Source organism: Cydia fagiglandana, chromosome 2 (assembly GCF_963556715.1).
Source record: "Cydia fagiglandana chromosome 2, ilCydFagi1.1, whole genome shotgun sequence".
NCBI lineage: Eukaryota > Metazoa > Arthropoda > Insecta > Lepidoptera > Tortricidae > Cydia > Cydia fagiglandana.
In genome coordinates this window covers 2,761,733-2,819,771 of record NC_085933.1, presented here as the reverse complement: position 1 = coordinate 2,819,771, position 58,039 = coordinate 2,761,733, and the positions used below count along the sequence as shown (strand labels likewise).

At 40.6% G+C, this 58,039-nt stretch overlaps 5 protein-coding genes and 2 long non-coding RNA genes across 8 annotated transcripts; 5 read left to right on the top strand and 2 right to left on the bottom strand.

Annotated features, from left to right (window-relative positions):
• The first annotated feature begins 227 nt into the window (after positions 1-227).
• On the top strand, positions 228-1,709 carry LOC134673563 (DNA primase large subunit-like). Its single transcript, XM_063531563.1, has one exon. It carries the CDS (start codon positions 451-453, stop codon positions 1,705-1,707), a length of 1,257 nt encoding a protein of 418 aa, XP_063387633.1. The 5' UTR covers positions 228-450; the 3' UTR covers positions 1,708-1,709.
• Positions 1,710-2,576: 867 nt separating this feature from the next.
• Positions 2,577-6,444, top strand: LOC134673550 (eukaryotic translation initiation factor 4E type 2). Of its 2 annotated transcripts, XM_063531555.1 has the most exons (5): positions 2,577-3,061; positions 4,848-5,012; positions 5,362-5,484; positions 5,593-5,673; positions 6,340-6,444. In XM_063531555.1, exons 1-5 carry the CDS (start codon positions 2,849-2,851, stop codon positions 6,412-6,414), a joined length of 657 nt encoding a protein of 218 aa, XP_063387625.1. In that variant the 5' UTR covers positions 2,577-2,848; the 3' UTR covers positions 6,415-6,444. The 2 variants fall into 2 exon arrangements, with proteins under 2 accessions (XP_063387625.1, XP_063387620.1); XM_063531550.1 differs by lacking the exon at positions 6,340-6,444 and having other exon boundaries at positions 2,583-3,061; positions 5,593-6,305.
• Positions 6,445-6,479: 35 nt separating this feature from the next.
• Positions 6,480-11,273, top strand: LOC134674315 (uncharacterized). Its single transcript, XR_010099596.1, has 2 exons — positions 6,480-6,584; positions 8,407-11,273. It is a non-coding gene; the product is annotated as an uncharacterized LOC134674315 (long non-coding RNA).
• A 3,695-nt stretch (positions 11,274-14,968) lies between these two features.
• Positions 14,969-16,259, top strand: LOC134674308 (uncharacterized). The gene is made up of 2 exons (XR_010099594.1): positions 14,969-15,403; positions 16,092-16,259. It is a non-coding gene; the product is annotated as an uncharacterized LOC134674308 (long non-coding RNA).
• A 2,702-nt stretch (positions 16,260-18,961) lies between these two features.
• Positions 18,962-32,762, bottom strand: LOC134673846 (activin receptor type-2B-like). The gene is made up of 5 exons (XM_063531887.1): positions 32,399-32,762; positions 23,532-24,418; positions 22,648-23,015; positions 21,197-21,347; positions 18,962-20,870 (listed from the first exon to the last, which is right to left on the bottom strand). Exons 1-5 carry the CDS (start codon positions 32,454-32,456, stop codon positions 20,721-20,723), a joined length of 1,614 nt encoding a protein of 537 aa, XP_063387957.1. The 5' UTR covers positions 32,457-32,762; the 3' UTR covers positions 18,962-20,720.
• Positions 32,763-32,910: 148 nt separating this feature from the next.
• On the top strand, positions 32,911-40,921 carry LOC134673543 (splicing factor 3A subunit 1). The gene is made up of 6 exons (XM_063531543.1): positions 32,911-33,154; positions 33,548-33,712; positions 34,017-34,338; positions 37,390-38,672; positions 39,044-39,753; positions 40,602-40,921. Exons 1-5 carry the CDS (start codon positions 33,037-33,039, stop codon positions 39,241-39,243), a joined length of 2,088 nt encoding a protein of 695 aa, XP_063387613.1. The 5' UTR covers positions 32,911-33,036; the 3' UTR covers positions 39,244-39,753; positions 40,602-40,921.
• Positions 40,922-45,068: 4,147 nt separating this feature from the next.
• Positions 45,069-54,603, bottom strand: LOC134673534 (xylulose kinase). The gene is made up of 11 exons (XM_063531536.1): positions 54,430-54,603; positions 53,836-53,918; positions 53,303-53,450; positions 52,947-53,123; positions 51,327-51,560; positions 51,036-51,192; positions 49,536-49,793; positions 48,531-48,704; positions 47,737-47,834; positions 46,338-46,422; positions 45,069-45,224 (listed from the first exon to the last, which is right to left on the bottom strand). Exons 1-11 carry the CDS (start codon positions 54,484-54,486, stop codon positions 45,109-45,111), a joined length of 1,587 nt encoding a protein of 528 aa, XP_063387606.1. The 5' UTR covers positions 54,487-54,603; the 3' UTR covers positions 45,069-45,108.
• Between the last annotated feature and the right edge of the window lie 3,436 nt (positions 54,604-58,039).

Here is a 58,039-nt window from a genome sequence, read left to right as displayed (position 1 = left end):
GAATAGGCGATTTTTAATGGCATCGCGCTCACGGCGCTCCTCAAATGTACGTTCCCAAACGTATCATAATATGCTTTAAGGCACTTTCCACATTTAGTGCTTCCAAGCTTGGAACTATAAAAAAAAAATCAAAAACGGGGGAAAATTATTTAAGAATTATATTTAACCAAAACATTTATTACAGGTAAGATATGCAACAGAAATATTTCGACAAATAGGCCGAAGTATAATTTAATGAGCCAATCTGAACGTGTATAACAATTATTAATTTATCAGAACGTGCTCCGTCACTGTCACTTCTGTCACTGTCAGTTTCCTCTTTCTATCTATTGTTTCAATTTGAAGTCGATTTGTTTATCTTTTATATCTTCTTAATTAATTGTGTTAAAATGAATTCTAAACCCAGTGATCACTAAGTTAACTCAGTAGTTTACTGACGTAAGCTTCGTAATGTCTTTCTATTATTTAACACCCGTGAAAGGTGATATGCCAGCGCACTTACTTGAAACTATCGTCTCGACGAGATTGGATTTTTTAAAGGCTATTTACAAAGGAGATACCCTTGTTTATAACGAATACATGGTCGAAGGAAGTATATACGATAACGTTGGGCACTTCATGTTATGTATCGTAACTATTTTGACCGGAAATACAGCCTTTTCTCAGTTTTTTCTAAAAGCAGAAACGGAACTGTTCAAGAGACGCATTAATACACTTTCCGCATACGATTTGAGACGATTTGCTAAGAGACTTCTGAACAGTATTAAACGTAGTGATGATACTCCTTCCTGTGAAGCATTAAAAGTGTTGTGCCAGCATCTTGTCTTGAAAAACTTAGCTCACCATATTTCAATATCTCATAATACAAACTGCTCAATACATAGCATTGAATTAAATTTTAAACAATGTCTTATGTTCGTAGCTAGCAGGCAGGTTGAAATGAAACAAGGCATGGCAAAATTGCCATGTGGTAAATGGTTACAATATTTATTATCACTATTTAATACTAATTTAAGGCACAGAATATCTCAGACAGATGTGACACCCCTAAGAAGTGACCCTCGCATCACTGACATGTTAAACAAAATAAGGAAAGACTTAATACCATTCATGAGCAGTAATACAGAAGTACTTCTCAGTAGAAATGTGGATAGTTCAACAAAATTCTTCCCACCGTGTATGCTAAATTTGCATAGAAACCTGCGGGCCAGGCACAGACTGTCACACACACAAAGATTCTTCTACAGTCTCTTTTTAAAAGATATTGGTATGCCTGTGGAGGAAGCTATAGATTTTTGGAGAAATGAATACAAACTGAATCCAAACGGCACCCATGTTTGTTGCCATAGTTGGGAAAAAGATGAAAAAAAGTACCTCTATGGTATAAGACATATGTATGGACTTGAAGGTGGTAGGAAGACCTATACATCTGTAAACTGTCAAAGAATACAGGGGTCTGATAATGCATGTTCAGAAGGAGGATGTCCATTCAAATTTGACTATCAACAGATGGTGAAGCTTCTTCCTGGATGCCCAGATAATGTTTTGTCTCAAATAAATGAATTTAAAAGAAAAAAGCAGTATAATGCTGCTTGTAGGACATATTTACAAAGTAATTTAAAAACTGACTGTGATAGTGTAAGCTTTAGTTTTACGCCTGTTAAATATTATATGATTGCATCAAAGTATGAAATGCAGTTGAAATAAAATTTGTTTAATTTTTTCACATCTGCCCTTTTAAATTTCGATAGGTATAGAAGTTACCGCTGCCGGTTAACTGGTTATGTTGTTACTCTTTAATTTACTACTCTGATTTTTTTATCGGAACATGCTCCGACTGATCATGACTGGTTTGGTGTTATTAAATAGATAAATTCCTTGCTGTGAATGTCCACTGAAGAAAATACTATTTATTATCAGTGGCAGTCGTTACAATTTTATTGTAATTCTAATCTTACCCAAGAGTATCCTTTAATATAATTTTATAATAACAGAAGAAATAATCGTACTACCGTACAGAAAGGACACTTCCTACAAACCCGAAGTTTGACAGCGATTTGGGGTCGAATCATACTATCCCTTTCGAATATATGGCACTCTCCCTGTCGGCTGTTTAGGGTTGTCAAAATTCAAGTGATTATCTTATCTGTGGTCGTGCACGCACAAGGAATTCAAGTGGTGCCAACCCTAATAATTGCTCGAAGCAATGCTGAGCCGAGTTCGACCGAAGTCAGGAGTGTCTCCCCACTGATAATAAGCTGAAAAATGCATGTATAACTTATCCTTATTTTATCAGTTTACCTAGTCTTGGAAGGTGACTTCACCTAGCTAGAGCAATATCAACGTCAATGGCGTTAGTGCTGCCACCTATATTTCTCACAATCTCGCATAAGAATTCATAATAACTTTTGGAACGCGTCCACGTCCATAATTTTTACCAGCGGTGCGTGTATCCGAACGGGAATTAACCTACAAAAAATAAAAGTTACGTAATTAAATCTGCCATCTCACTTTAGACTGTACAGCCATCATCGATCTCTATTTCACTCACTCTTCAATATAGTGTAATCCAATTCAGTAAGGCTGAACCCCATGCTGCTGACATTTGACAGTTTGAATTCTGATGACGGATAGAAAAAGGTTATAAACAGAAAAAGAGGAAATAATAGGCTGATTTAGATAAATTAATAAATTGAGAGATTCTATTAATAACGTATAAGATAATTACTTTAGCCACTATAGTAAATAATAACAAATTTATTAACGTAAGCACCCGGACAAAGAGAAACCGCAACGTGTACTAGGTTAGGCCGTTAGTGAAACATGTTAGTACAATATTTAAAATAACATGACTGAAAGAAAAATGTGCAAATTTTACAATTTGAATGTACCGGAGCGACGATCTGGCGAAGGCGGGGCGCAGAACCACAATGAGGATGACGAGCGAGCGTTGGAGGAGGCAATCCCGCCAGTGGTACCCCCCAATGAGCACAAACTTGAATACAACTACTGGATGTGGTTCTCGCGACGAGGCGCCGCCGCGCGCTCCGGCTACAGCCAGGTAACCATTTACCTTTAACATTATAAAAATACCTTCATTTAAGTGGTTAATCTCAGTGCAGCCACATAAGTTGTTGGTGGTGACCCACAAAGCTGGTGCAAAACGCTGTGTCTGAGTTTGTATCTCGATGTGTGATGGAGTCATGGATATTTTCTGTGTATCTAAATATTTATTCAGCTATTATCATGGGCAATTGGTCATTGTCAACTACTACCCAGCCAAACAGTTTACTTACATTTGGTTCGATTAGGTTATTCAATCTGTATCAGATTTTTTACCAATATTTCATTTTGAATATTTGTATCTATAACTTAAATAATCTCAAGTAAAGGAAATAACTGTGTTGGTTGCCAATAAGAATAACTTTTATAGCATATTTGCGTCAATAGAACTATTAAGTATGATTTTATGAGTATTATAACAACCATTAAAATAACACATTACATATATTTTATTTACAATTTGAGTCATAATAAATGAATCTAGGGTCAAAAAATCAGTCTTCTCCAAAATACAATCCAAGCCCTCACTTATGAAGAGTGGAAAGGCCATACCATCCAGCCTATGATAAGGAAGTAGAAGAGTGGAAAGCCTGACCATGCCCCTTGCATCAAAAAGAACCCTTGGTCAAAGTGTTCTTATCACTTTTACTTAATATTTGTACTTTGCATTAAAATATTTCTGAAAAATGTGCATATTGTGCAGTTTAAACAATTTAGTGACAAAAGTTTGTTCAGCATAATAGGAATATTGTGAAAGCAAACAGATTTAGGCACTAATGAATCATAAGGTGACACAGCAAGTAAACTGTTTCGTTAAGTTGTTGTTTGGGAGTTGATTTATTTTTCAAGTTTTTAATCATTATTTTCACTAATATATTGCATTTGACGTTTACACACACATTTGCCTGCTCAAAATTATGACTTAGTAGGTAATCATTAAATATAGGTACTAAAGATTGTATCAAGTTTGAAGAATAAATCTTTGGGCTTTTTAACCTCTAGCATCGGTCCTTATAAATATATAATTATATATCCTTTTATTTCCACAAATTTTACATTTTACATTACAAATTACTAAAGATTAGTTTTAATTATTTGTGGTCCCTGTTAGGGTAAAAGCCTCCTACAAGCTTTGCGATGTTACTCTATTTTTGAGCGGTATCCATCCAGTCCCTTCCTGCTGCCTCCACAAAGTCGTCAGCCCAAGGTTCTTCTTTATCAGGAAGAGAAGAGATTCTTTATCTTAATACTAGGACAAATTGTCAGGTGACAACCAAAACTCATTAATTACTACTAGGGGTTGATTTTTATTTATTTTTAGGGTGTCTTACCTCAAAAGGAAAAAACGAAATCCTTATAAGATCACTCATGCGTCTGTCTGTCTGTCTGTCCAACCATCCCCCTCCCCTTTATCTACGAAACTACTGGGTCTAAAATTTTGAAAAAAATACACAAAATAGTTCTTTACCTATAGATGACAGGACAACCTATTTGAAATATGCAGTCAAGCGTGAGTCGGACTTAACTACTTAGTTTTTGTTCCGACCCGTAGGTGGTTCCGACCGAGTTTTTTGAAGACATTTCATTCACGTTCCACATAAAAAAATACATTGTTAAATATTGGGTAATATAAGGAACCCTTGGAACGCGAGTCCGACTCGCACTTGACTGTTTTTTTTTAATTAGTGAGTTTTGGTTGTCACCTGAATAAATTACTGCCCTATGCCAATGCCTATTACACATCATCCTGCCCTGGTTTCGTTACTGTAACATTATGATTGCAGGCGCTCCGTCTGGTGGGTCGCGTGGGCAGCGTGGAGCAGTGGTGGGGCCTGTACGCGCACCTCGCGCGGCCGGCGGACCTGCCCCCGCTCTCCGACCTGCACCTCTTCAAACTGGGCATCAAGCCCATGTGGGAGGACCCGGCTAACGTCAACGGTGGCAAATGGGTGAGTACTACTAGCAGTGGGGAGACTTTCCTGAGTTTGGGCAAGCTCGGTTCCGTTCGGCTCAGCATTGCTCCAAGCACACAACTTGACGTCCCTTTGCATGCACGACCACAGATAAGATAATTACTTGAATTTTGAACCTTAAATAGTCTAAAGGGGTACCATAAGTACTAAAAACTTCGGTTTTATAGGAAGTGTCTGTACGGTAGTACTATTTGTTCTACTTATTCTGTGCTACTAGTAAATACTCATAGTCTGGTGGATCGCGTGGGCTGTGTGGAGCAGTGGTGGGGATTCTACGCGTTAGCGCACCTCCCTTAACTATTTATTAAATGAATGCATGTTTCAGACGGTTCGGCTTCGCAAGACGCAGACGGGGCGCGCCTGGGAGGACCTCTGCATGGCGATGCTCGGCGAGCAGTTCATGGTTGGCCGAGAAATCTGTGGCGTCGTGCTATCCGTGCGCTTCCAGGTATGATTATGTCGCTTCCATTTGTATACGAGCTTTAGAAAACGTAGTGAGCCCTTTTAAGTATTATCTCTCGTCGTCAAGTACCTCACTAACGATAGAATATTACAGGAGGACCACTTAGCCGTGTGGCACCGGACGGCGTCGGACCGCGAGGCGGCGACGCGCGTGCACGACACGCTGCGGCGCGTGCTGCAGCTGCCCCCCTCCGTGCCCCTCCAGTACAAGGAGCACCCCGCACCGCGCCCCGACGACGAGCGCTCGTAGCCCGCGCCCGCCCCTCGTGCCGTGCGTGTCCTGCAGGTACGTGTGTCCCTCTCCCACACCTACAGCTGCCCCCTCCGTGCCCCTCCAGTACAAGGAGCACCCCGCCCCGCGCCCCGACGACGAGCGCTCGTAGCCCGCGCCCGCCCCTCGTGCCGTGCGTGTCCTGCAGGTACGTGTGTCCCTCTCCCACACCTACAGCTGCCCCCTCCGTGCCCCTCCAGTACAAGGAGCACCCCGCCCCGCGCCCCGACGACGAGCGCTCGTAGCCCGCGCCCGCCCCTCGTGCCGTGCGTGTCCTGCAGGTACGTGTGTCCCTCTCCCACACCTACAGCTGCCCCCTCCGTGCCCCTCCAGTACAAGGAGCACCCCGCCCCGCGCCCCGACGACGAGCGCTCGTAGCCCGCGCCCGCCCCTCGTGCCGTGCGTGTCCTGCAGGTACGTGTGTCCCTCTCCCACACCTACAGCTGCCCCCTCCGTGCCCCTCCAGTACAAGGAGCACCCCGCCCCGCGCCCCGACGACGAGCGCTCGTAGCCCGCGCCCGCCCCTCGTGCCGTGCGTGTCCTGCAGGTACGTGTGTCCCTCTCCCACACCTACAGCTGCCCCCCTCTGTGCCCCTCCAGTACAAGGAGCACCCCGCCCCGCGCCCCGACGACGAGCGCTCGTAGCCCGCGCCCGCCCCTCGTGCCGTGCGTGTCCTGCAGGTACGCGTGTCCCTCTCCCACACCTACAGCTGCCCCCCTCTGTGCCCCTCCAGTACAAGGAGCACCCCGCCCCGCGCCCCGACGACGAGCGCTCGTAGCCCGCGCCCGCCCCTCGTGCCGTGCGTGTCCTGCAGGTACGTGTGTCCCTCTCCCACACCTACAGCTGCCCCCCTCCGTGCCCCTGGATGGAAAAAGACCGAACAGGGGCTCATCCCAACAAGAATGATGACCGAAGTGGCATCTCCTCCCTTCTGATTTTTTTATCAATCGGGGACAAAAACGGCTGTATCTGCGTAAAATTAGGCCTCAAATGCGATCTCCCTAGGGGCTGTCCATAAATTACGTCATCGATTTTTGACGTTTTTGACCCCCCCCCCCCTCAACATCATCCAAAAATCATGCTTCGAATGACCCCGTTTCCTCTGTCCAGACTAGACATGTGCGCCGCGCCGCCGCGCCGCCGCCGCCGACGATTTTTCCACGCCGCCGCCGCCGATAAATTTGACCGGCGTATAATCGGCGTGGGAAATTTTGATACCTATCGTGTCTTATTCCATGTTGCGTAGTTAGTACATAGTGTCAGATGTATAATTTAAAGATTCTTATGCTTTTTCGCTTATTATTTGCCAGTGAAGCAAATTAGCATCATTTTTGTCGTGGCGGTGTTAGCTGTGGTAACGATTTAGCGTTAATTTAAACAAGATCTAGTTTCTGGATCGCAGGTTATTATTTGATATACATACTATCGCACAGCTTTTTAGTACAACGCATTTTGTTTAACATCAATAGTATCTTTATTGTCAATTTAATCAGTGAATTAAAGTCAAGAAAATAGCAGGTTAATTTCCTAGGACATAATCATGCTATTTTCTTCTTAGAATCTTCAGCAAGCTGTCACCACGATTATAATTAATTGTGTATTTTATGAGTTCTTGTATGATGCTGGTGACACGCATGAGGGTCATCATCATCAATGTCATCATATGATAGATATAGATATGATTTGATTTAACTATCGCATAATATACAATTTCATTAAAAAAAATACACACGATCAATTCTTAGTCATTGTGATTATCAGCTTCTTTTACTTAACAATATATATTACAATCAAAATTATAATAGTCAGGTAAAAGCTTTGTAATAAGCTATACCTAAACAATTATATCTACTTATAAGAACGTAAATCACCAAGTATCATCACTAAGCTAGCAGTAAAGAAAACAAAGTAGACCTTAATATTCCATAAAACGGGTATTCAAAGACATTCTGTTGAGCGAATCATCCTGCCAGAGAAGTTTACTTTCGAAAACGATGACATCTTTATTCTAACATACATTTCTGTTAAACTTCAGTTCAGACAAATGTACAGTATTCATCATTATTTCGTAACAAATCCTACGTAAGGCGACAGCGGCTGGGAAAAGTCAATATAGATTTAAGGTAACTTAAAGATTTTTTTTATTGTGTTTTATTTTTATTTCGCTTACAAAGTAAGTAAAAATACTGCCTAAAATGTAGGGTTTTATAGTATCCTTTTTATTTTAATATTTAAACATACCGTTGGTAACCGTTATTAGGTTGGTATTGGTAATAAATGGTTGCCAAGTGACATGCCGGGATATAATTTTCGGCAATAATTTAGAAAACACACATAATATGCTTTGGATAGCCTAGTAAATACTCAAAAGGCTTTAATGTAGAGTTTCTACAGCCACGTTCTCATGCAGTATCAAAATTTATGTCACGCCGATTTCACGCCGATCACGCCGCCGCCGCCGGTCAAAAAATCATCGGACGCCGCCGCCGATGATTTTGCCATCGGCGCACATCTCTAGTCCAGACCCCTCCCCCCTAATTTGAAATGACGTAATTTATGAATAGCCCCCTAAGATGACTGTTCCTATAAAAAGTATTATGATCTCGGAAAAAATTGTGTATCCAATGTTTAATAAGACTTCTTGTTCTTTGCAGTATCCCCGTACAGGCCCGACACGACACGTCGAGGTAAACCAACGCATTTACCTGCGTTATATCTCAGCAGAAATCGGTGGCGCCCAGATACTTCATTAGAAACCTGTGACTGGATCGCTGTTTGCCTTGAGGGTTCTGCGAAATACGAAGTTTTTTATCCCTCTTTATCCCAAGCTTTTAGAAAAGGAGGTATAGATTTCGAGTTTCGTAGGATTAAGCAGTTCTGTTTGTAAGTATGGGTGCAGAGATATCGGAATTCAATGGACATACGTTACTAGAAGTAAAGCGATCTTGCTATCTCTTTTACGCGTGATATTAAGTAGCAATTTTATACAGAGATGGAGTATTGTTTTTGGCATTTAAAGATCGGATTAAAATTTCGATATGTATGTAACAACGTCTATATTAAATCAATCAAAATGTATGTACCTTAAATTTAAAACAAAAGTAGTATTATACGTACTTATGTATTCAGCTCGCACGGATGCTTATATCGCTCCACCAATACTTTTAAAACTTAACTGACGTGAACTATGGTTGCCACCAATATAACTTTTAAATTACCAAATATAACCTCAAATACATCATTTAATGAACAATCTTGTGTCTACACCCTAAAACAGACTGAAAAATATCACTATTAGTAATAAGAATTGTTACCTAGTTATTAAATAATAATTTTACTAATCATTTTCCTATCTGTGACGCACAATAAATATTGTAAAAGCTTGGGTTATTAATAAACTAGTACAAAATCATTATCAAATAAATAGATGCGAGAAAGTTCATTAAAACGACTATTTAAATCAATTTTGAGGTTATGTTTTTTGTTATAAGCTTTATTGGTGGTAACAGTGTTCGCGCTAGCAATATCAGTATATTGAGTATGTTGTCGATCCAGTTGTATATAAGCAATACAATGTAAACAATAGCTCGTGAACTCTCACTCATTTTCAGCGACTTTTGGACGCAGCGCCATTTTTTTACTTATTTAAAAAAAATGCAAAACACGATCTTCCAAAACTTACAGAAAGGCACGGCGCGGTACGATGCTGCCATATTTCTATATTTGAACAGGTTTTAATATTATGTTTGATAAAGTTACAATAATCATACTTACCTACGATCCGTCCACACCAAGCAAACGAACAACTAATGGCCTTTACAAACTTTCACTGATAATCGCATGCGTTTTGATGCCATTTGTTGGGCCGTCTGTAGATGCCTTAATGTACGAATAGATTGCTGTCATATGGCTGCGTTCCTCTCGGTTTTCGTTGGTTGCTTAGTGTGGACGCACCACTGGAACAGTGGCATATTTTCATTTTCAAAGTACCCAATGTATGTAGTTACGTTTTCATAATATTCCATCTAAATGTTTTTACAGTACATATGGTCCTATTTTCCCGCACTAGTGCGTAAAATAGCACTTTTCGTGCGATGTCAAAAGTTTAAAGGGCTATATGTACTGTAAAACGTTGTACGATACACGTGCGAATAAGTAATTCGCAACTCGTGTCGATTTAAAACACTCCCTTCGGTCGTGTTTTAATTTATCGCCACTCGTTTCGAATTTCCTATTTTTCGCACTTGTATCGTAAATAACTATTTTAGCTCTCATTAGGGATATAGTGTATATGCACTGGCCATTTTATAACACTGTTTTTGTCTTGTCATTGTGTATTTTTCATTTTTCGTCGATATATTCAATTAGTTTCCAAAAGAACTCTCAGTGTAATAGTTTCAATCAATATTTATTAATACAAATTGTATGATATTGTATGGACGTAGTTCATAAGTATGTTGTATGATTTGAAGCCAAGTTGGCAGTTTTAAAAATATAGAATAAATGAATTGAAAGTTTTAGATAAGTTGACTGATATGAAACTGAGTGAGATTACGAATTATTTTGTAGCTGTGTTCCACTCTATACTTCCATAGCCATTGACGGGTGAAATAATTAACAGTTTTTTGACTGTTAAATTGTTTAGAAAACCCCAATGATATTACAACTTCAGATAGGTTATATGCGTTCCAAAATCAAAGTGCTTAAATTGTACTATTACTCTTTAGTGGCACTTAGGCACATGGAAAAAGAAAATGTAACAAAGATGAATGGTATACGAAAATTAATCAAAAAAAAACAGATTCATTTGTAGGTAATTAAATAAATATGGAAGTACAGATGTAGTTCATATTTTCTCGATAACGTTCGTATTTGTCATGCTACTTCAGTCAACCTGAGCACTCTGCGTACTTGCCGAGACTGGCTGAAATAACAAGACACGTTCGTATGTACGTTTCCGTGAAAATAATAATGCACTACATTTGTATTTTTGTGCTCCTTATGTATAAGTATAACCTACCTAAAGTAATATGTGACGTTCCAAGGCAAAAAGTACCTTATGGCGGCCGGCGCTTAAGTCGCAAAGCGCCGCAATCATATTGGAGCGGTGTTAAAAATAGCGTAAGCGCCAACTGCCATAAGGTACCTTTACCCGTGGGACGTCACATATAATATATAATATTGTAGAGAACTCACACTTTATGCTTTATTCTTGAGGATGAAACCCCGTGAGATATTCTAGTGAAAACAATTTAACATCAAAAAGCCTTTTATTATTTTCACACATACAGAAGCGACTTCTATTGTGATTTCCCTGTAACCATGTCTAAATCGCCCATGCGATTCAGCAGACCCATTCTCACAACGCGCAGTGTATATAATAGTAAAATTGAGTGAAATATCAGATTTTGTAATTGTGAGAATGTGTTGTGTCGCCCATAGTTCTTGTACAGTTTAAACTGGTTTACTGAAAATAAAGAATCAGCCTTTGTATACTTTCAAACGTGGTTTTCTTTCTTTTAAGCTCCTCATGTGTAGGTATTTGCCAAATGGGTGAAAGCAAGTACACATTTAATTGTATGGTTAACGTTTGCGTATTTCCTGTAGACATCGTAAAGCTAAGAGATTCAAAAGCTATTTTTTTAAATGTAGGTATTCCGTTTTTTGTAACTTAAAAAATATACCTACTGGTCTCATGGACGGATTTAGAGGAACGCAAAAAAAGGTTTCATTACTGGATTACAGCACCTATTAAAATCCTTTCAAAATTAGAAATTACTCAATGAAACTGCGTTGCTCAAAATTTTTCCATGAGTGTATTTTAGAAAGCAATTTGGACAGATAAGCTAAAAAAAACTACATTATTAATGGATTTACACCTCAAATTAAGTTAGCAGACAAATAAAACCACAATATTGTCTAGAAAATATACTTTAATACATCAAATTTCAACAGACACGTTATTTGAAATAAAAATAAATGATATTCGCTACCACAATAATCTCGCACTGTACCTAATTACCTAGCTACGTCTAGGAATAGGCTACCTTACTTTACGTACACGAGCTGTGAACACATGTCGGGACTGTTGTGGACGGAAATGTGTGAGACCATATACATATACAGGGTTTTTTGCCACCGGTAATATTACCTACTCTATCTTTTTAAAGATTCGAAATGGAAGCACGCTTAATGTCGACAAAAAAAGGCTAATTTGTAAATAAGGCGAAAAAAATAGGGCAATAATATAGTAGGTTTGCACTATTTATTTCGAGTCTACTAGAGATAAACTCAAACAAATATCAACTATAGTCGGTCAAACCAATTTGTCAGTCAGTAAGAACTGGAAAAACTATACTGATCCTTTTCTTTTGGGTGCTAGTACTAGTGTAAGACAAAGATAGTATGATTCTCTGTCTATGATTGAAATGAGACAGTCCTTTGACATACTATATTTTTAATTTCACTTTCCAGGGCACCTAAATAAAGTGAACTCACATTTAAAGTAGTCTTACTAACGCAACGCACACAAAAACAGTCTGTATTTATAGATGGTCAAGCAAATCTTGTCAGTAGAAAAAGGCGCGAAATTCAAATTTTCTATGAGACGATATCCCTTTGCGCCTACATTTTTCAAATTTGCCGCCTTTTTCTACTGACAAGATCTGCTTGACCAAGTATAATTTGGGCCGAGTCCGTATGCGTGGCGACAGCAAGACTAATTTATGGGGGTGCAAATATTTAAAATGGCTGCTAAATGACTTTTAACCAACAAACAAACAAATATTAATCTGTAATGTGTAGCGTCTGACACATTTCCGTCATATGTGACCGTTAGCTACTTTAGTTAGGCCGTAGGTACTCTGTATTTACGCGCCTAGTTCGTTTGCATCTTCAAAAATATATTCAACAGTCAAATATTTCTTTATAAAGTAATGGGACTAAATGGTCGCTTTTACACTTTACCGTGGACACAGAACGATATTACAAAAGCGACCAGTTATTAGAAAAAAAAAATTGTAACCAATGAACATAAAATATGTGTAGGCAAACCAGTTATTTATTGTAAAAAGTTGTAAAATCCGTGCGCTGAGATTTAGAGCTGAAGTAGATGGCGCTGTGTTTTGCTATGTTTCTGGCTAATTAATTATCATGCCTCAACTTTTGTCAACCAAAATTATTGCAGGTTTTAATGTGGTATAACGCCATCTGCATTAGCTTTCTAATTCAAAGCAAGAATTATCATTTAAAATCTTCTACAATGAATAACTCTTTAAAATAAAGTACATAATGCCTAAAGCCTCAGCTTTTACAAGTCTGAACTTAAATGAAACTATTGCATCCATCAAACCAAAATGAACCCTATAATTACACCAATAAGATCTATTGTACCACATGCCCACAGCCTAATCTGACACCCACCTAACCTATACACATACAGTAATCTATGTACATTTGGCAACTTGACTTACGCTACGGTGATATGCACGCGGCATAGGGATATCAAATAGTACCCATTGATATTTCGTTTCATCCATCACAATGTTTCCAATGATATTCGTTTCGTAGGGCGTGGTAGTTTTATCTCTTATTTAAAAGGAATATTTGTTAAGTTCGTCTAAAGTAAGTTTGCACAGAATTGGTTAGCGACAAAATGTGTCTGTGACACTATAGACAGGTAGGGGCATACTGAGCCCACGTTCGCAACGTATAATGCATTATGAAATCTGGACCCTGAAATTTGTAAGCTTAATCATAATCATAAATATCATAATCTTTATTGTTTGTGCATAGAAACATACGTGTGCGTTGCCGTTGCATATGACGTAGGCCAAGTATGTCTCTAAGCATAAAAATTTCAGGGTCCAGGCTTCATAATGCATTGCATACGTTGCGAACGTGGGCTCAGTTTGTCCCTACCTTAAATGTCCGTCTTCCACACCTTGCCCTTTACGCCCGTTATTTAAGATTAGAATTTTTCTAACCTCAAAATTAGTGGTAATTAACTTTTAATTCCGCAATGCTAGGGTTCGTAATGTTCCTATGATAAGTATCTAATATTACGATACAATAATATGTAAACGACACTATAATTCAGATTTAATTTTAGAGTAAAAAAGTTACCGCTGCTTTTGTGGTTAAAAAAGTTTCTAATCTGAATAAAAAAACGGTCTAGTCAAGTAGTGAGGGACTAACTAGTAGTGAAAATCAATCACTTTATTTTTAACTTTCTTAGGAGGCAGGCGCGTTTTTTTCTTCTATTATATATTATTTCTTATGTGATCAAAAATAATTATTGGTTTTGGTAAAAACTACCACACCCTCTTCTAGTACTAACATTTATCACACATAATATGACGTACTTATATTATATTTTTATTGATATCAAAATAATAGCCCGATCGCCCAATCTAAGATTGTGTGTCATCTTATTATCTGGCGTATAAAAGAAAGTTTGGATGTAATCAGACGCGAAGTTTAATGCCAAATACGAAATAATATGATTTTATGTTTCAATAAAAAAAAAAAGGCAAACATTTCAGAACACAAGTATTATCAGTGATAAATGTTAGTAAGAAGATCTCACATCAATCCATACATTCTACGTGGTGTGCTGTAGATCTATTCTGATCGCTAGACTTCAAACTCTTTTTAATTTTTTAACTCTATTTAAAAATGCTCTTCGATACGAAAATACGTTTCTCGAAATTTGTGATAGCGATGACTCTTTTTCACTCTTTTTATTAGAAAGGGAGTTCCATTAGTTTTAAAGGGTACAGTCGCCATCAGATATATTGGTCAAAATGACAATCGTTCGCAGAGAAATGAAACGAAACGCTGTCTCATTCGCACTAGTAGAAGAGAGATAGAGAGCCCAATAGCGTTTCGTTTCTGCAAGCGATCGTCAACTTGGATAAGCCCCCAGGTGTTCACAAAGATCTGAACAAAGCCTCTGTTATAAAGATGTTAAAGTGCATGTTCAGATGTTTTTGAGCATCTTAGCCGTTTCTATATATCAGTTGACGAATGTACAAGGTTTCGAGAAACGAGTCGTAGGCCGATTTAGTTTACTTAGGTTTGAAAGTCACAAAAAACATCGGTCTATAGCCTACCGCTTAACTCAGACGGTTGGTGACAAGATGTACCTAAGGGTCAGCTGCGACATAAATAAACGGAAACTAGATTTAGTCCCAATTTAAGCTACCTTCTGTTAAAAAACCGGGCAAGTGCGAGTCGGACTCGCGCACGAAGGGTTCCGTACCATAATGCAAAAAAAAAAACATAAAAAACGGTCACCCATCCAAGTACTGACCCCTCCCGACATTGCTTAACTTTGGTCAAAAATCACGTTTGTTGTATGGGAGACCCATTTAAATCTTTATTTTATTCTGTTTTTAGTATTTGTTGTCATAGCGGCAACAGAAATACATCATCTGTGAAAATTTCAACTGTCTAGCTATCACGGTTCGTGAGATACAGCCTGGTGACAGACGAACGGACGGACGGTCGGACAGCGAAGTCTTAGTAATAGGGTCCCGTTTTACCCTTTGGGTACGGAACCCTAAAAATTAGCGCATCTACCTCGCTAACCGCCCGAGTTAAGTTTTAAAGTAGTTTAATATACCAATTAAAGTGCGTCAAGCAAATCTTGTCAGTAGCAATGTAAAGCAAACTAAAGTAGGGCAACACTCAAAGAGTAGTATTGCGCTAAGAAAAGCAGCAATGTACAATGTACATCGAACCAAAACTTTTTTTTCCGCTGAGCGCGCCTTGACAATTCAAATTGTCATTCACGGATTCTCTATTGAAAATGTTTGAAATTGTTATTAATACGTATGGACGGACAATTTAAAAGCGGTGTGTGATGTTGATAAAAATGATTATAGTTAATCATTTTTATTTTGAAGATCTCAAAATAAAATTGTAAGTGGACTATGCCGTTAAACAAGAATGTATGAATAAAAACATTGCTTCAGCAGGTAGATGTCATACTGGATTTTCATATTTTATTAGATTTCTCAGTTGGCACTGTAGGCATTGTAGGCACCTTAGCTTTAATTAAGCACAGTCTTATTTAATATATTGGTATTTAATGGTGACACAGCAGAAATATCTCTTGAAATAGAATCGATTCAGACTGTAAACATTGTAAACCATTTGTAAACAAACAAGATGATGGCTGTCATTCGCGATCCACATTCCACAGATAAAACACAGATGACACGCGATTTTCGAATTATTCGAACACAGTGTTGCTAACCCGCGATTTTTCAAATTTGCCGCCGTTTGCTACTGACAAGATTTGCTTGACCCAGTATAGTTACCTGATCTTATTTTTAAAATTAGTTTATTTAAGAATTTACCCCAAATTTATCTTACGAGCGACTAGCTCAAACGTTACACCTAATCGATTGCTTTCATAGTTTGAACAATGAGCAAAAGTATTAAAAACGCACAAAATAATGCCAGTCTTACCTATGGAGTCCCCTTTGTATTCCACCAATATTTTAATTATTTTACCTATTTATCTTGATAGCGTAAAGTTACATTTATTTACGTCTTGTACTTATTTGCTGCCAAGAACGCAACACGTTCGAAACGTCAGGTAAGGACGAATAAATAAATACAAATTTACGCGATTGGTGATAATAATAACACATAATTATGTACAAAATTCACGCAACTCCATTTCATACTTGGCAAGATATGTTTCTGTATGGGAACCCCACTAATTAAAACTAAATAAACTTAACTTATATATAAGAAAAAAATATAATTGTAAAAACTATATTAGTATACAAAAAAAAATATTTACCTAAACTTCGATAATTCATTAATAAAAGCCGATGTTTATTAATAAAGCATTAAATTAATTTAGCGTGTCGGTGTAAATTACACCTTATGGCATCTTCTTAAAGTCCAATACTGAATACACAGGAAAAACACAAAATAAAAATGATTTATTAAGTTTCCGAGTCAAATATTAGGTCATCATATGTGACATCCCACGGTAAAGGTACCTTATGGCGGTTGGCGCTTACGCTATTATTAACGCCGCTCCAATATTATTGCGGCGCTATGGGACGTAAGCGCCAGCCGCCATAAGGTACCTTTTGCTGTGGGGCGTCACATATTGTCTGTCAAATTCATCTTATTTCGTTAATAAATTGAATAAATGAAAATTGATCATATTGAAAGTTGATCAGTTCTTTAACTTTGTTGGTGATGCAATATACCCTAATATACCATTTGAGAAATAATGTGTTGTATGAACCCGTGTAGTCAGTATTGAATTCACTTATTATAATCACTCGGACTAGGTTACTGTGCCTTACAAGTAACACCGCGTCTCAACGCTAGTCAAAATCTAAATCAGATTTCAACAAGTAGTCGTGAGGCCCAAAGTACGTTATTTGCTTTTGACAAAATTTGTATCAAGTTGATTAAAGAATTGCAATTAAATTATTATACTTAATAGAAACATGGAGATTATGTTTTATTTCTTGCAAAAAAGTGCTTGTATCTGATATGTACATTCTAATGTACATGGGCCTCACACAGGTATACTTGGCCACCACAATCTTTTGTTTACTCGAAAAATTTCTACCGGTACCGCCGTGATCCGGGTAGCCAGTGGCGTAACTAGGGGGGGGTTGGAGGGGGCACGTGCCCCGGGCGCCGTCCAACGGGGGGGCGCCAAAATGCACAAGACCTTTCGTTAGGGGGGAGGGGGGGCGCAAATTTGGTGCCTGCCCCGGGCGCCATATCCTCTAGCTACGCCTCTGCGGGTAGCCTACTTGTTTTGACGTCTGCTGCGAATGCAGAAGACTGGCCCTACCCAGCCTTGGGGCACAGGAGGCCTTGGTCACTATTTCGTTCGTATGTGACATTTATACACTTTCGCGAGATCATTGAAATAGGTAAATTTCTATAAAAAAGGTAAAGACAAATGGTGGTGACCAAGCTAAAGTTTTCATAGGGATGTATTACTTCGTAGTTTACTAATTACCTAAAGGCGGAATTAGATAATAGAGGACACACGAGAATTACTAATTTGACAGAAATCTGTCAAATTTGTCAGAATTCTAAGGCATGAAACCGATTAGTTGATTGAGTTTCTACCTTATCCTTAGTAGTGAAAGGTCTCAATTATAGAACATGTAATTAGTCTAAAGTACGTAACGTACATACGTACGTGTACCCACCGTATTTACAAGTATATTACTTCTAGTTTGTCATTGGTAGTTTTTATACATTTGATTCTCTACCTTATACGAACAGAATAAAGTTGATATTAAAAACTCGCCGCCCAAAAATGTTACCTAATGGTCATACCATTTAAATGTCGACTTTATTATGTTTGCGTTAAGATAGAAAACACAAACTAAGCTACAAACTAGAGGTAACCAAGGTGTACACGTCCAAATATGTATATAGATAATTAATAATATATCTCTTTTGATATTGCGAATTTGGTGTGCCGTACCTCAATTCCTTACGATTATACGTAATGATCACTAGATGGCACTACTTTGACGTAACTTGTCCCTATGGTTCCCAATTTTTTTGTGCGATAGTTGTTTACATAACTATTTTATTATATTGTGACTCTCTGAAGAAGAAAGCTGTGTAAAGGTCTGGAAGAACCAAGAACCGGCAAAGTTGGCATATCAGGGCATCGTGACACAGTTTGGAAACCCGTGACTTATCGTATTGTTAACTATACATGTCAATAAAAGTGTCACACGACAAACATCTGATTGTGCGTATCAAAGTACCGCCATCTGGTGATATTTGATCCCTAAAATACATATTCAATACAGTCAGCGGGTAAACTCAGCACTCACGGCCTTACTTGCAATTACGAGTGAGATGGTTATACACTAATGTCTGACCTGTCTCACTCTGACAGCCTCATACGGCGGTATTAGCATAGGCGAGTTTTTATCGCCTGTCGTATCGTGCGTCACTTTCGCACTTACATACTTGTTAGAACGTGACAGGCGATAGAAACGCGGCCACGCTACCGCCGCTGCTCTTACACTCAGTTCACAAAACAGCTTTGAAACTAATGTAATAGCTATATGTGACGTCCCACGGGTAAAGGTACCTTATGGCGGTTGGCGCTTACGCTATTATTAACGTCGCTCCATTATTATTGCGGTGCCATGCGACGTAAGCGCCAGCCGCCATAAGGTACCTTTTGCCGTGGAACGTCACATATTTATACTTTCTGCCGCTGACTGTACATACGAAAACTCGATAGTGTTATTCATTGCATCGTCAATATTATTCATATTACAGTGATAGCCCCTTATTCATAAAACTTTACAGAACTGATTTAGTTAAAATGTGTTTTATCCCTTTCTTACAAATACATAAGTCAAAACGACAGATAAAGACAAACGATTATTAGCTAATCGAGGCTTGTCACTAATTTATGAATAAGGGGGGATAGTCATTATCATACCACACAATAATTTCTACACATCGATATATCTTTTAAAATAGTCAAATCCCAGTCATTAGTATATTCATTACATAATGACAATATACATTCCATGAATGATAATTTGTATTTTGTAGTCGCCTTTTAGTAACTGATTTTGTACCTTAATACCGTCCCTTAAGAATCGGTTTTAAACGTAACTGCCGACCTAGCCAAGGTGGCGATCGCTATCGCTTCGACAACGAAACGCTTTGTGTCTCTCTATCACTCTTCCTTATAAGTGCGACAGTGACAGTTGCGTTTCGATCGCTACGGAGCGTTAGCGATTGACAGGTTGGCTACGCGGCCTGTTCCATTTCATGATTAACTAATATCAAAGCTACCAGTTTTTTTTTAAATCATCATTTAAAAGTATTTCTGTACAATAAACAATAACAAAATTATTTCAGTTAGGGTCAATAAACAATAATACCCAACGTTTAGCACGAAATTATTGCACTAAAGTAATCCTTGTAACAGTTGTAAAGTATTGATTTAACAAGCAAAAAAATACCATCTATAATATCCAGACGAACAAGTCATGTAAATCATTAATGTACTTGTTTCTCTAAATCAGCCATTCTCAAAGTGTGTTCCGCGGAACCCTAGGGTTCCGCAAAGCCTCTGTTGAGGCTCCGCGAAAATACTTGTAATAATAAGAAAAAAAACCAGCTCTTGTATAGGTATACATTTGTGCACAAGCCCTGTGGGGAATCACAATGATTTAGCTGCAAAGTACACATATTTTTGATATCGACGTTGAAACACAGAAAGTCTCTTAGACATAGGTTTAAAACCTACAAGGGGACCAACACTTCTACCACGGTTCACGCGCTACCACTTCACAAACAGTCAAAACTTTAGGAAAAATTCGTTTCACATTATAACACCACACAAATATAAGATTTCAGGCAAAAATGACTTTTATTAGTTGAAAATAAGAACCTTTTTGCCTAAAAACACATCTTCATTTCACAAGTAGTAGCTGTCTTCAGAAAGTCTCTTAGCTTCACTCACTAATCTACACTGACAATTCTTAAACCTCATTTCAAAGTCATAAGGCTCACCAAGAGCGTTGCTGTTCGTACCATCGTCCATGATAACTGAAGTAAACCTCATTGCTAAGATATAAGGCCCACCAACAGTTAGTATACCAGCCTCATAGCTAAATGCCTTAAAAAGTGATGAAGGCATAGCTCCGAAGGCCTAAGGTCCGGAGATTAGAAGCGGCGCGCTTCAGTACGAGGCCAAAGGCTAAGCTGACTTGGAATTGGAACAATGGCCAATGGCCTTTGGAGCAACTAACCATCCCATCCGAACTTTAACCTGCAGCCATGCCTTCGGCCTCGCACCGTGGTGGTGAAATCTCGAGAGCTGGACTCTCTCCAATTGGTGCACCTTATATCAAAAATAAGGTCCACCCGGTCACTCACAGATCTAGAAGTGTATGAGGGGCGTGTGTCAGCAGGCGAGGTCGTGTATGAGCAGGGGGGTGTCGGAGGCGGCCTGGCGCTGCGCGCCGACGCGCTCGAGCACGCAGGAGGCCGACAGGCGCGCCTCGGCGTCGTGGTCCCAGCACTCCTCCATGGTGTCGCAGAGGACGTTTAGGCCCTGGAATAATAGATTGCATGAAAAGAGAGCAAATTACAGTATTATTTTCGTCAAAGGCGTCCCAAAGATAATGCTGTGAGTCCTAAAGTGCCATGAAGTTGAGGACTTTTAGTCACTCACGTAATTTACGTAGAATTCGCCCGGAAATGATGCTGCCTCCATTAGGCCTTTGGTCGGTGATGATTCTATGGAGGGTCCTGCGACCAATCGCGCCGTGGGTAGGCTTCACTATTCCGTATCCTTGCGGGAAAGTGGTACTTTTTGTCCCTACGTGCATTCATCTAAAAAAGCACTTTTATGCTGTATAATAAGCCTTGTTAACTCACGGGATGTTCCCTCCACCGCGGCGGTATGGCCGGCCGCAGTTTCCGCTGGACCACCGCCTCCTGCATCTCCTCAAGCCCTGGGTGAGGGCCGACCTCCTCCTCTAGAGGCAGCCTGTATTGCGCTGTGGGCTCCACACCGCCTTCGTCACATCTGGAAAATTTCGCTTATTCATATTCATATCTCTTTATTGCTATCATGTTCATCAGAATACAGGTGTTACAATAAATACATTTGTAGGTACATGACACCCTGTTAGGGCACTGCAACATTCTTAAGTCTACATTTTTACATTCCTAGTACTAATTCGGACCTTTATTAACCTCGGAAGACCCACCATACAAAGTTTTAAAATTTTTAAGTTGAACCTTATTCAATAAGTAAATTAGAACGAATTTCGTTTGTTTTAAAAAGCAAAGATACAAAAGAAATGCTACTTTAATTGGGTTCATGAAAGGTTCAAATCAGAAAATAAGAACCTATGTACATTTAGTCCCAGGAAGTTAATATATATTAGAATTTTTAACATGTGACTATAGTTCGTTTATTTTAGCATTAGAAATAAGGTAAACTATCTTGATTTGTCTTTTAATTTAAAAACACATTTTAAAAATAAGTTACGTAAAATAGATAACAATTATGAATCTAATACGATCATTTATATTCTTCTGCTTTCATAAGTAATAGTTATTGATTTTTAAAATGCGTTTTTAAATTAAAAGACATGTCAAGATCGCTTACCTTCTTGCAAGTTCTTTCTAATGCTAAAAAAACAAACTACTACTTATACATATGTGAAAGGAAAAAATAATTATGTTACAATAATTTATCGTAATATAGATGTGTGTATTGAAGTGGGTCTGATGATTAAACAAAACCCACTCTTTTTTTATTAAAAAAATTCACTGATGCCGCTATCAAAAGGTCGTCTAGAGGATAAATTATCGCTTTATACCGATAACACATGTTGTCTGCCTTTATCTTTATTTTTTTACTGTACACGGTGTACAGTATATTTTTTGAGAGGCTAAGTATCGTCTCGTCCCTACTTTACTTCCACATTCGCGACGCCACAGTCATATCCAACAAATACTAAGTCTATCTCAAACTTGTATGCCTGTCGGTTTAACTACAGAATAAATAATAGTACTAAGTACAGAAGACTCACTCTCTAACAAAACGCGTCTGTTACGATCAGCACAGATATGGCCGCTAGGTGGCGACAGCGCCACGTGCGGCTTATGGCAAACCCCAAAATTGGGGCCGAACGGATGCACTTTTAGCTACCTGTAGCAAACCGACGAAATCGCGGAGTGAGACACGCCTGGTTTAAGATAGTGTTCTCACATACTTTTTGCACCAACACTGTTACCTACTGTTTTTTTTAATACAATGACAAATAAATCATTTGACTTTGAAAGGTTGGATTATTAAAAATATTAAAATAACATACCTCGAAGCGATCTCCCACAGCACGAGCGCGCACGCGTACATATCTATCCTCAAGAACGCGTCCTTCGTGAAGTTAATCGCTCCATCCAAAACTTCAGGGGCCATGTATCGTCTCGTCCCAACCTGCCCATGGGCGTCGCCACAGCCATGCCCAGCTACGAACACCAAGGCTAGACCAAAGTCGGCAATGCAGGCGGATAAGTCGGATTTTAAAAGGACGTTCTTGGATTTGAAGTCGCGGTGTGCGACGGCGGGCTTCCCGCCGCCCTCTTCGTGGAGGTGGGCCAGGCCGCGCGCCACGCACGCCGCGATGCGCCACGCGTCCGCCCAGCTGAGGGTGTGCGCTTTTAGGTAGTCGCAGAGGGAGCCCTGTAGGAATTTGAATGTAATTTTCACAGGAATGTGCAGTCAGTAAACTTCATAGAGTTAGACCAAGAAAAGTCGGCAGCGATTTTGATAGCCCACGCAGTGCAAGTGCTATTTACACGTCATAATTTTATAGAAGTTTGATATTTAAAATAACACTTGCACTGGCTATCAATATCGCTGCAGACATTTCTTGGTCTAAGTCTACTACTATTAAACCATTCGATCATTCCTCAGTCACGACTCGAGGGAACTAAGAAGAAAAATTATTCAACTTTACTAACTTTGTACGAATATAGAAAGTATTACTAGCCAATTGGGGTAGGTAGCTTTTGGTAGTTATAGAGATAATACCGCCCACGGTTAACAGTGCGGTATTTACGTCATGAATCAATGAATAGTCCATGAGAAACGCGTTTTTTAATTCGAAAATTGCATCATAACGACTACTCGACTAGAGCCTCAATTTTGCAAAATTAGACCGGGTTAAAAATGACAAGAAAATCTCCTAATACTAACCTTCTCATGATATGCCGTGATCAGCCAATACTCGGCTTGCAGATTGTCTCCTTTCTTATCCACACCAATGTAATGCAGGATATCCGGATGGTCCATCCTCGGGAGCCTGTAGATCTCCTGCTCGGCCAGCCAGGACTGCTTGTCCTGCAGCGGGAACACCTTGACGGCCACGTCTTTCTGGCCGAGCTGCGCGCGCCACACGGCCCCGAAGCGCCCTCTAGCCCTCACTTCACATAAGGTCACTAGGCCAACCAAGTCCACAGGCTCATTATCCATTCCGACTCCCATAGACGGAGGCCTGGATAGAGATCCTTCGCCATTCGCGAGCTCAGCGAACGTGCTGCCTTTGCGCCGTCTATACAGCAGATAGCAGCCGACGAGAGCTATGAAGAGTATGAACAATGGTGTCAAAGTATAAGCGATTATAGCTTTCGTATCATCATCGGATCCAGGTATCCGTTCCATTGGGATTTCCTCTTGAGGCGCATCGGTTGAATCCGGAGGCGGTAAACCTGGGAATGTGTCATTAGTGTTGCACATATCGCCTTCGCAGCAGCAGTGTAACAGCAACAGTTTTGCGCTGTGTATCCGGCATGGTGTGGGTTTATCGCTGCAAGAGACTGTGTCGAGGAAGCAGCCTTTAAACTGTAGTGTGGAGGTGTTTGTTGTTGTATTGTAGTGCCATAACTGGACACAGTGGTTGCTCTTGTCTTTGTCCACGGGTTGGCAGTCCTCTTTCTGGATGGGGTCACAGGTGGGGTCGTTGGGATCGCATATTGGTGGAGAGCCGTTGTAGTACGCGCAGTAGCGCGTCTCGACGCCACCGTCTCTCGGACGGGGCGGCAGATGCTCTTCCTGTGGTGGTAGCCCCAAAACTGAATGGAAACCTAGAAAAAACAATTGCAATTCAATATTGTGTAAAATTAGATTCTTAGAACACACACAAATTTCAATGGAGAATAAATTCGGATGACAATGGTTCCACAAGTTGCTCTTGTTTTCACAATATAGTCATCCCAATAAAGCTGTCCCAAGTTGGAATGTCAGATTCAGACAACAGATTTAATTAAAAAAAAAAACTATATTTCAGTCATACAAATTTACCTCTAATACGGCTCTTTTGTGTCAGCATTTTAGTGCAGATTAGCAAGATTGTACAGTCACCTGCAATAATATGTTACACAATGAAGGCCGCAAAAATACCTGACAATCTTATTTGTAGAGCTATAAGAGCGCGTCACATATTTTTGCAGCCATTGAAGAGTAACATATTTAGGTGTCCGTGCCTTCGCTTGAACCACATTATGAGATAACACCCTTGTAACTCAGCCCTAATCAAGCGAATTCATCAACTAGTAGCGCCATCTATCGCGCCACTCAAGTACTAATGTCGCCCGGTTGCCAGCGCTCGGCTGCTTTCTCTTCAGTACGCTTTTGTAACTCAGCCGAGCAACACGTTTACAAAGCAAGTTGAAAAAGATCGAGAAATTTAAATCGAAAAAATATTTTGAAAATCTCCGACTTCGTGACATTCCGCTCGGTGCCCATGGCCCAGCGACGAGACGCAGTGACCTTCCTACAGGCACCGTCATAAAAAGTACACGGGTACTTACGCCTCATGGCCTTGTCCTGTGGGATAACAAGCGTCGTCCCGTGAGACGACATGGCGTCGTCCCGTGAGACGACAAGCGTCGTCTCGTGTCTCGTGAGACGACAAGGCGTCGTCCCGTGAGACGACAAGGCGTCGTCCCGTGAGACGACATGGCGTCGTCTCGTGAGACGACAAGGCGTCGTCCCGCGAGATGACATGGCGTCGTCCCGCGAGACGACATGCGTCGTTCCGTGAGACGACATGGCGTCGTCCCGTGATCGTCCTGACAGACGACATGGCAGCGTCTTGTAAGACAACGAGCATCGTCTCGTTAAAAGACCTTGTGACATTCCGCTCAGTGCCCATGGACCAGCGATGAGAATAAGTGAGCTCCTATAGCCATCATCATTGAACAGAATACGGGTATAAATGGCACATGGCGTCGTCCCGTTGGACGACAAGCGTCGTTGCGTGAGACGACATAGCGTAGTCCCGTGAGATGACATGACATCGTCCTGTGGGACATCAAGCGTCGTCCTGTAAACAATAAGGCGTCATCCTGTGATACGACAGGCATCGCGATGAATTACGTCATCATGTGAGAAGACATTGCGCCATCTTGTGGTATCGTCCCGTAAGAGGATATTGCGTCCCAAGGGACTACATTGCGTTGTTCCATAAGACTACATTTTGTCGTGTCGTGAGACATTAATGCGTCGTCCTATGAGACGATATCGCATCGTCCTCTGAAATGACATTGAAATGACGTTATCTTGTTAAACAAAAACCGTTGTCTCATCAGTCTCATGGCCTACCACTAACACGGTAGTGGACGACTTATTGGTCGCTTTATCGATCGATGTCTGCACGGCCGGACTCGCATTTAAAATCTGCATGGTCATGAACCAATGTGCGACCCAGTTAGTAGACGTCATCATCATTGTAGCCGACCAAATGGTGTGTCACCTTTTAGAACGACGAGCAGCAGAATTTCTATTGGCGGGTTTGGCGCGAAATTGATAACGAAATGTAGTTACAGTAATTGTTTCAACCTGCCGGGGAAAAAGGACGCTTTCCGTCTTGGTCGTGTACAAATGTTGGTCTTGGTCGATAACTGCCATCTCAATTGCCGTGAGATACCAAACAAACCAAAAATATACATTCTGAGGATCCTAAACTGAATGACTAACTGGCCATGGAAAATAGCAGTTAAGAAACTGTGAAAAGCTCTTCCCTTTTCACAGTACAAAGTGAAAAACCGTGTGTTATACTTTGCCCAACTAGATCCTATACCAAAAAGAGAGAGGGGGAGGCAAGAAAAATTGACGTTAGCTTTAAAGAAGGAAAGAAGACTAAAACTCTCTCTTCTAAATAGGAATACTACACGTATAATGCCAATTCATTAACGGCTCTGTCATAGGCTAACAAAAGATATCTCTTTATTGCGGCTCTAAACCTGAAAATAAATAAAGAGTTAATGATATATATGAGTGTATAATCATCGCACTAAATCCCTCTCTTAAATGATGAATGACTATGAGACTTAATAGTGTCTTTGGGAATACTGAAGCATCTCTAAATATTGACCATTAGCTAAAAAATTGCGACCTGTCACAGATAAATCTTTTACTTAGGTTAAATCGTCTACTATGTAGCTGTGAAACTGAGACCACTGAACTAAGAGTAATATCTAGAAAACACAGGGGCAGGATCGCATTCCGTCCAAGAGACCGAACTGACAAAGGCATTTTTAATGCTGTAAGCAACAAGCCTCCACTTCGGAAGAGTATCTAAGCAGCGGGTTGTCAATCAACCTGCGCCGTCGGTATAACAATCATGTATCATAAAACGTTGACCGTAAACGTTACATAGTTCAATTTCAAAGGAAATGAACTCCTACTGGTGATATAACTATCGGAAACAGACGGCATTTGTAGGAGGTGCTTTTACATAATGTCTAAAAGGACCCTATATAGTACAATATTAATTTAGTACGGCAATCCGCATAGTTACCCATGATTGTTCAATAGGAGGTGAAACATCGGCTTCTTTAATGGTAATTGTTATGCCTATGTAGACGATGAAGCGCCCCTTCAAATTACTTATGTAAATAAATAAAGAATTTATGAAAAGATTTTTCGTAAGTTTAGTTAGAGTGGAGTTACTGATTCTGTTTCGAAAAATCGCGTATTGAATTAGAGGTGAAGCCGACTAAGGGACTAAACTGTCGAACCAACAGCCACGGTCTACGGCTTTACCTACATCTAAACAATGATTGTTTAATTTTTCCAAATAGATAAATTAAAATGAAGTCACTTCAGAAACTTTGAAACCTAGTGGACTGCGGTGCAAGCCAATATACATACAAATGTACAACGTACGTAAACGTACATACTATCCGTAATATGTAGAAAATATTTGCAGGCAGTCACCGATACCAGATACCGGATTCTGAAAGAACACGGACCAGAAATATCCTTCTTTCGATTTCCAGATGAGAGGCTTCCTTGGCAGATAAGGAAGTACTCACATGATTTTATAAAGAATAACAACATACGGTGGTTCAGGCAAAATGCAAGATCTAAGCGAAATGTGATCCTGGTAGTGAATCATGACTACAAATATGTTCGCCGGTTAAATAGAGCCTGCAATTTACTCTAAAAATCAACACTAGTTCTGCTGACATTGCAGCATTGCCAGATCTAAGTACTACAAGCTTAGCTGAAAGGTAGTAGTCCAGGGACTCCAGGGTTTACAGCATACTGTTGTAACAAGTCTCGTAGGGCATGTAATTGGAAACATCATCGTCAATGCAATCAATTAGAGTTCCAGGTGTAGTACCCTACAAAATTATCGTATCTTGGTTATAGGGCAGATGTGCTGCTAATAGGATTACAGTATTAGTTGTGAAGACAACTACAATTCATATATTCATGATAATATGCTTACATCATTGAATATAAGATATCTGTAGACATATATCAGTGTTACGTCAGGCGTAGCTCACTCCGCGATTTTGTCGCGTCGCTCCAAGTACATGCGGCCCACACCAATTTTGGTGTCTAGCACTAGTAGTTGCCGCGCACCGCTATGTAACGGACACCTGCTCGCGTTTGCGCCACCTTGCGGTCATAATCTGTCGTAATAGACGCGTTTTGTTAGAGAGTGAACCTTCTGTACCTGCAGTACATACTATTATTTATTCTATGATTACGTCAAGGTAGTGACATAAATATAATATGTCGCAGAAAGGCCAAGATCATCAAATAATTGTTTATTTGTGGGCATCATGATGCCTAATTAACCCTAGGGTTCCCTCGCGACAATAAAAACAGTCTAAAATCAATTGATACACAACTTAATTGCACGAAAGCCAATAAACAACATACAACGTCCTTGTATTGCTAAATTTCTAACCAAAGTACCTAAAAATTATTAATAATAGCAATTCAGCCTATATACGTCCCACTACGGGGCACAGGCCTCTTCTCACTCGCGAGAGGGCTTGGGCTAGGGTCCCCATGCTGGCCTAATGCGGATTGGGGCTTCAAAGTACAAACTAATATTTGGTAATGAATGCGTCTACACAAGTACACATGTTAAGGTTTGACAGGAATTGTGCCACAGCATCGCCCGCGCGCGCCGGTGCTGGCGCTGCACTTGAGATTAGATGATATCATGAGACACCCGTGGCTTGTGCAACTACAATGCTATAATGCCAAGAACTTATTGGTTCTCACCATATACAAATAATAATAATGTTTTAATTTGTCTGGGTGTTACGAAAGTTTCGCAATTGGTTTGTAAAGGTTGCACTACAATTTAAAGTGGATAGGTCCACCTCCTCTTTTCTTAGAAAGTCAAAGAGTCTTCCACCATCAATCAAGAGGTTTTTACACTCTTATAGAATATTGTATGTATACAAAAGCATTAAAAACTCACAAATCGTGCTAAGTCTAACAATAAAGCATCGTACAATCCATTACCAGCGCGCGAACCATAAAATCTTCAGTTTGGGAATGAGCTTGCCACCAGAAAGAGTTAACATTAAACAACCTACAATTACAAGCCTTTGTTATAATTAGCCTAAAAATTATAGGTGAAGGCATTGGAATTATTCAAAGATTAAAAAATCTTCTAAAATATCCTACTTGGTAGACGGATCTTCAGTCTACGCACAATATCATGGAGAGATATCATCCACAACAACCGGAGTTGTCAGCATCACTTTAAATTCATAATCATCGCCTTCATACGATTGTCACCTGCGTGTCAGTGATTTTGTTCATTCGTTAAATACATTCGCTTGCATGACTGACAAGCATATAATATAAAAGCTTGGTTGACCCGGCACCAGCTTAATTGGCATGTTTCCAGTTATCTGTGATTCATAATTGACACTTGAAATAGGTAGGAGGACTAGGAGGGCTACCTTTTCATATAAGAATTAATATCTATTCATGAATTACTATTAATATGGTTGTTTTTAAAGCAACCCTCGCCTAAAACTAATCAGTAAGGTAGGATGTTTATCGGCTCAGTTGAAACTACTGCTGAGAGTTGTTACTAGTTAGTAACGCATCATGAAGTGTTGTATTTTCTTTTTCACTTTCTGACGCTACTTTCAGGCAGAGGAGTACTCGATTCGAAATAAATCTCAATGGCTTCCACAAATAAGTTTATAATTATTTTTTTTTTTTACACATTTGTTTACGGAATATGTTGTCCTTATGTAATGATAGCCCATTAACAAATAAACCTGGTATACCTAGTCAATAACTATTTATATCTAAATAATGACAATGTCGTATTCTAGTGGGTACCTATACTTACGAACATTTGGTTATTTGTCCACATAGACGTATATAACATTACATCTGGCCTATCATATGATGCAACTTACCAATTTATATTAAATTGTTGGAAAATACGATAAATCAGAGAGGACCCAAGCTTTTCCAATTAGTTACAAATTTTAAACAGTTGATGGGCCGACAGTGCTATTTTTGTGGTAAGCAGTAGATAAGTAGTAGTAATATCATTACATCATACAACAAAACCTTTTTATCACCTAGTGGGAAAACATCAAGCATCAAAGGAAAGCATCAGAGGTAGCTTGGACGGGTTTAATGTAAAACTCACTCGATGTGGTTCACGTTACATGCATCAGAGCTAATACTTCAGATAGTGGTTACATTTAAAAATGGTACGACCTACAAGTACCTTCTTTTATCTTTAATTATGATTTTAGGGACAGTTTTTCAACTAATAATTACACAGTTTTGTTTTATATAAAAAGTTAAGTAATTTTATAGTCGCAACGAATAACTTATGTTGCCAGTCAGTGCTAACAATTGTCTCATCTATCGGTAATTTCAAATAAGGAAAATCTAGTTTGACGCAAACAATCCTTTAGTATATCTATATGGAATAAATTTCAAGACCACGTTCTTATTATGTGATTTTTGCATAAATATAAATATTATCAGTCACAGTACGCCCGGACCAGCGCCGGCAGAGGTTTAAACACGTCTCATAATGTGGTTCAAGCGAAGGCACGGACACCTAAATAGAACCGTTTTTCCCCCGAAGGGTAAAAAACGGATATTTAGGTTCCTGCCGAAGCTTGAACCACACCTAAGGGCCTTGCCGGCTTATGTGGTACTGAAGAGAAAGCAGCCGAGCGCTGGCAACCGGGCGACATTAGTACTTGAGTGGCGCGATAGATGGCGCTACTAGTTGATGAATTCGCTTGATTAGGGCTGAGTTACAAGGGTGTTATCTCATAATGTGGTTCAAGCTTCGGCAGGAACCTAAATATCCGTTTTTTACCCTTCGGGGGAAAAACGGTTCTATTATTGCATGTGATTGTACTAAATACAGTACAATCTTGCTAATAATCTCAATCCCCCATCTTTCTAGATACTTGCAATCTTGTTGATAATAATCACAATTTTTTTTACTTTTCAACCCCTTGTGGTTTAAAAGTTAGAGGGAGGACCATTTTATTGAACTTCCAGAGAACCTACTTCCACAAGTATTTACACATTCTAAAACGAATTTAGAAACCTCAAGGTTATTTGTAATAATTATAATTAATTTTAATTTCTAAGAATAACCTGAATGTGATATCTGTTTGCATATGACACACAAACATACAGACTAAGGGACACAACTAAAAAGTTTATTTTTTTGACTATGGAAAAAGTCCTGCAAATACTTAATTATTTTACAAAATATCAGTTGATGACTTGTCTCACATGTTGTTGGACTGCGTCCAGAATTCAGATTTGAGAAAAAGTTTTTATGGTAGATTGGGCTCCATGCACAATGGACAGATCAATTTTTTTTTTCTGGCTTACTCCCTGCAATTTGGCACATGGTGAATTTGCCAATGTAGGTGTTGACTTTCACACGTGAGGAGAATGTTATAATAATTTTAAAGGTATAATAATTTTGCATTTTTGGGAGGATGTAGTTGGGGAAACCCAAAAACAAATAATTGTTATAAACATCACAGACAAATACAACGATGGACAGATCAATTGTTGGTTGGCAGAACCTTTATCTCATAATGCAATCAGTGTATACCACTTTATTGATCTCTCCCTTGGGTAGGGAACTATGAAAGCACCCATGAGGCTGACATGTTCACCTAGGGTGTCCAAAGCCTCAATAAAAATCAGATTTAAAAAAATATATCGGTTCCATCATCCTAGACAGAATTAAAAATGAACCAGAATTATATTAAAATTATAACTGAATTTTACTAGGCACAACCAACCAATGCATTATAGAAATCCTATTTGTATGATTTAATGAAAGAGGAAGTCCAATTCATAAAGTTTTATTAATGGCTAGAAATCTAGTATCTTGAATAAGACACAATCTACCCCAGCCCAACACAAACAACACTGAACAAATGGGTCAGCCACTATTTTGCATAAATGATGCAAATTCAAACATTGCTACTAAAACCAAGAGTAAAAATAGATGAACTGCCCAGTGTATGGAGTATATAGATTATTGGCATAAAGTTATGCTTGCCCTTCAGTCCCAGCATAAAACATAATCAAGAACTTTATCAAAGGGGATAATAAACACTAAACTTTAATACTTTGAGATTTATCTTCACTGACAAAGTAAACGTATCTCACGATCACTGCAGATAACGCGACCGATATATAAATATATTCACATACGGTCCAATTTCCAAATATAGCGCCTTTACTTTGCGGCTAGCACTCACAATTTGTTTACTAAAAACGTTACTTACCGAGAATAAACAACGTTGCAAAGCATATCTTAGCCGCCATCGTGATGAACGTAGCCATAATCAGGCTCCGCCGCTCACTGACCCTTCGACGCAAACCGATGTTATTTTTATTCTATCCCCCGACATAGAAGTCTATTTAGGAATTCCGTGCCATAAGTATATGACAGACAAACAACGCACATAAGATTCCTCTCAATCTCGGATCACTGAACACACAATCCCATAGAATATTAGGGCCAGGAAGTCCAAAGGCCAACAAACAACATAATAAATCTAGGCAATCACGTTAATTGAGTCAACTTTAATTTTAATTCCGTAAATAAAGTGGATGCACGGAAAGCTTCCCTTTTTTGACATTTGCAATGTAAGTGTAGCCACATGAGAAAAATTCTATATGCAGAATGCAAGCATATTTGAGGCATAATTTAAAACGTTTTCGAACTTCGCATCGACGCCATTTTGCTTGCAAAATTTGACACTGACAGCCAACATACTAGCGTTGTGTTCATGTTGGATGAGTGTATTTTAATTTTACGTGTCTTTGAATTGCGTAAAATATTTAGATAATATCTAGACTAAGAGAATAAGTTAGAAAGTAAATAGTGTAAAGAAGCCATTTGTGCCAGTTTATTGGCATCATGCCTTCAATAGACATGATGGGTCCTCCGGGGCAGCCGCTAGACGCGGCGCCGGAGGAGCCCCAGGCGCCCCCGCCGCCGGTCATCGGGATCATTTACCCACCACCAGAAGTCAGGAGTATCCTTTTTATCACCAACAATTTATTTAGGCAGTATAGTGAGGTTGCAACAGTTTTTGAAATATAACCTAGTTTTGTGTATTGCACCTTTTTTATTTAGCCCTATGGCTTTTATAATGCTGTTATTTAATTAATATGAGTAATAAATAGATAGTTTTTAAATCCTTAAACTAAAAAAAAATGATAAATTTAATTTAAATGTCGATAATTCGTTTACAATGAAATCATCTTGCTATTTTTACTGTTTTCAATTCTAGTATCGAGAAATATGGGACTCTTATAGTTCCTTCTCTTGCATAGCTAACAAAATAGAAGAAAGTTATATTATCACACTTTATTTTTGTAAAAAATTAAGTTTCAGCTCAACCAAGATCCTTAACTACTTTCCAAAGATATTGTGGATAAGACGGCCAGCTTCGTAGCTCGCAACGGGCCGGAGTTTGAGGCGCGTATCCGGCAGAACGAGCTCGGCAACCCCAAATTCAACTTCCTCAACTCTGGGGACCCCTACCATGCCTATTATCAGCACAAGGTCAAGGAGATCAGAGAAGGGAAAGGTATTGTATAAAATTGTTGATAACCTTTCAGCGTAGAGGATATAACCGAACGTAGTAGCCATTAACAGGGGATCCCTCCTTCCCTCAGGGGATAATGATTGTAAATTACCTACTCTCGACTGTCTTGTTACTTTTATTTCAATGATGTTGGTTGTTCAATGAATTCACCTTTTTTGAATTTTTGTGGACTGTAGAAGTCATTTCAGGATAAAAAAATGACTCCAAAGAATTCAATCAATTTTTAAATATTGTATTTAGGCAAAATCATCAATCAAAACTAGGTAACAATCTGCAATTATCTCAGACACTGGGCCACCGCCGTCGGCCGGCGGGCCGCCCGGCATCCGCGGCGCGCTGGCGCCGGCGCAGGCGGCGCGCCAGCAGGAGCTGCTCAAGGCCGCAGCCCCCGCCGAGCCCCCGCCGCCGCGCGACCCGCCCCCGGACTTCGAGTTCCTCGCCGACGCGCCCTCCATCTCCGCCCTGGAGTTGGACATCGTCAAGCTCACGGCGCAGTTCGTGGCGAGGAACGGAAGGCAGTTCCTGACGGACTTGATGAAGAAAGAGGAGAGGAATCATCAGTTTGACTTCCTTCGCCCGCAGCATTCTTTGTTCCAGTACTTTACCAGGTAAGTTTTCTAGTGAATAGAAATTATGAGACTGAACTTAACAATAGGATTTATAATAAGGAGTTAGTTCTTTTTGTCTTGATTATGGTACATATATTGTACATAAATAAACAATCAGTGTTACTTTTTGTAAAGTGACAAGTTTGCGATATATCTTCTTTAGAGAGATAGGCAAACAACCAACTTGTAGCTTCATAAGTTGAGACCCAGTTAATTCAGTTGTTTAGTAGGCTGAAACAACTGGTATAACAGTTGGAACACGGTTGTATAAACTTGCTTAAAAAATGAGACGATTTTTATATAGAAGTTTTGCTGAGTGTATTTTATATATAGACTAGACATAAAAATTCAAAATCGCTCTCCTTCTTGATGCGACTGGCAAATCATATTACTTTTTGGCAACCGGGTTTTTTAACCTAATTAGACCCCGCTGAATCCGAATTTGCCGGTTGCTCGATCGAAATCTTGACCGGAAGTGAGATATTTGACATTAAAGCTCCCTTTTTTTCGTTTTTCGTAAATAACTCTTAAACGGTGGCGCATAGCAAAAAATGTTATATTACATAAGTAATCTGCATAAAATTGCCTACAACAAAGATTCAGTACAATTTTTCGCTAGGATCAATATTCAAAGAGATTTTAACGCGGGAAATTTAATTATAATCACTTCTAAGGTCCCGTTTTTTAGGTTTTCGTAAATAACTCATTAACGGTGGCCAATATCAAATAATGTTGTTAGACGTTAATAATCTACACAAAATTTTGAACGAAAAAGATTCAGTACACTTTTCGCAGGGATCAATATTTAAAAAGATAATAAAGAGGGAAATTTAATTATAATAAATTCTAAGGTTCCTTGTTTTTATTTTTTCGTTAATAATTTGAAAAGTATGACTCATAGCAAAAAAAATCTTATACATAAATAATAAACGTAAAATTTCCTACAAGAAACATGTAGAACACTTTTCACTAGGATCAATATTTAAAAAGACAAAGCAGCGGGTAAGTTAATTATAATCAATTTTTAAGTCCCTTTTTAGTTTTTTGTAAATAACTCGTAAACGGTGTCCCATAGCAAAATAAGTTTTTAAAAATAAATTATCTACATAAAATTTCCTCCAAAAAACATCTCCAACACTTTTCTCTAGGATCAATATTTCAAGCGATATTAAAGGAAGAAAGTTAATGACAATCAGTTCACAGGTCACTTTTTTTTAGTTTTTCGTAAATAACTCGTAAACGGTGGCCCGTTGCAAAACAATATTCTACACAAATATTAAACCTAAAATTGTCCACAAAAAAGGTTATGTACACTTTTTCGCTACGATCAATATTTAAAGAGGTATTAAAGGGGATAAGTTAATTATACTCAATTTCCAGGTCCCTATTTTTAGGTTTTCGTCTATAGGTATAGGTAAAGAACTATTTTATATTATTTTATTTCCAAAATTTAGACCCAGTAGTTAAGGAGATAAAGGGGGGGGATGGTAATTTTTTGTATTTTAATGTTTTATTTTGGGGGGGGGGCTTTATCTCCGAAACTACTGGATCTAAAATTTTGAAAAAATATACAGAATAGAACCTATAGATGACAGGAAAACCTATTAGAATTATGCAGTCAAGCGCGAGTCGGACATGACTTAGTTTTTGAACCGATCCCTACAGGTTTTTTAAAGGCAATTCACTCGCGTTTCACATATATAAAATACATTGTTAAAAATTAGGTAATGTAGGTACGGAAACCTTGCAACGCGAGTCCGACTCACGCTTGGCTGGTTTTTTTTTCATTTTGTGGTACGGAACCCTAAAAAGAGAAAAGTGTTCCATATATTTTTCGTACAAAATTTTATATCGATTATTTATTTACAAGAACATTTAAGAACTTATTTTGCTATGAGCCTTATTTTACGAGTCATTTACGAAAACCTAAAAATAGGGACCTGGAAATTGATTATAATTAACTTACCCCCTTGAATACCTCTTTAAATATTGATCGTAGCGAAAAAGTGTACAGAACCTTTTTTGTGGACTATTTTAAGTTTAATATTTATGTAGAATATTGTTTTGCACCGGGCCACCGTTTACGAGTTATTTACGTAAAACTAAAAAAAAGTGACTTGTGAACTGATTGTAATTAACTTTCTTCCTTTAATATCGCTTGAAATATTGATCCTAGAGAAAAGTGTTCTGGATGTTTTTTGGAGGAAATTTTATGAAGATATTTTTTTCTTAAATACCTATTTTGCTATGGGACGCCGTTTACGAGTTATTTACAAAAAACTAAAAAGGGACTTTAAAATTGATTATAATTAACTTACCCGCTGCTTTGTCTTTTTAAATATTGATCCTAGCGAAAAGTGTTCTACATGTTTCTTGTAGGAAATTTTACGTTTATTATTTATGTATAAGATTTTTTTTTTTGCTATGAGTCATACTTTTCAAATTATTAACGAAAAAATAAAAACAAGGAACCTTAGAATTTATTATAATTAAATTTCCCTCATTATTATCTTTTTAAATATTTATCCCTGCGAAAAGTGTACTGAATCTTTTTTGTTCAAAATTTTGTGTAGATTATTAACGTCTAACAACATTTTTTGATATTGGCCACCGTTTATGAGTTATTTACGAAAATCTAAAAAACGGGACCTTAGAAGTGATTATAATTAAAATTGCCGCGTTTTAATCTCTTTGAATATTGATCCTAGCAAAAAATTGTACTGAATCTTTCTTGTAGGCAATTTTATGCAGAATACATATGTAATAGAATATTTTTTGCTAAGCGCCACCGCTTAAGAGTTATTTACGAACAACTGAAAAAAGGGACCTTTAATGTCAAATATCTCACTTCCGGTCAAGATTTCGATCGAGCAACCGGCAAATTCGGATTCAGCGGGGTCTAATTAGGTTAAAAAATCCGGTTGCCGAAAAGTAATATGCTTTGCCAGTCGAAATCGATTTTATGAAAAATATGACCAGTCTAATAGAGTTTATATAGAAGTTTGAAGTTGGTCCTACCTGCCATAATGAAATTACTTCATGTTGTATTAGGTTACTGGAACAATACACCAAAGTGTTACTCCCACCAAAGGAGCTAACAGCAAAGCTTGGCCAGGAGATCCGGACCGGGGCCCTCGACGCGGCCCGCGGGCGCGCCGCCTGGCTCGCGCACCAGGCGCGCCGCCGCGCCCAGGACGAGGCCCGAGTGGAGCGCGAGCGGCTCGCATACGCCTGTGTCGACTGGCACGACTTCGTAGTTGTCGAAACTGTCGACTACCCAGCGGGGGAGCCTGGAGACTTTCCACCGCCGACCACACCACTTGAAGTTGGAGCGAGAGTGCTGGCTCAAGAACGAGGCGTTACGGCTCCTATTGACGATGACACAGAAATGCAGCTCGAATCCGAATCAGAATCGGAGAGCGATGAGGAACTGTCCACTATGGAAGATCGCACGCAGCAGCAGCGACCTGATGATACGCGCGTCCAAGACATGGAGGAAGACAGTTCTTCGAGTGAAGACGAGCGCGCGCCAGCTCCTCCACCACCGCGTCGTCCAGTCCGCGAAGAAGCACCGCTACCACCTCGTCCGGACCGCGTCGTTGTCAAGCAATACGATCCGAAGCAGCCGCGACCGGCCCCCGCCCCGCCGGGCGACGAGTGGCTAGTCTCCCCTATCACCGGAGAGAAGATCCCAGCGAGCAAAGTTGCCGACCACGTCCGTATCGGTCTATTGGATCCTCGCTGGTTGGAGCAGAGAGATCGCGCGGCGGCTGAACGCTCCGACCGCGACGAGGCGCTCGCCCCGGGCGCCGCGATCGAAGCCAGCCTCAAGCAGCTCGCCGAGCGCCGTACCGATATCTTCGGTGTCGGTGACGAGGAAACGGCTATCGGTAAAAAGATCGGCGAAGAGGAGAAGCGTCGCGATGATAGAGTCACTTGGGACGGGCATACGTCTAGCGTCGAAGCGGCTACGCGCGCCGCTCGCGCTCATATCACACTTGAAGACCAGATTCAGCAAATCCACAAAGTTAAAGGGCTATTACCAGATGAGGAGAAGGAGAAGATAGGTCCGAAGCCCGTGACGGCGCCGCCGCCGCCGCGCATGGCGCCGCCCCGGCCGGCGCCGCCGCCCGCGCCGCCGCGGCCGGTGGCGCCGGCGCCGGTGCTGCTGCAGCCGCTGCCGTCGCTGATGGTGCTGCCGCCGATGGCGCCGCGGCCGCCGCTGATCGCGACGCCGGTGCCGGGGTATTACGCCCCGCCCGTGGAGGAGGAGGAGCCGGCCGCGAAGCGCCCGAGGACGGAGGACACGCTCGAGCCGGAGTCTACGTGGTTAGGTGAGTTTCGCGTGCATCTTTCTTTAATATCTCAAGAATACCTATCTCTTTAAAAAAACAACCATTTAGCATCACTTTACATTAAATTTGAAACAGACATATTACGTGTCTATATGTTTCTATACATATAATGTGTATGTATGTGTGAGAGACGGAGATCAGTCGGATCCTATCACTAACCTAGCTACAGTGACTTAATCGAGACTCCGCTTATGTTTCCATCACCTTTCTTTTCTTACTCATTTTATAGCAGCGACATCTACCGACCTACCGTACGCATATAAACTGCACCAACATTAAAACCATATTGAGAAGTCATCTTAAAAGAAAAACAACAATCTGTCCTATACTGAATTGATTTGTTTTTCCAGCTCGCCACGGAGGCGGTAACGTAGGCGTGAGCGTGGTTCTTCCCGCGCTCCCAGAGCGCACGGAGTGGCGCCTGGACGGGCGCGCGCTGCCGCTGTCCATCTCGCTGAGCGCCTCCGTCGCCGACCTCAAGACCATGCTGCAGCGCTCCACCAACATGCCCATTGCTAAACAGAAGCTGCAGTACGAGGTTAGTCGCTAATATAAGCAAGTTCGTAGCACATCACTCTATGCCGTAGCACATAAAACCTTCGTAGCACACTACAAGCTCCGCTACGGGTCTTTACCAGTGAGTGTAGCACTCCCAGCGCTACCAGAGCGCACGGAGTGGCGCCTGGACGGGCGCGCGCTGCCGCTGTCCATCTCGCTGAGCGCCTCCGTCGCCGACCTCAAGACCATGCTGCAGCGCTCCACCAACATGCCCATTGCTAAACAGAAGCTGCAGTACGAGGTTAGTCGCTAATATAAGCAAGTTCGTAGCACATCACTCTATGCCGTAGCACATAAAACCTTCGTAGCACACTACAAGCTCCGCTACGGGTCTTTACCAGTGAGTGTAGCACTCCCAGCGCTACCAGAGCGCACGGAGTGGCGCCTGGACGGGCGCGCGCTGCCGCTGTCCATCTCGCTGAGCGCCTCCGTCGCCGACCTCAAGACCATGCTGCAGCGCTCCACCAACATGCCCATTGCTAAACAGAAGCTGCAGTACGAGGTTAGTCGCTAATATAAGCAAGTTCGTAGCACATCACTCTATGCCGTAGCACATAAAACCTTCGTAGCACACTACAAGCTCCGCTACGGGTCTTTACCAGTGAGTGTAGCACTCCCAGCGCTACCAGAGCGCACGGAGTGGCGCCTGGACGGGCGCGCGCTGCCGCTGTCCATCTCGCTGAGCGCCTCCGTCGCCGACCTCAAGACCATGCTGCAGCGCTCCACCAACATGCCCATTGCCAAACAAAAACTGCAGTACGAGGTTAGTCGCTAATATAGGCAACGTAGCACATTACTCTATGCCGTAGCACATAAAACCTTCGTAGCACACGACAAGCTCCGCTACGGGTCGTTACCAGTTAGTGTAGCACTCCCAGCGCTACCAGAGCGCACGGAGTGGCGCCTGGACGGACGGGCGCTGCCGCTGTCCATCTCGCTGAGCGCCTCCGTCGGCGACCTCAAGACCATGCTGCAGCGCTCCACCAACATGCCCATTGCTAAACAAAAACTGCAGTACGAGGTTAGTCGCTAATATAAGCAAGTTCGTAGCACATCTTTCCATGCGTAGCACTTTAACCTTCGTAGCACATTACAAACTACGCTACACCATGGCTACACCCTAACAGAGGGTAACATCAAAAGAGAAGGAAAAGGAAGACCTGTTTCTTGTCACATTTTTTTTTAATATTTAGAATTTTATGGCCTGCATTGAAACCTTTGCTGGCGCCATCTGTAAAATCCTCATCTAAAATAACGTTATTAAATATAACATAACTACCATCAACATCGTATTCATCTGAAGCCTAAGAAATAACTATTACAAATTGATCTTTAATTTCTTGTCAACAGGGTCTATTCTTCAAAGACAGCAACACACTGGCATACTACAACGTGCCGCCCGGCGCGGTCATACAACTGCAAGTGAAGGAGAGAGGAGGACGCAAGAAGTAAAAGAGAGAGACACAACACACACAGTAGTGTTTATTCTGGCATTCAAGTGCATAAGCTATAGGTATAGGACATTACAATATTATATCAAAGAGTTAACTTTTTGGGAAGTGATACCTATAAAATAATTGAGTTGAATGGGTAAAATGACAGAAAATTGTATCTTGAAATAAAATGTGTTTATGATACTAGCAAACTAAATAAACACAATTACATAATTCTGTAATACGGTTTCATTTAACACTTTCGCAGCCGGGCAAAAAACGGCGCACTACCCCAGAAACCGGCCGTCTATATCTGCGTACAAAAGAACCCGCTGGGCGGGTTGTCCGGCATCTGAGCAAACATTACGAGTGCCTACCAGGCGGGTTCTCGGTAGTCAAAGTGTTAACCCCCAGATTCACTACCAGCATTCTTCTAGTTTTATTGTTCAAATATCGACAGCCTAACCACCTTTAGGGTGGTATTCCACCTGTCCATTATCTTTGTCCAATGTTTATTGGAGCATTCCACGGGTTGTCCCGTACAAACGCATTTTATTTCCTGTGTTGCGACTTTTTTTTTCGGCATTTAAAGTAGCCGATTATTTTTCTGCGCATAATTATGACCATTTGCCATAGAAAAGGAAACTCTTGTACTTGCAAGTCTTCAGAAAATCGCGTTTGTACGGGACAAATGGTAGACGATTTCATGGAATGCTCCATTGCGTTTCACTTTTTGCTTAATGAGAAAGTGAGACGCAATGACATTGGTCAAAGAAATCGGACAGGTGGAATATGAGTATTTTTCTTGTAGTAACTCATGTTGGAACTTAGAAGTGAATACTATAGTCTGTATTCTTAGGTATTTAAATAAAAGTAAACAAAATTTACCCTGAAATGGCTTCTTAAGCCACTTGACGAATGTAGGTTACAGTCACGTCGTTCAGTGACAGATCCAGGCGGTTTTGCATGGTTGGTTGGTTGGTTAACCAATAAATGTTATAACTAGGTACCCGAAAAGGTACAGCCGCCATCATATACATCGGAGCGGCCGAGGTGCTCAAAAGCATCTGAACACGCACTCTAACGCCTTGACAATAGAGGCGTGTACAGATATTTGTGAGCGCCTTGGCCGTTCCGATATATTTCTATCTATATGGCTACTAATTATTTGTTTACTTTTATTTAAATACCTAAAGATACAGAGTATAGAATATGAAAAACCAAGTTTCAATGTTAAACTTTTTTATTAAAAACGCATAGAAAATACAAGCTTAAAAAATCCTCACTGCTCCATGTTACAGATATGGATGTTTTATATTAAAATGTAAAGTATACAATTAAATATTGCACTGCAAAGCACCATTACATAGTGATATGCTTGTGATGTAGTTTATATAAAGAAATATAGTGTAAATATATTCTAAAATCTTCATACTAAACTTAACAATATTTGTAAGTACGATATTTAGGTAATCACAATGGAATGTCAGATTTTAAATCACAAACTAAAAATTAGTTAACATATAAAATAACGGAACACTTAGCAAAGGCACATTTACATTTGTGACGTCCCACGGGTAAAGGTAACTTATGGCGGTTGGCGCTTACGCTATTATTAACGCCGATCCAATATTATTGCGGCGCTATGCGACGTAAGCGCCAGCCGCCATAAGGTACCTTTTGCCATGGAACGTCACATTTAATGCTACCTATGGAATGTAAGTTACTTAAATGCAAAGACCAAACACTGTAAATCTGTTTTGAACCGTTTAACTGTCCAGTGAAAAATTAGTAACTGCCTTGTAGCCCAGGGGTCTCAAATCTACTGAAAGCTAAAGGCTTGGGCGTGGCCATGAGTCCAAAAGTTTTGACCCCCCTGCTATAGGCTATCAGAAATAGCATCAAAGACAAATCGCAAAAAGTAATTCTTCATAAATTTCATAACGGGGCATTTCGGTCGCGGAGTTGATGCGCAAATGCCGCAACCGCAGTCTAAATATGCCACTCATAAAACTACCTCCAGGTTATATAATTAGTATAGTTTGATTGACATTTAGGATGCGTTATCTATCTCATTCTCGGGATTAAAAAGGTTAATGAAATGCAACGCATGTCATTTGCCCAGCGTATGGGGCTGTCCATAGATTACATCATCGATTTTTGCCCCCCCTCCCCCCGCCCCTCTATAATCATCCAAAAATCATGCTTCAAATGACCCCATTTCCTCCTACTTCATGCTACCGTCATCCGATGTCCAGACCCCTATTTTGAAACAGACCCTAATTTGAAATGACGTAATTTATGAATAACCCCTATGTTGTTTGACAAACAAATGTATTTTCCATAAAATGTATGTCATATCAATGTTCTTTTTCACTGGCAGCTTCCATCGCATTTCACAAATATGCTTTCCAGAGTATAAAAGAGCATATCAGCTATCTTGAGCATTATTCACACATTCCCTTTTGGACTGCAAAAATACAGAGTGTTTGATACATCGTTTGCCAAATTAAAACGGCAGATAGGTTGAGTCATTTGCTATCTTCTCATGCCTAGAAAAACAAAATTGGCCATGGTTTTTTTTACTAACTACGTACTACGCAAGTAAAAATTTGGAATTAACAAAAAACTGGCATAGAAGTGAAATAGTTATTTGTACAACAAGAGATCAAAGTTTGATATTTCTTCGAGTGCTTATTTTGAGTCCCGTGCAAGCGAAAGATTCTATAATAGATTCACGAGCGTAGCGAGTGAATCTAATTTAGAATCTTGAGCGTAGTAAGGGATTTAAAAGCGCACAAGATGTAAATAACTTTGATCTCGTGTAGTACACAAATTTTTTCACCCTAAGCAGTGAGAACATACCTAGAGGGACAGAGATATAGAACCCAAGTATATCGAACTTGTATTAGACCCCGCATGTTTAAATGACATTTGACTATAAAAGTCACTTGAATGACATTTTGTCTCACTCAGTGAACAAAATGCGATTTTGCTCACTCATACTGTCTCACTAAGTGAGCAAAATGCGATTTTGCTCACTGAGTGAGACAAAATGACTCAGTGAGCAAAATCGCATTTTGCTCACTGTTTTTAAGAAGCAAAGTACCCTTGTTCGAGCTGCTGAGGTGAAAAAACATTTTTGCGTCAAATTAAAAAAATTTTGGCCTGAGAAGATAGCAAATGACTCAAACTATCTGCCATTTTAATTTGGCAAACGATGTACCAAACACCCTGTAGATTCTAGATAGTATTTATATAAATTATATCACTCAATTCTATAAAGGAACTTAGATCAAAAATTCATACCAAAATCTCATAAAGAACTAACAATAGTGCAAAAAGTGCATACATATGTAAGCATGTACCTATGTATAAGTGTATCTTTGATACGTTAATATAGGTCAGTGTTCTAAGTATAACAGAGAGACAGTAAAAACAACATCAAAAATGCCTGAAATTAGGCAATTATAGAAAAGTCTGGTCAAAGTAACTTTGAACATAGCATATTTCAAGGTTTACATAGCAATGGATTGTTATCCTTTTTTAGGGTTCCGTACCCAAAGAGTAAAACGGGACCCTATTACTAAGACCGTCCGTCCGTCCGTCCGTCTGTCACCAGACTGTATCTCACGAACCGTGATAGCTAGACAGTTGAAATTTTCACAGATGATGTATTTCTGTTGCCGCTATAACAACAAATACTAAAAACAGAATAAAATAAAGATTTAAATGGGGCTCCCTTACAACAAACGTGATTTTTGACCAAAGTTAAGCAACGTCGGGCGGGGTCAGTACTTGGATGGGTGACCGTTTTCTTTTTGCATTTTTTTCCGTTTTTTTTTTTGCTTTATGGTACGGAACCCTTCGTGCGCGAGTCCGACTCGCACTTACCCGGTTTTTTAAGCTTACGCACTTATATTTGGACACTAGGATTTGTTGACGGTTTTCATTTGTACATTTCGTATGTAATTTGAAAATCTTGACTGTTATTTAGCGTGTCGCTTTAGATTTTTTCTTTTAAACTGTACCGTTACCATGAGTTCACTGCGGCTGTATTCCCTAGACTGCGTAAGCTCGTGTTAAGCTCACACAGTGCATCTCGCTTGCACCAATACATGAGTACATTAACAGAAATGAGATACACTGCGAGTGAGTATAAGCAGTCACTAGTGTAACTAAACTGTCGAGGTAAAGATCATGATAAGGGTAGGTACAGGTGTAGTAAACTATAGTGTTTTTCAAACTCGATGGGTAGGACGACAGGTGTCATTTCAATACAATTTTGCGAGATTTGGCGTTTTAAGTTATAAATTATATGGTGATGACACCTGTCATCCTACCCATCGAGTTTGAAAAATATTATATTTTTTAACTCTATGATAAATTAGCTTTCATATGCAGTGTTATATGTAAGTAAGCGGTTACTGTAGTTTAGGAATGTCTTCGAGCATCTTGCGGTAGCGGGCGAGCATGGGCGTGTATATTTTCTCCGCGTCGGGGTACGGGGTTGCTACCGGGGCTACCGTCGGCTCCGAACCTGAAATACCATGTTTTGTATTTTATGTACAATTTTAATGATCCCAACATTATTGGGAAACCAGGCATATATCGTAAGCTAGCTATAGTAAGAATTATCTCAGATGATTTTTTCGAGTTCGGGTGCTAATCCGTTAAACAAAAGCCTTTGTTTCTTTTAAGAGCGGTCTACAGCTAGTGCCAAAGCAACCATGTCGTTTAAAAAGCAACTATCGTGATAGTATTAAGGTTCAAATTCATATGACAGCTTGTTCAGAGAACAATTAGGGTGGTCTTGTTTTTTGAGATAGCAAAAACATGTTATCTCCGAATGGGCTGATTCAAGAATTTGAACCATATAATTAGAATGGTAAATTTGCTTTTTAAATGGGTTTGTTCCCGTTACTTACGTCGGGGCTATTAGCAGTAAGCATTGTAACCACTGCATAAAGGAAACAATATCTTTTGTTTAACAGATTAGGGTCAGAGCCCGAAAAAATCACCTGAGATTATTCATACTATAGCTAAACATAGGGCTAACAAGTCATACCCCACCTGGCGGCAAGCACAGACGCACGGTACGGGCTCTTGCCACTGCGACCCGCCCCGGCTGCGCACAGGTTACACAAAACCTTAACTTTTTATACACCTAAACTTTCCTCAAGAATTATTTTAAAATCCGTTCAGTACTTTTTTAGCTATCGCGAACATACAGACAGACGAGGCGGGGGACTTTGTTTTATAAGCTGTGATGATGATGATGCATTCCTGTTATCCCTCAATAGGAACATAGCGCTCGCAGAAGAATCCTCCATTTGTCACGATCTTGAGCGGCTACTTCCAGCTCTTTCCAGCCGAGTCCAGTTGAGCCAGCCTCTTTCCTAACTGATCCACGTAGTACAAGGCCTCCTCGACCGCCTACTACAGGCCGCATGCCAGCGGAGACCCTGCTTGGCCAGATGGCTGTCCGTTGTTTATAAGGTGTAGTGTTAGGTTATGGGCCCAGTGACTGCACTAAGCCCGAAAGTCTGGATATTGACGTTCGGTGTAAGTGAATTCGCCCTGTTAACAACTTGAGGTATCCCTTATCTAACGAGTGCTATATGTATCGTAATGGTTTGAAAAGAGGGCGTACCAGTAAGAGAGACTCCCGTCTTAGCGCTCCAAACTTCGGCGGCGCGAATGGCGGCGCCGAGGAGTGCGGCGTTAGCGTGCTGCTCCTGAAACACACACAGCATATTGAACACACAGACAAAACATCCTCCAGACTTAGCATAGTCGCGCTACCCCCTCTGCCACGCATACGTTAATTTTACTCCATGTTCGAGTCGAAAATGTCTTTGTGTGACGTCCGTGTCTTTGAACAGACCAATCACGGCACGGGACTTCGCTCACCTCGTCCCGCGCACCCCCGCATTTTTGGCATCATCGGTTGCATGAAATAATTGCTCTAAACTCGGTCTAGAGGATTCCTTCCTAGTCTATGATTGAACAAGACATTATTATAATAGTGCCACACAATAAATAATAGTGCTAGGTACAGAAGACTGACTCTCTAACAAAACGCGTCTGTTACGATCAGCACAGATATGGCCGCTAGGTGTCGACAGCGCCACGCGCGACTTATGGCTTTCCCCAAAATGACCTGTAGCAAAGCGACGAAATTGCGGAGTGAGCCACGCCTGATAGTGCTAGATTCTAACAGGGCATCTGGAATTCTTGGGTATGTATGAAATGCACGGTTGGACAACAATACAATGGCGGTAATGGGGGACAACGCGTCCCCTTGGAATTAATTTTGTTTATAGTCAAAAATACCAGTCTCTTCTGCCTTCCGCATCATAGTTATACCGACAGTGACAGAAGAAGATTTTACAAGTTCAGCGGGAGCGCTCTCCGTGGGATTGCCAAGTAAATATTCTCACAGACCAGGTATTGTTCTTTAAATTCCCTTTTATTCGTCGAGCCCACTTTGTCCTTTAATTATTCTGTTACTAACATTTTTTTTTTTTTACAGGTGGATTTGATTTATGTGAACATAGAACAAGAATCTCATGTTTGGTAACTAATGCGTGCAATACTCGCCAAGGCGGCGCAATGTCACGCAGAGAGCAAGTAATGCTCGATTTTCCTAGGATAGCGATGCCGTCATAATCGTCATATAGCGACCGTCCCCATACAAAATAATACGGCTAAATAAGGATGAGTGGTATTTTGTATGGAGACGGCTGCTATATGACGACACCGCTGCCATATGACGACACCACTATCCTGGGAAACTAGAGCTTAAGACAGGGGTCACCAAATGGCGGACCGCCGACCAATATAATTTTAATACTTATTTAATAAACTCAAGTAGAAACGGACCGCGAAACCGCGATGGTCACATTATTTAAAGAAATCGGACCCCTGAAGAAACTAATAGGTGACCCCTGGCTTAAGAGATACGGAAACGTATTGTTAGGAGTTATGGGGCCGATTTTAGAAAACCATTAAACTGCGTTCAAAAAAATTGCGGATAATGTTTTGAATACCTGAACATAGACGGGCGTGTTGAACACGTCGGCGAATATTTGCAAGAGCTCCTTGTTCACACTTGCTCCTCCCGTGGCGATCAAACGGGAATTTTCATCTGAAAGAAACAATTTTATAGTAGTAAATGTAACTTTGAAATAATGACATTACTATTTCCAGTATAAAGATAATAATTAATATAAAAAGTATAAAAAATTGTATAAAGGTGGCTGGCGCCCGGGCCAGATACAAAATCCTATAACTATTTGTTCCCGGGCGATAATTCAAAAAGTGGCTAATGAAGCCCTATATCAGCTGCGCATTATTACCGGGAGTGTCGACGGACGCAGGAGTAGACGGCGTGCACTCAGTAGATGGTCAGATGTGGTCAAAAATACTACCCAGACTTCGCTCCAGGCAATGATACATATGGCCGAAGATCGAGAGGCCTGAAGAGCAGTGGTAGAAAGAATACACTAGGAGTCACGTCCCTCAGACATGAAGAAGAATATCAGCTGATGCTCCTTTGGTCGATTGACGATCGAGAGGCTAGTTAGCGTGCCTAGTATATCTCCTTTTTTTACTCCTGGCATATGTAACTTTTGTAACCTGGCGTATGTATACTTTACCTTAATATCTAAAACAACTAAGGCCCACTTGCATCATCCTACTGGCCCGGGGTTAAGCGGTTAAACCGTTATCCCGGTGTCAAATTGTACCGATAACCATGGTAATTCCAGGTTTATCCGGATAATCCCAGGTTAGTGGAATGGTGCAAGTGGGCCTAAGAAGGAAATAATGTAATGAAGCAGACCTAAATGGAAACCCATGTCCTCGGCATGAGCTCGCCGCGCCAGCGCCTGGCCTTCAAGGAGAGCGCGCGCCTCGAACTGCGGCGCCGGCGCACACACCGCGCGGCCCGAGCCCTCCGCCAGCCGGCGGCCCGGCGCGCAGCGCGGCACGATCTCCGCCGTGTCGTAGTAGATACCTGCGAGGAAGGTATAACGTACTCAACCTAGACCAGTGGGGAGACACTCCTGACTCCTGACTTCGGTCGAACTCGGCTCCGTTCGGCTCAGCTTTGCTCCGAGCAATTGTTATGGTTGGCACCGCTTGACTTCCTTGTGCGTGCACGACCACAGATAAGATAAACACTTGAATTTTGACAACCCTAATTAGCCGAAAGGGCTAGTGCCATATATTAGAAAGGGATAGCATGATCCGACCCTGAATCGCTGTCAAACTTCGGGTTTGTAGGAAGTGTCCTTTGTGTACGGTAGTAGTATTTCTTCTGTGCCTAGAGATTATTTACGGATTTGACGGTAATTATTTACGGATTGCCCCTCCTTCCCTTCCCGAAACCCTTTCCCTTTACAAAAATAAGACAGCCGATAATGGTGTCACATCAAAATAAATAAAAATTCTGAGCCATTATACATATTAACGATTATATCATATACTTTTGTATTACTAGTCCATATTTTCTTTAAAACTAGCTTTCAAAACACCATAAGGCACCCAAAATAGCTCCAGCCAGCCTATCCCGATTCTGCCTAGTAAGAGACCCGTTTGCAAAACACAGTATGGCCACGTAGGGGGCCTCTGCCAGCCCCTAGGTCTCAGTGGCCATAACTAAACAGTATATATCACATATTTCTGACCGCAAATCGTTAAAAGCGTCCCATCAAGGTTCAGCCAATCTATCCCTATAATTATGTCTAGTGAGTGACCCGTTAGCAAAACACAGTAAGGCCATGTAAGGGGCCTCTGCCGGCCCCAAGGGCGCTGTAACTATGTAACAAAACAGTATAAAACTTACCCATATACCCCATATTTCCTCTGACAGTAGCCCTCAGCAAATCATTAAAGGCATCCCAACTAGCTCCAGCTAATCTATCCCTATGATTCTGCCTAGTGAGTGACCCGTTGGCAAAACACAGTAGGGCCATATAGGGGGCCTCGGCTGGCCCCACAAGGACGTGACCTGCAGGAGGGGCCTGCGCTTGGTCGAGGCCGAGGAGGAGTGTGTCTGATGTGCCGAGGCTGAGGCCTACCCAGCCAGGCCGGAGGCGGAGTCCTGCAAAAAAAAAACATTTTACTATGGGCAATTTTGCAAAAAAACTAAATAACTTATGAATGCTTTTTGCACGCTTAAGTTATCTTTTGTCTTCTTCCTGGCGTTATCCCGGCATGTTGCCACGGCTCATGGGAGCCTGGGGTCCGCTTGACAACTAATCTCATGATTTGACGTAGGCACTAGTTTTTACGAAAGCGACTGCCATCTGACCTTCCAACCCAGAGGGGAAACTAGGCCTTATTGGGATTAGTCCGGTTTCCTCACGATGTTTTCCTTCACCGAAAAGCGACTGGCAAATATCAAATGATATTTCGTACATAAGTTCCGAAAAACCCATTGGTACGAGCCGGGGTTTGAACCCGCGACCTCCGGATTGAAAGTCGCACGCTCTTACCGCTAGGCCAATCTTTTGTGCAATAAATAAATAGATCTGTCGTACCAAAGAGTTTCTTGGAACTTACATACGATTTACTATTTAGAAGTCGTATTTCGATGAAGGAAATATTGTGAAAAAACCGAACTTATTAATTTAATTATTATTACAAAGTTTAATAAATGGCACTTTCGTAATAAAACTAGTGCCGACGCTACCCCAAAGTTCCTTGAAAGACATGTAGTTTGGATACTTCTATGTAAAATCTCGCAAATATAACTTTATTCCAATACATTTAAGGTATGTTTTACAACAACATCCACCAAGATATGTTATCAAGTATCTAATTCATCCAGATCGCTGGTGGTTATATTTGCTAAATGAATGTAGAGTAGATCAACTGAATGTATCTTATCTAAGACGCATTACGTTTACTTCTTATCCGACACTTGAGATAGCACTGAATTACTTTTTAATGGGTTAGATTACTATACTTACACAAGTTTATCTTTGTAAAATAGACTTGCCTTTTCAGGCATGCTTACGTTTTCACGTGAAAATGTGAAACTAAAAAAGCGAAACAGTAAGAATTGTTGTATTTTTTCTTCATTTCCGAACACAAAGTGGCATCTCCGACTTTCAAGCTGGTGTAAATAAATAATTATGGTTTGGAAACATTTTGAGTTTTGTGTTTAAGACTCAAGTCAATTAAGTACTAACAATAAGACTTTATGTAGCCTTTATAAGGCAGAGGAAATACGTCCTGCAATCATTTTGAACTTTATTTCAAAGTGATAGGGTTCAAAATTAAGTATGGCGCGATATGATTGTTTTACACATTATGAGTTTGTTTTATTTTCAAATTTCACCTGCAAGAGCAGAGTTGTTGTCACCCGTGAACGCGACCACTTGGCAGTCGGGTTTGAATCCGTATCGCTCCACGAAGTACGGCGCGATGGTGCCTAGCACGCTCGCCGTGGGTACTGGGGTGCCCAGTTTTTCCGCTAGGGTTTCATCGCCACAGGCCTAAAAAAAGATATAGTCATATATTATTGAGCAATTTCACACTAATTGAGCTTGTATCCTCCATATGCTTAATAGAGATAAATACTAAGATAATTATCTTAAATAAAATCAATATTTGAGCAACGAAAGTTTACCTTAAGGCACTTTTCACTCCAACTCTTGCTGTGCACATCAAGGAGATTCATCCCTGACCCATCGGACAAGTCTATCTCAGCTATCCGTCCCAGGAACAGGCTACAAGCAAACGAAGACACTAGGGATATTCGCGCAGCCGCCTGGTATACCCTGAGCTTCGTCCGGAACATTTTGCGGATCTGAGAGCCTGTGAAACGCTCGTAGGCTGTGGAACCGGTGATTTTGGCGAGGGCCTGCAATGAGAAATGAGTCTTAAGGACTGGCAATTTCTTCTTCACTATACTCCTATAGGTAGAATGTCAGGCGTCTGTTCTTGAATCACCCATTACTTTTTTTTCAAAAAGAGAAAAATTATTGGCCTTGATGTAATAAAAGTAGAGTTAGTGACATTACCATTTGTAAATCAACATTATTCTATAAAAAAATGTATATATCAGCCTCAGTGGTTTTCACTTTGAGTAGTCAACGCCATTTATAACGACATTGCTTATAACGACGAAAATTTTAAGGTATTTTGAGGTTTTTGAGGGACAATTAATCTTGGTTAACATGGACTATCAGTTATAATTATATCAATCATAATTCTCTAGTGCTCTGCACTCTCTGCAGTCTAGTGTACTCGTAGTACTGGAATCCATCCAGACCGGAGAGTCAGCCACAAAGGCAGTGGCCAGTTGCGTGTGCAGGAACTCATCCGAAGACAGTTTTGAGAGACGGGCTCCACCATATATAGACAACCAAACACTACCTCAGAGCCTCTAACAGCCTCCTCTAGTGCTCTGCAGTCTACTGTAGTACTGGAATCCATCCAGACCGGAGAGTCAGCCACAAAGGCAATGGCCAGTTGCGTGTGCAAGAACTCATCAATGACAATTTCGAGAGACTGGCTTCACCCTGTATAGACAACCAAACTAGTGTTTGCTAGGCTCAGAGGTAGTCCTCTGAGCCTCCAACAGCCTCCTCTAGTGCTCTGCAGTCTACTGTACTACTGGAATCCATCCAGACCGGAGAGTCAGCCACAAAGGCAGTGGCCAGTTGCGTGTGCAGGAACTCATCCGAAGACAGTTTTGAGTGACGGGCTCCACCATATATAGACAACCAAACACTACCTCTGAGCCTCCAACAGCCTCCTCTAGTGTTCTGCAGTCTACCGTAGTACTGGAATCCATCCAGACCGGAGAGTCAGCCACAAATGCAGTGGCCAGTTGCGTGTGCGGGAACTCATCTGAAGACAGTTTTGAGAGACGGGCTCCACCATATATAGACAACCAAACACTACCTCTGAGCCTCCAACAGCCTCCTCTAGTGTTCTGCAGTCTACCGTAGTACTGGAATCCATCCAGACCGGAGAGTCAGCCACAAAGGCAGTGGCTAGTTGCGTGTGCAGGAACTCATCTGAAGACAGTTTTGAGAGACGGGCTCCATCATATATAGACAACCAAACACTACCTCTGAGCCTCCAACAGCCTCCTCTAGTGCTCTGCAGTCTACCGTAGTACTGGAATCCATCCAGACCGGAGAGTCAGCCACAAAGGCAGTGGCCAGTTGCGTGTGCAGGAACTCATCTGAAGACAGTTTTGAGAGACGGGCTCCACCATATATAGACAACCAAACACTACCTCTGAGCCTCCAACAGCCTCCTCTAGTGCTCTGCAGTCTACCGTAGTACTGGAATCCATCCAGACCGGAGAGTCAGCCACAAAGGCAGTGGCCAGTTGCGTGTGCAGGAACTCATCCGAAGACAGTTTTGAGAGACGGGCTTCACCATCCTTGGACCACCATACTGAGCCATGTTGCTGCAAGGTTTAATAATGATTTGTGTTAAAATGAAGGCTAAATATATTTTGAGATACATATAAACAATTTTTGGCAATGGCATTTTTGGGGTGAGAGTAAAGACAAATATGGGAACCACTATTCTAGATCTACATAATTTATAATAATGAGGAAATAATGTAGTTAAGATAAATCAAACCTGTGCTGCGCCTGACAGTGCTTCAACAGTGGAGAAGTCTACTCCAGCGACTATGAGCCTGTCCATCACCATGTCCAGGGCCTTGACCCATAATAGTGGCGGTGCTGTCACCTCACCCCCCTCGCCTCGTCGCACCCCACCCACTGTCCTGAAATGGAAAATGTTCTTTATATTAACACTATATTGAGGACTTGGTAATTGATAGGTATTCTACTTCTGCATTTCCTCATTTCCGTGTTACTTACATACCTAAAAAATTATTAAATGAATCCCTCTAGTCCAAGGCATAGACAATAAACCTTATATCTGAAATTGAGTGTGCACTATTACATTCGTAGAACTTATGGAAATCCTTGAAAGGAAATGGCGTTGGATCAGACACATGCTATGGATATTGTGGTTGTTTTTGTCTATGTGACAGCATGATAAAACAGTGTCTGCCACTGTCTATCCCGCTGTGTTAAAGAGTGACAGTTATTTTATCACATGGATAAAGCCATCCATAATACGCCTGCAGATTTCTTTACACAAACCTGAACTCTGGAAGATCAACATCAAATTCAACATCTGCCTCTTGTAATATTCCATAATCCTCATCTATTACTAGTGCCTTGAGCTGCAACAAATATTTAAAACTTTAAACAAGTCACTAAAAATGTTTACAAGCATGAAATGTGTGTGTATGACTTCATTCAAAGCTAAAAGTTTGTAAACAACAATGGTATTTGAAAAATTGTTGATATTATCTAATATTATCTACGGTAACAGTACTAGCAAAGTGCCCACAAATATCAATTGGTTAATCAGTTTAAATAAATAAAGCACAGAGGCTATCTCTCAGTAAGTTCAATGTCACTTGCTGTTTTCGTTGCTATGATATTGTTAAAACTTTTAACCATTTTTCTTTCAACCTATTATAATTTATATTACCGAATATACGCACCTTATTAGCATTTAAACAAATCACTATCACACAACCACTAATTATAAAAGTATTCTAATTATTGCAGTAAGTAATTAAGTTATATCTGCCTTACTTTGACAAAACTTTTGCAAAAACAAAACAAAACAAATGAACTCGAACCGAAAAAGACATACATACTTAAATCATGTTTTTTAAAACTCACCCTTTGTGTACTAAAATCAAAACCCAAAAAAGTTTTCTTCCGTGTGACTTCGGTCATTTTTTGACAGCCAATGACTAGGTGCGTTCCGGAGCGGGTGTGTTCACCACTTCGCACCGCTCTCGTGACTGAATGAATGCGGTTAATAAATATTCGTCACAATACAGCGCGGTTTCACGCTATCATTAAATCATATAGAGCAAAACTATTGTATTTTATTGCTCTAAGCTAAGAATTCCTTAATCAATCTCGTATAGTTTGACATAATTTTGATAAGAATTGTAGTTAATCGCGTCGCGCGTTAATTATCATTATTCTACGCTAACACATAAACTACCTATAAACATTATGCATTAAGTCCGTCATTTGTACCTTTTTTAATGTGCAATAAAGTTTAAAATAAACTATAATACCTAATAGGTACTAAATTAAGTCTAATAATTAATTCTAGAGCAAAAAAAAACATTATTTTTTTTAGAAGCAAATAAGTAATACATAGGTTGCTGCCAGGCGCGAGAGCTTTGTAAGTCAAAAACCAACTCTACAGCGTAACCATTTAGGTAGGGACTCTGCTTTTGACTTCGGTTGCAAAGAAAAAACGTCGCCCATGGAAATCCGCAACACCCCCTAATAGCATTTTCTTGTAGGGATTTTGTTGGGCCTTTGTTTACGTATTAGTTGGGCAACCGTTATATTTGGCCGTACGATTTGCTGGAGGGCCCTCGACAAAGGCCCTTCCGAAGATTCCCAACAGAGGGCCATTAGAGTAATTTTTTCGTTGGGCCTATTTAAATAAATCATACAATTATTCAACGGTGGTGGTTTTGGTTGGGCCGTGGTTGGGCCTATACACATTTGTTTGATGGTTGGTTAATTGTTACATTTGGCCGTACGATTTGCTGGAGGGCCCTCGACAAAGACCCTCCCAAAGATTCCCAACAGAGGGCCATTAGAGTAATTTTTTCGTTGGGCCTATTTCAATAAATCATACAATTATTCAACGGTGGTGGTTTTGGTTGGGCCGTGGTTGGGCCTATACTCATTTGTTTGATGGTTGGTTAATTGTTACATTTGGCCGTATGGCTTGCTGTAGGGCCAACTGCAAAAAAATAAAAAAGGGCAATTTTTTCGTTGTGCTTCTGTTTGCAAATTCAACAATTACCCATCGGCAAGTCAGGTAGGACGGTAAATAGTCGTGCACCAGGTTGAAGGCCCAACACAGCTTGTCCCACAAAGGGCCAACATTGTAACCTTAACGTTGGGTCTTGTGTAGGATTCTTACAATACTACCGTAGGTAAATAGTTGTGTAATTTATAGTGGGCCTACAGTCTTAATTATGTAATGGGCTTTTGTTTACGAGTCCTACAGTTACCCTACGTTAGGTAAGTGGTTGTGTAATACGACGTTGGGCCTTTGCTGATAAATATTACAATTACACTACGGTAGGCATTGGTTGTATCCACATGAAGGCCCTAGGCAGCAGTTGTTGTTAATCTTCTCTGTATCGTTCCAATTTTAGTATATGTACTGCCGAAGCAAGTACACTTACTATACACTCTAATTTGTATATATACTAACCGCACTTCGAAACTTCGTAAGCGAGATTTATGTTTTTTGAGATTTAAATTGAGAAAATGTTGGTAAAATACAATTTTTTTAATTTATGTATAAATTTTATAGTTACTTTAAAAAAATATTATGATTATATCCGGAATAATCGAGAAAATAACTATAACTTCGATGTTTGGAGACAGTAACGCCATCTAGTGACGCCACAAGCAAACTCAACTGGTATTGTTGGGCATCAGTACCACAGCCAATGTTGGTAAATGCGATATTTGTGCTCACTGGGCCAACGAATGTTATCGTTGTTTAGCCACCGGTACCAAAATACACAAAGGCCCATTGTTGGGCATCCGTGCCACAGCCAATGTTGGTAAATGCGGTATTCGTCACCATCGGGCCAACGAATGTTATCGTTGTTTAGCGAACGGTAGCAAAATACACAAAGGCCCATTTTTGGGCCTCAATGCTACAGCCAATGTTGGTAAATGCGATATTTGTCGTCATTGGGCCATCGTATGATATCGTTGATTAGCCAACGTTACCAAAATTAACAAAGGCCCATTGTTGGGCATCAGTGCTACAGCCAATGTTGGTAAATGCAATATTTGTCGTCATTGGGCCATCGGATGATATCGTTGATTAGCCAACGTTACCAAAATAAACAAAGGCCCATTGTTGGGCATCAGTGCCACAGCCAATGTTGGTAAATGCGATATTTGTCATCATTGGACCATCGGATGATATAGTTGATTAGCCAACGTTACCAAAATACACAAAGGCCCATTGTTGGCCATCAATGCTACAGTCAATGTTGGTAAATGCGATATTTGTCATCATTGGGCCATCGGATGATATCGTTGACTAGCCAACGTTACCAAAATCCACAAAAGCCCATTGTTGGGCATCCGTGCCACAGCCAATGTTGGTAAATGCGGTATTCGTCACCATTGGGCCAACGAATGTTATCGTTGTTTAGCGAACGGTAGCAAAATACACAAAAGCCCATTGTTGGGCATCCGTGCCACAGCCAATGTTGGTAAATGCGGTATTCGTCACCATTGGGCCAACGAATGTTATCGTTGTTTAGCGAACGGTAGCAAAATACACAAAGGCCCATTGTTGGGCATCACTGCCACTGCCAATGTGGGTAAATGCGATATATGTCATCATTGGGCCAACGAATATTATCGTTGTTTAGCCAACGGTACCAAAATACACAAAGGCCCATTGTTGGGCATCTGTGCCACAGCGAATGTTGGTAAATGCGATGGTGGGCCAATACAAAATTAACGTTGGCTACGGAACGAACCTCATCCCAACGTTTTCCCTACCGTTGGCACCGTGGGCCCCAACGAAAATGCTACTAGGGCCATCAGAGGTTCGTAAGAACTATTATATAATCTGTGCCAGAGGGCACCAGAGGGATTGTAAGTGCGCTGCCGGTATTTGAGATGGGAGTTCGCTTTAATGTTTAAAGGTCATATCATCACAGTTGAGAACGCAGCGCTAAGGAGTCAAGCCGATCCGAAATAATTATGCTGGCTGCTGATATTTCAAGTCGCTCTCCGTCCAATTCGGTCCGGAGGATATGAAATTCTGCTATACGTCCTATATAAGTATATACATATTTCATGCAGCCTGCACAGTCTTTAAGGACAGGCGTGGCTCACTCCGCGATTTCGTTGCTTTGCTACAGGTAGCTAAAAGTACATCTGTTCCACCCCAATTTTGGGGAAAGCCATAAGCCGCGCGTGGCGCTGTCGCCACCTAGCGGCCATATCTGTGCTGATCGTAACAGACTCGTTTTGTTAGAGAGTGAGTCTTCTGTACCTAGTACTATTATTTATTCTGTGGTATGGTTAATAAAGACGAACTTTACGATTATAGGATGTGAAATAAAACCTAACATATACAATTCGATCTGCCTATAAATGGGTGTGAAGGCAGTGGACAGGTGTGTCGTAATAACCGCGCTGCCTAAATGGGTTATAGCGGGGCGGGCAAGTTCAGTGACCTATTAAAAGAATCTTTTATGGTTGATGTAAA

Bases quoted from the DNA above. Each gene is read 5' to 3' on its own strand.
- LOC134673563 (XM_063531563.1), top strand. From the start codon at position 451: ATGTCTTTCTATTATTTAACACCCGTGAAAGGTGATATGCCAGCGCAC.
- LOC134673550 (XM_063531555.1), top strand. From the start codon at position 2,849: ATGACTGAAAGAAAAATGTGCAAATTTTACAATTTGAATGTACCGGAG. The intron at 5,013-5,361 runs GTGAGTACTACT...TGCATGTTTCAG, and splicing joins ACGTCAACGGTGGCAAATGG to ACGGTTCGGCTTCGCAAGAC. The intron at 5,485-5,592 runs GTATGATTATGT...AGAATATTACAG, and splicing joins TGCTATCCGTGCGCTTCCAG to GAGGACCACTTAGCCGTGTG.
- LOC134673846 (XM_063531887.1), bottom strand. From the start codon at position 32,456: ATGGCTACGTTCATCACGATGGCGGCTAAGATATGCTTTGCAACGTTG. The intron at 24,419-32,398 runs GTAAGTAACGTT...TGTTTTTTCTAG, and splicing joins TGCAACGTTGTTTATTCTCG to GTTTCCATTCAGTTTTGGGG. The intron at 21,348-22,647 runs GTATGTTATTTT...GAAATTTTCCAG, and splicing joins CTGTGGGAGATCGCTTCGAG to ATGTGACGAAGGCGGTGTGG.
- LOC134673543 (XM_063531543.1), top strand. From the start codon at position 33,037: ATGCCTTCAATAGACATGATGGGTCCTCCGGGGCAGCCGCTAGACGCG. The intron at 33,713-34,016 runs GTATTGTATAAA...CAATTATCTCAG, and splicing joins GGAGATCAGAGAAGGGAAAG to ACACTGGGCCACCGCCGTCG. The intron at 34,339-37,389 runs GTAAGTTTTCTA...ATGTTGTATTAG, and splicing joins TTGTTCCAGTACTTTACCAG to GTTACTGGAACAATACACCA.
- LOC134673534 (XM_063531536.1), bottom strand. From the start codon at position 54,486: ATGACCGAAGTCACACGGAAGAAAACTTTTTTGGGTTTTGATTTTAGT. The intron at 53,451-53,835 runs GTTTGTGTAAAG...TTTCCATTTCAG, and splicing joins GTTGATCTTCCAGAGTTCAG to GACAGTGGGTGGGGTGCGAC. The intron at 51,193-51,326 runs GTAAACTTTCGT...ATCTTTTTTTAG, and splicing joins GGAGTGAAAAGTGCCTTAAG to GCCTGTGGCGATGAAACCCT.